Source organism: Gymnoscopelus microlampas (genome assembly GCF_963454915.1).
Source record: "Gymnoscopelus microlampas genome assembly, chromosome: 1".
NCBI lineage: Eukaryota > Metazoa > Chordata > Actinopteri > Myctophiformes > Myctophidae > Gymnoscopelus > Gymnoscopelus microlampas.
In genome coordinates, this window is record NC_139962.1 from 37,421,946 (window position 1) to 37,482,893 (window position 60,948).

General features: G+C 40.4%; 2 protein-coding genes across 2 annotated transcripts; both read right to left on the bottom strand.

Annotated features, from left to right (window-relative positions):
- Window positions 1-34,428: 34,428 nt before the first annotated feature.
- On the bottom strand, window positions 34,429-47,993 carry bbs4 (Bardet-Biedl syndrome 4; the record flags this gene model as incomplete). The annotated part of the gene is made up of 16 exons (XM_084052737.1): window positions 34,429-35,143; window positions 35,293-35,497; window positions 35,658-35,802; window positions 38,101-38,170; window positions 39,014-39,185; window positions 39,781-39,933; window positions 41,482-41,550; window positions 41,745-41,799; window positions 42,318-42,445; window positions 42,540-42,593; window positions 43,984-44,056; window positions 44,360-44,471; window positions 44,678-44,741; window positions 44,881-44,960; window positions 46,989-47,031; window positions 47,967-47,993. The coding sequence occupies 16 exons, from the start codon at window positions 47,991-47,993 to the stop codon at window positions 34,992-34,994; spliced, it is 1,602 nt and encodes a 533-aa protein (XP_083908863.1). The 3' UTR covers window positions 34,429-34,991.
- A 1,223-nt stretch (window positions 47,994-49,216) lies between these two features.
- Window positions 49,217-60,113, bottom strand: LOC311049354 (secretory carrier-associated membrane protein 2-like). The gene is made up of 9 exons (XM_084062907.1): window positions 59,942-60,113; window positions 58,561-58,635; window positions 58,316-58,405; window positions 56,672-56,798; window positions 56,026-56,154; window positions 55,446-55,605; window positions 53,781-53,882; window positions 53,092-53,209; window positions 49,217-51,343 (listed from the first exon to the last, which is right to left on the bottom strand). The coding sequence occupies exons 1-9, from the start codon at window positions 59,996-59,998 to the stop codon at window positions 51,194-51,196; spliced, it is 1,008 nt and encodes a 335-aa protein (XP_083919033.1). The 5' UTR covers window positions 59,999-60,113; the 3' UTR covers window positions 49,217-51,193.
- Between the last annotated feature and the right edge of the window lie 835 nt (window positions 60,114-60,948).

Genomic DNA, 60,948 nt, shown 5'->3' on the forward strand with positions numbered 1-60,948 from the left:
TGTGCCTTAAAAACAATCAAATAAACACTATACTAATAAAACCTATATAAACATACAAAACACAATTAATCTACACAACAACTATAAAATAAATTATAAAGTTGTGCAAATTACGCGGGGCTTAATCACAAGGGTTCCTTAGCATGGGGGGTTTCTGTGCAACAAATACTTTTCAAGTAAAGTGCTGTGCCAATAAAGTGCTTCAAGATACTCAACACGGTTTGTTCAGGGGTAATGCTGCATGTCCATATATGGGGGTAAGATGGGAAAGGGTTTGAGGCCAGTCGTCTTCGTCTTCTCTCTTCTTTCTCTCCGCCTGCAATTATAGAGATCTAGACCAGTTCACGGTGCATTTACACGATACATTTGCGTTGTCTCAGGCAGTGGTTATACAGGGATTCAACGTTGCTTGTTCGAATACTCACTCGCCAGCCAGGTTTTTACACCTGGCGCTGAGTTGGTTGCGTATGCAACGTTATCGCCACTTTCCAGTCTCAGCGCTCCTTATATGGTCTGGTCTCACTCGTCTCTCATATGGTCTGGTCTCACTCGCCTCTTCCTCCCCTTCGGTTCGATCGCTTTCTCCTCTTGGTTTCTCCTTTGAATGTAGGCACACCTCGGCTTCCAAACTCCTAGGTGGCTGGTATGTCTACTTCATCTATGCACTCCTCTACTCCGTGTCTCGGCACAACCTTCCCCTCTGCTGTCCTTCTCCTCACTGACGCCTCTGTCACTTGGGTGCTCTGTTCTCTCTTTCAAACGGTCCCGCCTCCGCTTTTGTACCTGCCAAACCACACCTCCCTCTTCTTTCATTTGTCCGTGGTGACAGTCTGTCTGGGGACATTGGCCATGACCGTGGCCTTGGGCGTGACCGCGTGACTGCCGCTCTGCCACTCAATGTCTCTCAATACATGTGACCAGGGGATCATGGGGAAAACAATTATAAACAATACAGTGCGTAATAATAATTGGTACAAAAATAATAAGATGGTGGGGTTAAATGAGGCAATTATACACATTAAGCACCAATAAAAACAAATTACAAAAGTTTTAAGAACCCCTCATTTCACCCTTGTCACACAGACATCATAAAGGAAATAAATTGGCTTCCTATAATAGCTGATACTGAGCAGTAACTGCTTGGCCCTCCTTTTGGAGAGGCCGGCTATTTGAAAGCCTGTCACAAGTCACAACCAACTTGTGCACATGCCACAGGCCCTAGGCTACCATAGATTTTCTTTTAACACACACACACACACACACACACACACACACACACACACACACACACACACACACACACACACACACACACACACACACACACACACACACACACACACACACACACACACACACACAGGGTGAAAACGTGATCATAAGCTACCGTGCCGATATGCAACCATTTTATGGACTCATGCTGTCTTATAAAGTTGATTTAATTTTTATACAGAATGTGCCTGTTGAAACATTTCCTCTAGATTACAGAATAAGGTCAAACCAAATCTCAGATCTCTCAGAATTATAGAGATATTCACATAGTCAATTAACGGCAACCTTATTTTGCCACGTGCTTTACAGGAAATAGCCTCTAGATTACTAATACAGTAGCCGCTGTATTAGTTAATATATAGTATTGTAGTATTGAACCCTGTTAAAAGCATTGGTCATTCGTAAAATATAGTTAAATTGCATGGATAAATGTGCATTTTCTAAAGGATAGTGTACAGACGGCTGGTGATAAATAGAAGGACTATACAGTAATTTCTTATTTTTTATGCAGCGTATATGAGTTTCATAAAAAGAGCTTCTTAAATGATATGTAGCCTATCTTTGTCATAAGCTGACAGTCCCATTCATATCTGTGATGGATTTATGTAGCTTACAATGGTTGAGGGCTATTACAAGAACAGGGGGCTATTACATATAGCTTTTCAATGCTGGGATATCTCATAAATCTCATAAAACCACATAATGGCTGTTTGTTTTAGTTACTACACAGACAATGACACAAAAAGCTCATCTAATTTTAATATCTTTGATATTTCTCCGCCACAAGACACGGCCTACCTCCGTCAACTGTGTGTGGCATTTGATGACAATGGGCCCGATTTACTAAGCTGTTTACACCCATATTTTGAGTGTAAACATCTTTATGGTCTTAAATGGGGCCGTGGAGCAATGCAATGAATCTTCCATATGAACGCGCCTCTGACCTTTAGGCAAAAATGAGGAACAACTGTGATCCGCACATATCAGGGATTTACACACCCGTTTGTGAATTGCACGTCGGATTTGCATAGAGAAAATACACCCTCCTTTAGACATTTTATTTACACCCATATTTACACTGATATTTACGACCAGCTTAGTGAATCGGAAACCCAATGTTTTGGGGTTGTGGGTGTTTATGAGAACACATAGGGCAATGGGAGAAGGAATATGATGACATAAAGGATGTTAATTATTAAAGCCTCTACATTGCAGTGTATGACATGAGGATATGCAAATTTCCTTTGAGGATTTTATTAAACATAAACCCTACAATATATATTTAGTTGACTGGTGTTCCCCAGGGGTAGCTGGTCCCCTCCCTTTTCCCTCTACAACAAATCTCTTTGCGGAAAATAGTCGAAAAACAAGCGTGTTGAGCTTGTAGATCTCGCCGAATGTTTGTCCCTAGGACACTATGTGGTTTAAGATTTGACAGATTGTAACGAAGATATTCACTGGTAATTCAAGGCATTGACAGTCATTTCAGAATTCATTTCAGTATAATTTCCTATTCTAGGTTGGTTAGTGGATGGCAGATATTTTCGTAAGAATAATTATGATCAACGTCCAGAAATAGTGATGGTGGTTAGGTGGCACATGTGCGCACATATTGCATACTGTGTGTGTGTGTGTGTGTGTGTGTGTGTGTGTGTGTGTGTGTGTGTGTGTGTGTGTGTGTGTGTGTGTGTGTGTGTGTGTGTGTGTGTGTGTGTGTGTGTGTGTGTGTGTGTGTGTGTCAGTTGGCCATGTAGACAGACAGCTGTTATCCACCTGGACAAAACGCCAGGATATAGATGGCAGCTCAACTTCTCACAGAGGGTTCTCACCTGTTATAGAACAGTACATACTTACTTCAGCAGGAACCAGACAGAAGAGAGAGTACCCAGACACCCTACCATTCACATGCTTACATGGGCACATTTTCCTACGCTGGCACACCTTAGTCCACATGTCAGCACTTTGCCTCTTTCTCCTTTTCCTCCTCGCTGCTCTTTTGTTGGTTGCTGGCAATCATTATTGTAATGACTTATTAGTGTGCTGCTGAAGTGAATGGAGCATACAGCTATGGTGTGATTGACTGCAAGACTAACAGAGAGAGGATATGGAGTATACCAAGCGGTCTCTGGATCAGACCTTTTCAACCACTGATATTGAACAAATTACTTCAGATATTGACTTTGACTTTAGTTGATTAATTTGAAATGAGCAATATTGACCACTGTTTTAAGGGTTGCTTTCAAGTTGCATTTGCCTTAAGACAAAGCGAGTTTCAATCGTTATTATCATTGGATGTTTTATCTTTCACACCATTGATGGTGTTACTGAATTAATCAGTGTGGTAAGACTGCTGAGGGGCTAATTTATACTATAAGAATAGAACAAATTAAGTATGAAATATGAATTAGGTTTAAGGAAAGAAGAACAAAGGAGCATGTCATTTGTGGGAGACTTTCCCTTCATTGATAATTTAATGAAATAATCAATTAATAATCAATCCCCGTTTTGGGCATGTCATTATAGGCAAAACATTTCAAAAACATTTCATAAAGGTTACATTTATTTTCAAAATAGCAGACTACAACCTCACAGGGCATCACATTGTGATGCGATGTGAGCTTGTAGATCTGCTATTAGCATGACACTGTTCTGTGATGAAGTATAAAATAGGGCTTACGTGGTTAATCGATTCATTGAAATATAAAAAAATACACGTACAGTATATATTTTTAAAAACGCGCTTCTCGATTATTCGATTAATCGGAAAAGTAATTGATAGAATAATCGTGAGGAAAATAATTGATAGTTGCACCCTATTTTACATCACTCCTCTCGAGGGCAACAGCACACAGGTGTGCTTGAAATGTCAAAGTCAAAGACTTCCAATGTAACAAAGATGAATTCAATTCACCCCATTAAGTCAGTTCTTGGTTCGCCAAACAAGTTCAAGCCACAGAAGTACATTTCTTGGTTCATGAGAAGCCTATTTCACAGGCAGGCAAGAGTGGGTCTATTTAATCTCCAGCTCATTTATTGCAGATGGACACTCCCTACACTCTAAAGCCTGCAGTTACTTTAAAACAAGTCTATAAGGCATTTAAGGAGTTTTAGGAGTGATGAGGATAATGCAGTCTTAGGCATGCTCTTCAGCAGGTTCCCTTTATTTTTCTGTTTGGCTCCATCTTATGAAGGCAGAAGCTTCCATAATCACTTCAGCCCTACGCATTTAACACTTTAGCTATTTGAAAATTCCACAAGCTTAAATTTCAATTTGTTTTTGTAAAACGGTTTGGGACACCATGGTGAAAGTAAACATCTCAGCTCTATTGCTCCTTCACTAGCTCTTGGAGACAAATACATCCATGGTGTAAATGCAGACTTCAAACTTAATACTAACAGTGTGTGGATTTTTTACAATGATGGCCCTTTTTAATTAGTCATTTAAATATGTGTACAGAAGCTAGCTGTATTTAGAAAATAGTTGTGATTTTGTGGTGCGCTGTTGATACCGCTATATCTTATAATACAGAACAGCAATTGTTCCTGCACAGTGCAAAACATGTGTCAAGTTTCAGTAACAACAAAAAAAAGAAAAGAAGATGATTCTTACGTGCGTTTATTTTTCAAGCAATCTCAACAGAAGTCAATCAGTTTCTAAACTCCATGCTGACACTGTTTTATCCTCTCCCCAGATGGGGCTCGTTTGTTTTATGATATTGCACTGAACGGATGGCTTTCTATAGCTCATAATGAGCACCATTGAGATGAGGTGAAGTCACTTAAGGGGCTGTCTGGGCAACACATGCAGCCTTCCCAAGACACATGACCGCAAGCTCCCTTCCTCCTGGCCCACCTCCCACCTCCCCTTCCAACCCCAGCTTTTGTGGTTAAGGGTTTTCTTCCTGCCAGAGGAGGTCGGCTGTTGTTGTTGGAATTGCCACAGCCACTTAAAGGGGCGCTCTCAATCAACTGTGTCTGTATTTCCTTTAAGAAGGACTTAAGGATAGCCGGAAAACAGAAAAAATGGACACCCAATCTCAATGAGTCTAGAAAAACAAGATGACTTTTGACCTGACACACAGGGCACAAGCTTTTTTGAGTGTTTAGTTTCGATAAGCGAGTAGATAATTTCATTAAAATATTTTCACACTAAGCATGTACACTTGACCACATGTTGAGTTGACTTTAATGTATTCTTAGGCTATCCATGATGGATGATCGTCCAGCTCCACAAGAGAGGTGGTCAGTGGACTGGGCCCAATGTAATGAGTCTGAACAACAGCGCTGCCCGGACTGACAATGAAATGGGGGTGCCATATTGCAATAATGGAAGGAGGGAAATGAGGAAGAGAATCAGAGAGGGAGGGAGGAGAAATAGAGAGAGCTCCAACAGGGAAGCAAAATACTGCAATCTGTTCTGGCAGAACAAACTGAAACGATTACAGTGAGGAGAGTAGGCTACCCACCTCCCCACTTCACCTCATCTGTCATGAAATACACAAATGGGCTGACCGTAGTTTAGAGAGCGTTGTGTTGAGAGCTGCATACACGGATCGGCAGTGCGGTGTAGGTCTATAGTATAGGCCTATTATATATATATATATATATATATATATATATATATATATATATATATATATATATATATATATATATATATATATATATATATATATATATATATACATACATATATATATATATATATACATATATACATACATATATATATATATATATATACATATATATATACATATATATATATATATATATATATATATATATATACATATATATATACATATATATATGTATATATATATATATATATAGGTCAAAAGAGTCAATTTAGGGTGTCAAAATGTCAAAAGAGTCAATTTAGGGTGTCCCAGTCGTGGGCTGGGACAGAACACCAACAGAATGGGTTTAGCACGACATGAAAACTGCCCAGCAAATGCAACAGTTGCAGGGCTAACCTAACGCCATGTTGCAGCAACATGTCAGGCAGAAAAATTATACATTAATCCCTCTGTAGTCCATTACAATGAATTACGCTTGCATACCCGTCCTCTCTCCAATGGTTATTTATCCCTGCCCTGTAATTACGCTGGTCTACTCTGCATAAGAAGTCGATTTGTTTACCCCAGTGTTTGTATCTCATTACGACTTGAATACATTTCCCAGAGAATTACTCGGCATGTAGCTTATGGAATGTAGGGGTAGTCAGTGTTGGTTTCTGCTGTGATGGATAGCTCTTCTTCTGTTCTCCTATGGGAGTTATATTTATTTATTTCCACCCTGGCATCAGTCAAGAAAATCCAATGTCATGACTCATGGCCATTCGCTTACTATGTTTGTTTATCAGAAAACATACTGTGGGAGGGTTTACAAGGTAAGCACAATGATGTCAAGGCTTACCTTGACGGTATTGTGTATGTCATTGTCAAAGAAAAGTCAGAATCAAGGACACAGGTTTTCAGTGGAAAACTGTATTATGGCCTGTATTTAGATATGTGTGATACTTGTGGACTGAATAGTTGATTGTATTAGAACAATGTGTCATATGACAAAGGCAACTGTGTACCATGTTTCCTTCAGCATTACATTTGTGGTCAGTGGTTGGAACAGAACAGCTATTCTAACTGGAATGGTTGTGCAGATTATAATATGGTGATGTTATGGAGACGGAGGTCAAAAGCTTGAAACATACATAAGGATAATGGATCCGTCAGTGTGTGTTAGGACTTCTTCCACAACAACCAGCTTGAGATATAGTTCTCTAGTAAAAAATAAAGGATCCCAGTGTTTATCTCAAAGGCTCAATGTTAGGCAGTGCTTTAATTTGGATTTTGACATTATTGAAAGCAACATAGAGTAATACCTAGATTGGAGCTCCTATGAGGCAAGACTTTTCTTTTCTTCCTATGGGGCGATTATGTGCTGCTTCTTTTGTCAGTATCATTTGCAGAGGAAAAAAGAAAGCGATATGCACAAGATCACAGTCTTTGGCACGGACGGGCCTGGCTTCAGATCTCACTTCTCAGAAAGGCGTTGCTCACAGCTTGTACCAGCAGGTTCCTTGTTAACAGGATAGCGCCTCCAAATCTGCTCCCGTAACACCTCCGGTTTGGGTCATTACCACAGAGATCACACCTGACGTCCAATCAGAGCACACCCCAAAGCACTTTCTCAAATTAACCAACGACATTAGTCAGCAACAGGCAAAGCAAGAATAAAATACTATTTCATCTGGGCAGGAGATGATAGGAAGTGGTGGTGTAGTACTAGAGCACGCATCATAATCACTTTTGGATTTTGGTGGGACACTATGAACACGCTAGAATCCATGTGTGATTGAGCAATTACAGTGCATTTACTGTACCAGCTGCTGCATAAATCAAGCTATTTGTGCAGTGTGGTGTGGCAAATGCATCCAGTAGATTGAGGGCCTGCTGGCTTTGAAATAAATGCACAAATGAAGTTGTGTTAAAATAATGATGTTTATATGTTTATTTAAATGGGTAGTCTTATTGAGATTGATATCTCTTTAAAGAGAGACCCATGAACGTGTAAAGCACATACTGTATAAAACACATCTGACAAACAAGTGAATATAAAAACATTAGACCAAACGTCTAATGTTTCAGTCATACTGTATAGGTACGGAGTCGAGCAAACATGCAGATCAAAGGAAACAATTGCAAGCAACATCCAACATATCAGAGATCAAACTAATATTAAAATTGCCTAGAGGAGAGGGTGGGTGGACAGACGGTGGACATCACAAGCATAACACCGGACTTGCGAGGAACACTGTTCAGGGGTCTGCCGTGAGAATAGTCTCACTAGGGGCCACATTGCACAACCCAGCTTACTGCGCCAGGGGTCCCCAGGAGCCACGTTGTACAACCCAGCTTACTGCCGCCAGGGGCCACTGAGGGCCACACATTGTACAACCCAGGTTACTGCTGCCAGGGTTCACGTTGTACAACCGAGCTTACTGTTGCCAGAGGCCCCCGACGTAGATGTGAGGCCCGAACTCTAGAACCTCTAGCATCTTAAAATCCTCCAACAGAATGAACGCAAATATAAGGTCCACTGTAGACCAGACATGTGACCAGGGAACCGGAAAACAATCCCCAAAGAATGCTATTGGTTGGGTAGCTTGTCAATCAGACGCGGGGGCGGGGAATGAATGCTATTGGTTTTGTAGGTTGTCAATCAAATCATCTCGCCCCTCCTGGAGCATAGCCTACTTTATCGTCAATTTTAGAATAAATGGGACCATAATTTAGCAAAACGCATATCATGATGATTGAAAGAAGACTTTAAACTAGCGACTGGAAGCATATAGTATTTATGACCATTTTTATTAAGGTAAGAAAATCTAGTCTAAAGTTCGTCAAAAACCCATCCGCTTACAATGAGAGAATATTTCTTCTGACACCTGCAGGGGTAAAACAGTGCCATACAGGCCATTCATATGAACTGTCTCTCTTCCGTATTGGCCTCATTGTAAATATGTCAGGCTCCCTTGGTTGCAACGACACATAATGATCTTGTTGATTGGCTATTTTTGGCAAAAACATTTGGTGTATGTAGAAAAAGAACGCACCAAGTACAGGGCAAGTCAGTATAGAGGGTTTAAGTGGTTAAACTCAAAATATGTGAAAAATTCAAAATATTATCAAAGTATTCTGCGGCACCCCTGGGCTTGTGTCATGGTAGGCACTTTGAAAAAGCCTGATCTAGGCTACTATATGCCCATATAGAACTGGACATTCGCAATGTGTTGTCAATGCACTAGCCCTGGTAATGACGGGCAGGCTGATAACGCGTTGTTAACTAATAACACCAGCAATATCAACGCCCACAAGAATTTCAATATTGAGGAGCCTCTTACTTCTGCCCATAGGGGGCGCCACAAGCGCAAAATATTGCACCATCTGTCATAAAAACTACATTTTCCACTGCAGCTTCCTCGCGTCCTGAGTCTGACGGCTGCACCCCACAACTGACACATCCCTGGGTAGGCAACCTGGCCTGACAAAAACTTTGCGAGTTTCAGTATTTGGATGCTTAATTTAATTACTATTATTTGTTATGTAAAGCCATGTCACACACACAAGCCATTGCACACTGCAGTCTGGACATGGAGTTGACACAGAGACACATATCTGCCCCCATGTTAATCAGTGATGACTGTAAACTCACTGGACGCAGATACAGACTCACAACAAAAAATGACAAAAAAAACAAACAAAAAGTCTACCGGCCTACTCGGGAACGATACAAGTTGGGATTGGGAATGCATGCCCCATGTTATGCAATACCTGTTGTACCCGTCCCATTGTCAGAGTACCCGTTGCTCCCGTCTGTCTGTTTGTGTCCCTTTTGTACCCATATACGGAGATCTCTGTATCTGTCTGTCCTTGTCCCTTTTATGCCCATATGTGGAGATCCTCTTGATGTTACACACGCGTACACCGAGTCAATTTTGACTCTCGAAATGCGTGAAGGACAGTTACACTCACACCAATCTGGGAACCCATCGCCAAATGAAAAGGAAAAACAGCGCCCTCTGCTGTTTTTTACTATCTCAGTTGGCTCTGGGAGGAAGTCGCACGCGGATGCCACATAGTCGGAGAAAAGGTCTGTCGGATTAACGCATGCCTCCCGACGTAGCACACGTGCGCAAGGAAACCGGGGTTTGGGTCTGCCTTCAGCCTTTCACTTCCGGTGGTGCGACTATGTTTTCATTCCCACTAACAATATTTCTACACGGAACACTAACACCACTTCGCCCAGAGAACATGGATCGTTTTGGTTATAAGCCCACTTGTTTCTATGATGAAAGAGCAAGTTAAGATGTGAATATCTTTCCGTGGTTTTGTCTGCTCCGAGGACGCTATTGTTAAATTAGTCTCGGTTTGTTTCTAGTGGGGAAGGATCGGCGGACACGTAAATCCCGCCCACTACATTTGATTGGGTAAAGCGCGGCCTGCTTCCTGATCTGAAAGCACGCCCACTTGTAGGCCAGTGCGTACGCGATATGACGAACCCCCCCGATGGATTCAAACGCAGAGCAGAATCTGTTCTTGAGAGATTACACTCACACAAATGCACAGTGCACACAGAGATTTCGTGAATTTATAGAAGAATAAGTTAATGGGTCTGTCCACCAACAGTGTAACTCTCTGCGGTCACCGCGCTGCTACCACACTTACCAGTAAGTGCCTGTGCGAAGATAGCAATCTCACTACAAAGAGTTTTGTTTTGTTTTATTAACGAATTAATTTTGAAAATCCCAGCCTTTGTCTGGGATGTTTTGGCTTTGGAGTTAGTTAGCGTCTACACTTCTTGGGAACAGTAGAGGATTTGGAAATAATGATCTGCCAGCATTGATTAAAACCTCAAGCTGAAAGGTCTTCTAAACTCAGAGAGCCTAGACTTGAGTCCTTGTCATTATAATTCCAATCTGTACTTTCCAGGCACAGTCATATACTCAAGTTTGTTACAGTAGCCTTGTTTTTATTGCTGACATTTTGTGTGACACTTTTGTTGTCCCTGTCAATTAAGCCATTCATAAATAAACCCGACATATTGTCCTTGGCCTGGGACTGTACAGAAATCTGAGGGAATAGTTCTGGAGGAGACATTTTCTCTGATGAATTGATGTATTTTAAGGGCATTTATGTTCCCTTTAGCGTGGCACAAGCATAAGATCCCCTTTTACTGCTATAGTACATTGAGCTAAATGAAAGAAAATCATTATCAAATCCATATGCATATTTAAGAACCATTATTGTTAATTCATACCCTGGAAATGTACAATTATGTAAGTCCTGTAGGGTTCCAAACATGACTCACCATGAAAGAGATGAGAGCAATTTAGTTTAGACATTAATGGGATCCATAAAGAGAATATTTCAATATACCAGTCTGATGCTTTACAGTATGGGGAGGGACTATTCCAAAATCAATGATGATGATGAATATATCAATGTTGTTATAGTACTGACAACTACCGCATTGCATCTTCAAGGCTGACCTACTTCATTATACAACTTCCATTATGACAAGAACATTAAAAAGCACTTCAATTGCGTACAGCAAGCATCACACATATTATACATACCGTGGCACTATTTCATAAAAGTCATTCAAAAGAGCAACTGATGTTTTTGCATACATAAAACACAGGTGATCATGTCTTCATTAATATAAGGCATGGTTCCTCATGCCACTGAAGAGATTTACATTTTGGGTCAAAGGTAGTAATAAGTGGATATGGGAGGAAGTTTTTCAGACTTTCAAACTTGTTTTTACAATGAGGGACATTGTCGGAATAGGCCTCAGCTACTGTAAGGTGCTAATGAAGACTTTTAAAGGCTTTTCATATTACATTGGGAGGATGATGTGAATCTGGGTGACATATGGAGGGCGACTGGAAGTCTGCTCCGGGGTCCCATTGAACAGGTGGAAAAGCCAACCACCAAGGGTCCAAGGAGTGTACTACCTCAATAATCGAGGAGCCCCAACTGGCACAATCGGTTCCGCAATCAGTCAGTGTGCCAGAGAGATGCCATGTACCATGCCAGGGCACGGAGCCATGCCGCTGAAAACTATGCCAGGTGGAGGCGTGGGATGGGGGCTGGGCGGAAGCAAGTCCTCTGAGACACAGTGTTGTCTTTTTGTCCTTTCAGAGGACATGATTTTTAAAGAAATGGTCACACATCAAACTCACAGATATTTGGCCTTAACACATACTGTAACCACTGCAATGATTACTTGTCATGTAACATGGGCTTCACAATAAAGGAATTTGCTTCACATGAAGGACACACTTGCCACTCTCTAGGAGCACATCACCACAAAATATATATTAAATATAGATATTCCAGCATATCTATAGCATGGAGTTATCCATATCACTGCAAAATATTTTGTCATGTACGCACTTCAGGAAAACCTGGGTTCTCTTGAAAGGTCTGTGCACAGTCCTCATTAGCATGAAATACATAATTCCACGATGATCATAAGGAAAGTGGAATATTATGTGCTTTGCATCTTCGAGGATTACTCTATTACTGGACCCCAGGAAGACTAGCGGCCACTTTGTGGAAGCTAATGGAGATCGATATAAATACAAATTAATTACTCTATGGGATTAAAATGATAAACAAAAATAGTGGTTGGTCCAAGATTCGTTAATCTCATTATTCACAATGTGCTAGGCTGGCCATCAGCCTGAACATTGTGTGTGTTTCAAGAAGGCAGAAGGTCTATTGCAATTGCTCCTCAAAGCTGGCATCTTCAGATGTCAGTGAAACAGAGAGAGAGAGAGAGGGAGAGGGGGGGAGACAGAGAGAGAGAGAGAGAGAGAGAGAGAGAGAGAGAGAGAGAGAGAGAGAGAGAGAGAGAGGAGTCTTTCTCTCAAAATGTACAGTATGGAAATTCAAAGATGTAATAGTTGTGAGACCATTACTGTGTACCAATGCAGGGGTCACGTCCAAGGCATTTGAAGGCTGATTACGTCACAGTGCCAAGACCTGTCTCATTTTACAAGGCTCTATTCTGGCCTTCGTGCCCTTTATAGGACATGGCGTCTTCAGCCTTGGATGGATGCAGCCATCGAAGGACCTGGCCCCTGAATGGGGACACAGCTAATTTTGTTTCAAATTCAACTCATCACTTTTTTAAGGTCTAATCTTGCTGCCTGGCAATTAACAATTAAGTTATAGATTATAAGTTAAAATGGACTTTAAGCAACCGTTCTTATTTTGATTACCTATTTTTATTTTTACTTTGGATATACAGTATGTAGTCTATGTAAGATTTATACAAATAAACTAAAAACAGTAAAGAACTGGTTGAAGGAAACTAATTATCCTCAAGATATTATATGCTTGATCATGACAGTTTTTAATAATTTCACCACAAGAATAATGTCTACATGAAAGTAGTCTCTGACTGCCTGCACAGTTGTTATGCAACATAAGTTTATTTCCTCATCTAAAGTAAATGTAAATCAAAATTCACAACAAAGTTTTACATTTTACAATTAGCAATTTAGGCATTTAGCAGACACACTTATCCAGAGCGACTTACAATAAGCAAGATAATCACGTATAGAATGCAGAGAAGCTAGGATCCCAGGTTAACCAGGAACATAGCATCAGTCTATCTAAACAATATACAATCGAAGTAACAATCTGTATATTGAAACTATAGCCAGGATACCAGGTAAACAATGAACCTAGCATCTATTTACATAACATGCTAAATTACATTCTTACATTGTGGTCAAATCTAAGTAACAAAAACATGAGAGCCAAGCTGTCCAAGCTATGTCTGCATGATAGCCATATCTTGGTCAATTGCTAGCATCAATCGAGGCAGAAGGTGGCGGGAAAGGGTATAGGGAGAGTGGGCTATGGGATGAGGTGGAGTCTGTAGAGGTGAGTCTTCAGAATATGGCATTTTACAATGGATTTGAACACAGCTCAGCCAATGATACTCAAAGACTGGAACTATTTATTTTATAAAAAGCATTTGACAATGGATGCATAATACCTTTGCTAGCCAGACATTTCATAGCTTGTTATATTATAGTCAATGTCATTATCTATACATAGTGGCAAGAGAGAGCCTCCACACTGTGAACCTCCACTAACTAATTTGTTTTGTTTCTGTACACAGTAAAATTGTTAAAGACCTTACGGGTCCATTTAGTTACATGCACACTGTCTCTCTCAGTTTAAAATGGTGAATTAACACTGAGGATTTTACTGTTTTGCAGTAAACATCTGCCATTGAAGTACATGTTGACTAGGTAGTAAAAGTGTTGTGAGCTTACCATTAACCCCTATCACCCATGCAGTCTGTCCCTGAAATGTTCAGGAAAATCTCCTGCTGCTGCACAAACATTTCACTCTAATGCTTTGAAATGTGTCAATGATCGACTATAAATCTAATCCTAGTTCTCTGAATGGGCAAATAGTACAGCTGGTTGAATTCAACTGTTGGGTTCTGAGAGTCATAAAGGATCGTGAGCATAAACAGAAAGAAGAAAAAAAACAGGATTGTAAACAAAAAGCATATGGGAGCATTCCGTGAATGCTAAACAGTACACCGCAGGAACATCAGCGTGCCAGGTGTTTTTCTACTAGTAGGTTTAGACTCAACGTCCAGTTGCCTGGGAGGCAAAACTACATCTCATCTGGGCCAGGACCATCTGGAGCACGATGCAACACATTTCTGATGAAATAAGCCAGAGCACAGTTCTATGACCTTGTGCACTGAACTCAAACAATGTGCTGCATTTATACGAGTATCAGTGGCAGTGTTGTTTTTTTCTTTTTTCTTTTTTTCTTTCTTTCTTGTTTTAAGGGAAAAGCTTACGGGCTGTCATGTGAAATGACTGGGCATTTCGAAATCAAGCCACAACCGGCCGACCACTCAACCGAGCAAGAGCCCGTCTCTCAACTTCCCATCAACCATCTGGATGTAACTCAAGACAGGGCACCGAGCCAAATTTAAACAATCCCTCCTCTGGGCTGTTGGGGGCTGACTGATGAGGTGCTACCCCGCTCAGCTCTCTGCTTTTTCCTATAACAACATACACTTATAGTGGCACATCCACGCTGCCAAAGAACATTGCCCCTGATGCAACTGTCTCCATTACATATGTCACTGTGTGTGTGTGTGTGTGTGTGTGTGTGTGTGTGTGTGTGTGTGTGTGTGTGTGTGTGTGTGTGTGTGTGTGTGTGTGTGTGTGTGTGTGTGTGTGTGTGTGTGTGTGTGTGTGTGTGTGTGTGTGTGTGTGTGTGTATATGGAGAAGGAGGGGTTATAGTGCATTCCACAGTGTGGCCTGTTGAATAGGGACCATGGGGCCCATAATCAAATGCAGTAGTAGTAAAAAGTGACATTTGACAGTGGTGGGGAAACCTGATAGATTTGACTGCGGATCTTAAGGATGACATAAGTAATGGTTGTGCACTAATGAATACTTATGTTTGCATTAGCTGTTGAAGGTGATAAAATAAGCACTTAATTGCTCTCCCATGTGGTTACTTCATACTTTTCAACTAGCCATGGCAGGCAATTTTTAAAATTATTTTTGTCAGAATGATTACAGCAACAAACATGGGAATGGGGGAGTTATACGGTTAAAGATAGTAATCACAGCATGTATGGTGCATTTGTCAACTGGACTCCTTTTCCCAAGGCTCCTTTGCTAACCAACACTCCTTTGTACACCACTGTTTATTGTGACCTTCACAACAGCCCTCCTCAACCTGGCTAAATTGACCATGTTCTATCTGGAAAAACTGTAAACTGTAAATCCCTTCTTTTTCTTATTCCAAGTCAAGACTAACTTCCTATTATGATGTGAGCAACAAGGGCATGGGATCTTGGATTACTACTTTACCAAAATCTGTAGTTTTCAAACACTGCAGAGCAGCATTTCTACTGGCAGGAATGTTCCCTGTCCTTGCTTCAGTTTGAAGGTTTCCATCCTATACGGATTAACATGGCTATTTTATTAGTGGGCATTGGCCTGGAGCAGGTGCTGCACTGATCCACTAATCTTACCGTCAAATGGATTACCTGGCTCTTAATCAATGATCGGATTGACACCTCTACATTATATAGTTCCCCGTGTGCAGTGCAGCATCTGTTCTAAACTGATAAAAGAGGTTCACAGTGAGATGCATTAAAGTGTCCCTTTTGTTTCTCATATGAAAAAGTCAGGGATAAAGTGGGGATTCTCTCTGCATGTGTGTCGCCTGATGTTGTAATCTAATTCTAGCTATTTCCGTTTGAGAGCACAGAACTTTAACTGGCTCATAAAGGTTGATGATGCACCATAATGTGGTGCACATTATGACCCCATGCATCATTCATATGAGCAGCTTCATATCCCTTAATTTCTGGCAGGTTCCTTTTATAGACTACCTCTCATCTCAGTTTTCTGCCCTCGCAACCTGTGGAGTGGTGCATAGCCGCAGATATACAGTAGCTGTATCGGCTCAATTCCTGGCAATGTGAGAGAATCCTGTATGATAGGCAGAGAATGATTAATGAGGATTCCAAATGCAGCACAGGAGAGCATCCAAAATATCAATTTTCAACTCTCAACATTTTAAAAATGACAGAAGTGAAAAGGTTCAAGAACAGAGCCCTGAGGGACTCCCCCACTGCTGGATCACAACAGTTCACTCTCATGAGCTTGATGGTACACAGGTGGCTGGTTCAAAGAGATGGATGTCTCAGAGAGGGCTGGACTGCTAAACACTAACATAAGATCTCAGAGCACTGACCCATTTTGCACTAATAGCAGTAAATGCAAAGCTTTATCAACTCCCCTCTGTGACTCTATTTTCTCCGTCATCACTCACTAGCTAATTATTTCAGCTATTTGTCTATACTAGTCTTTGTCACACATGTCTTTTTAGATTTTGTCCTCATGCTCGCGAGCTGTGTTCAGCATTGCATTGGAATCTCCTAAGTGAGGAATGTGATGCATGATTGGCGAGATGTTGAATGTATCCATGTCACATCCCAGATGTCGATATGTGCAGGCATTTCTCAAAGCAACTCAACATGTGAAAATCATGTCAATCACACCTTAGCCACATAAGATTATATTCACTTCATGCATGTCTTTTGTAGTCTACTATATATTTATAGTAGAAAACAAAAACAAGCACACTCAGTCTGTATATAATGCAGTTTGCACTTTCTTATATTTATCACACAATATTCCTCTGTAAAAATGTTACGAGTCAAGAATGTCATTTCCAACAAGACTATAACTCTTGATATAATGTAAAATGTGTACCATATAATGTGAAACTGATTTAAATGAACTACTCCCCCCCAAACCCACACACATGCATAGACACACACACACACACACACACACACACACACACACACACACACACACACACACACACACACACACACACACACACACACACACACACACACACACACACACACACTCTCTCTCTCTCTCTCTCTCTCTCTCTCTCTCTCTCTCTCTCTCTCTCTCTCTCTCTCTCTCTCTCTCTCTACATGTCAGCACCATCAACGTACCTGCTGGGCTCAGATTACAAAGGTTGAACCAGGAGAAGAGTAATGCCCCTCAGCTGTATGGCTGCTTTTCCCAAACGTTTCACTCAACTATATGGTTATATGAGCTGCAGCAAAGGGCTGTGGAAATAAACAAGAGGTGAAAGAAGGCAATTTGCATTGTGTTTGCTCAACATTATAGCACTGTGAGGCAGCATGTCACCAGTGCATTACTGTCATCACACAATATTAAAACACATCTGCAGAGTTTTCTAGACGCCAAAAATGTAGGAAAAATGTTGTTTTGGTAAAATACTTGCATTTGGTTTGACATGATTTTAAGCAATGCAGAACACACTCTTTGCAAATCATTGTATTCTACTTTTTTTCCTTTGACCATCTGTCTATTACTCCTCCCATACAATAGTTCAAAGCTTGCTCTCTGTGGCTCCTAGCCAATATGTACCCTAATCATGACTATTTCCCTTCCATAAGGAAAACAAACCTGCATGGAGTTAATCTCATGCCAAATAATTTTAAACTCTCTTTGCTTTAATATTTTAATTCTGTTTTCATTCGAAAAAGGTACTATAGCTAAAATAGATTATCTCGGCGTCGTTAAAATGTACTACTATTAACTGCAGATGTAGCATCTCCCGGATGTGATATGGCATCTTCAACACAACATTGACTCTTGTTTCTCACTTTGAGATTTTCTCAGATGATAGGAAAAATGTGAAATTGCTTTAGGGTTTACCTCAGTTTTGTTTTGCATTATACTGTAGTGTGTGTGTGTGTGTGTGTGTGTGTGTGTGTGTGTGTGTGTGTGTGTGTGTGTGAGTGTGTGCGTGTGCGTGTATGTGTGTGCGTGTATGTGTGTGCGTGTTTGTGCGTGTGCGAGGAAAGGTCATCAGACATAGAATGTGATGTGTGATAGAAACAGCTATAGAGAGCCACAGAAAGGTATAATTTCACCCTTGTAGCACTGCAATCCTTTCATCGTGGTGACCCCACACCATAAGATCTCTATTACCCAGCATCCTTTCTGGATTATAGACATCTAATCCGTGTTTCTGTGTGGATGAAAGCTGAATTGCAGGAAGAGGGGAGGGAAGGGACTGACCCAGAGAAGAGGATGGAGAAATACAGCTGGTCTGTTACATGGACCCTTTTCACAGACAGTGTCATAACAGGGTAAAACACAGCTAATACTATTAATAGTAGGAATTAGATTTTGGTGTATCAGTTAGTAGTATTCACAATACTACTATTGTCAGCGTTCTTTAGCATACCCTTTGGCATACAAAAATCTATTTATTATTTCAATTAGCTGTTTATGAAATGTCTGTGAAAAAGTTCCATTGTGAAATATGCAGTTTGCTTTAATCATGGAATCAGGTTTCACAAGTTTCATTTTTAAGTTATCAAAAATAATGACAGATGTCAAATACACTTTGTTGTGTTACAGTACAATCGATTGTCAAATTGCAAATCTGCCCTGGGCCAAAAGTTTCTTTGTTTAATAAAATAATCAGTCACTGCTTTGTGAATATAAGCTGGCTATAATTTAGCCACCAGAGTAAATCCAGAGATACATTTAAAGATAAACAGGATGAGGGATCACTTTGGACATCTCTGATTGGGCAGGTTGATTACTAAGGTTTGTTTACATGATGTATAGCAGGACATTCACCATGAACTCTGCCAGTGGAGTAACATATTGCTTCATAATAAGAACCATTCTGAATGCAGGATAAACACTATGACATAACATCCTGGCTGATTTAACCCCTTGCTCCCTGTCCTCTTGTTTGATTGTTGGTTTCTCTTTAGCTACCAATTTTTGGTATTTTCTTGTGATTCAAATAATTACAATTGACTTTATCTCAGAAAGATCTATGCCCTTAATTACTTCTTTGTGGGTTATAATCTTATTAACTTTTCTTGTGGGAATCCTCCTTCTGCTTTTCATCCCGGCTCCCTCCTTGTGTCTTCCTTCTGGGTTCCATCCAGGTTCTGCAATTGGGTCCACCTACCTATCATGATCCGGTCCCTAACAGTACATCAAACCAAAATAGCCCTAACATCCTCTGTGAGGACCCCCCCACACCCTCAGGGGAAGGGGCTTGTGAAGTTTGAACAGATAGAAACCACAATAGGTTCTATGCCCAGCAGCCATATTGGAAAGAAATTGGGCCTCTTCCTTACTTCCTTCACAGGTCTTACCATAGGCTCTGTTCCATTCTAGAGTCAGGGTGCTGATATTGTGCATGTTGGCCCACTGGAAACACTCTGCTACACCAGTGGGTCTCAGATTTGGGTCCAGCCCAGGTACCCTCATGGTTCCTTGGCTTGAGAGGGTCTAAAGGTGACTTTTAGTAGGTGCTTCAATTTAAAAAAAAATATATATATTGTTAGTGATGTTCGATATTGTTTTTTGCCAAAATCCGATATTACGATATTGTCCAACTCTTACTTTCCGATTCCGATATCAACCGATACCGAAATATGCAGTACCATATCTTTTCACCAAAAGTCAACTAATTGTCAGGCAACAACATCACATACTGTATGTAATTAAATTAAATAGCTATAATATCAATGTAATATCTAATAAATATCTAATACATATAATATGTATACAGTGATGTTGTTAGGTTTTGAAAGAAGCAAAGAAGCACAGGCTTTTCCTCAGGGAGAAGTAAATGTGTTCAACTCACTCTGTGGGGTTTAATACCCGTTGAGTGAACAGAGATTTAGTGATGTTGAACACCATGGCTTAATGTCACCCAGGTGTGTTTCCACGCAACTTTACCATGATCCACGGAAGCTAGCAGATAGCAACATCAATGGTGTCTGAGACTCCAACCTAGTTTTTGAATGTGGATCATACAAGTAATTATCAATGAGTATGGATGTGTGTTAGACCCCAAGCAAAATGTCCTAGGTTTGATATGCCCTTTTAGTTGTAAAAGCCAAAGCAGGAAATAACTCTCTAAAGAGGGAAAGCTCGTTTTGTACTGATGGTCACTTTAAAGCCTTTGCCGAGACCTAACTGGCTCATTTCCTCTTCCATGTTTCATCAACCTGGCATCAACACTTTAGCACTGTGTGCTTAATGTTTGCTAAATGGATTTAGTCTCTGCCACATGATATCATGACCGCACGTGAACAATTGCCAGTTTGGTGTATTTCCCAGCAATTGAGAATGATGCATAAGCCGTGTTGGTTGGTAGATTACTGACAAAAGGTCTCAATGTGGGTGCGCAACATGCATGTAAATGTTATAGGTATATTTCAGTCCATGAATTTAAATTATTTAAAAAATATTAATAATAAAACAATATATTTGGGGACACTTGGCTGGTAAGGAGGGCAGCACCTTCTTGTTTATCATTCTGATTCATGTTTACACCAGTCTCTTTAATGAAAGGCAGCTTTCAAATACAGTAGCTTCTTTTCCTCCATCAATACAAGGAAAACAGTGTATGCGAATGGGAAATATGACCTCTTGAAGATTTGTCCTGTCAAGAGTTAGAAACACAGTGTGTGAGCAATGAGAATATAGTTTACATGTGCCTACAAATTTGAAAGAGTGTGGTGAGAACAGAATAAAAAATACAACACAAGAATCTGTAGATCACAGTGATCTATTAATCATCAAGATACGCTCTGCATGCATATCAAGGCAAACATATGCTTCCAACGGAATTCTAGAGGCAGAAGTGTCAATTTCTTTCTTTCGTCATCTGTTCGTCACAGTTCATCATAAAACCAAAACGAATATGGGACAATTGTGTAACAAGACCAAAATAGACTAACTATATGTTGATTAAGTTTTTGCTGAAACCAACCTGTTTTAAACATATTAGAAGACATGGCAACTCAAAGGGGGTTTTAGTGGTTGAGTGAAATGGAAGGAAACAATTCTATTCCATAGAACATTACAAAACCCTGAAATGATTCATGATTGACTCCACACACAGTGATTACAGTTTTGTTGTGTGCAGTAATCAGTATAATCAATGATGTTCTCCCCCTCCTTGAAAAGAGAATTCAATTCTCAAGTCGCTTGAATTGGAATACTTTGTAATGCAATGGTAATGTTCTAGTAATCATTATTCATCTTCACTGATAATAAAATAGCACATTATAAATAAAGAAAATGTAATGACTACAAACGGAACCCTTACGGGTGCATTTGTACAGACTGTGTGCACATACGTAGTTGGTGCTTGTGCTCTATGTTCTTTGAATGTCTCTGTTCATAATCTGAGCAAATGTCTATGTGTGTGTGTGTGTGTGTGTGTGTGTGTGTGTGTGTGTGTGTGTGTGTGTGTGTGTGTGTGTGTGTGTGTGTGTGTGTGTGTGTGTGTGTGTGTGTGTGTGTGTGTGTGTGTGTGCTAATACTTAGAGAGTATGGTAGCATGCTGGGGTCCGCCTGAGGCGCTGTGTGTGCTGTAGCGGACATGATGTGTAACAGGTGTGAGGTTATGCGATGGGGGAGATGGCTACATCTGTCCCCTAGATACAGGTCATGTCCTCCCCCATCTGCCTCCCCCCATGTCTCACTAAGACTCTGAACTGTGTGTGTGTGTGTGTGTGTGTGTGTGTGTGTGTGTGTGTGTGTGTGTGTGTGTGTGTGTGTGTGTGTGTGTGTGTGTGTGTGTGTGTGTGTGTGTGTGTGTGTGTACCAGCCGTTGGATTCTCGGTACTGTGGCCAAGAGTCAGCACCTCTCTCTCCAGAATCCCAAAATCCCTCTCCACCTGCCCAGTCCACCAGTAATGTCCCGCGGATACCTGGGGATGCTGGACTCATGCAGTTTTTGCCATGTGTCCACTTGACAATGACTTTTCATGCCTCATAGCTCCTCTTTGGCCAGCAGCAGTAGAAACTACATAATGCTCAATAAATGTGAGTGAGACAAGTCAATATATTACTCTACTACAGTGTATTAATCATGTCCCACCTGAAACGTCAGTACTATAACAGCTTCCAGGTGTAATCTTATGTGGCATGATGAGTTCTCCTCCTCACCAATCTCATTGCATCCTCAGAACTCTATTATATTGTCAAAAAGGTAATAACCAATAATCTAATACTCAGTTGCAATATAAGCCCTCAAAGCTCAATAAACAATGTTATGGTGGTCACGCACATGCACACCCTTTCCCACTGTCTACTATTTAAAAAAAATGTGTTTAAAAGCAGCCATAAAGCAGGCCATTTCGGGAGCTTCGGCTCATTCCAGCTTATTGCAGCAATCCTTCTCAGGTTCTGATAAGATGTTGACTGACAGTGAGGCCAGATAATTATACCTCGTCAATGTGAAGTCCATTAATGCTGGCTGGTGGTCTGGTAAGGGAGGTTACTTGGCAACACAAAGCCCTTCAGGTAATAGCAAAACTAAGAGTGTCAACTGTCTAAAAGGGGAGGGGGGCTGGGAGATAACCTGTCAAACATATCCTTATGCTACAGATAGACGGTGCACTGCCAAATCCTGTGTGTTCATTCAACTGTGTAAAAATTGGCCTGTAAGGGTCCATCGCTTACAGGCCAAAAAAAAACAAAAAGCCCCCCCCCCCCCCGAGGCTTTTTGTGTTATCCTTTTAGCATAGCTTTTAAACTTTTTATTTAATCAATCTTGCTAATAAAGTATTCAATTGATCAATCAATCAAAGTCTGTTTTACACTCTCAGAGTTAAATGGACATCAAGATGTTGCAGTGCAAAAATAAACTTAGACTGGAGCTCCGTAAAGTTAAGAACTCAACAGCAAAAAACATCTGTCAAGAATGCATTCAACTGAGAATACAGTTTTACAGGTTATTTATTTAGGCAGGTTTTTGCTTCCTAGACAGGACAGCACAGAGAGACAGGTCGACCCAAATGTAGAGACTACAGAGGCAGAGGGGTGATCACGCTGGGAGACATCGATTTCCAAACACTGGAAATTTAACGATGCCCTGACAAACACTGAAGGGAAAGAGACATATACTGGAGCCTATATATATACAGTATATTCAGGGAACTAATCACACGACAGGGTACAGCTGGAGTTGGTAGAGACCTGAATTAGTTGGGAAACATGACGATTGGATAACAAGATGATTGGGGGAGGGGCAAACACAAGACAGGTGATAAAGCTACAACCAATGTGAGACAATCCATAAAGGTCCAAATGCCAGGAATTAACAAAACCCCCAAAACAAGGTGTCCAAACAGAACCATGACATATGTGTCACAGGTCTCCACCAAGCACCAAGGTTTCACTGTTCAGATTAAGTAATGAAAATGCTGCAGCCCAGCAGTTGGCGCTAATCCTCCTCCTACAGCTGCAGAAAAACATTAATTCCATCAATGTAAATGGTAAATGGTGCATTTATAGACAAATCCACTGAACGGCATTCATAACTGCGGTGTCAAGGGGCTTCCGCTCTGCACAGCGACACCGCAACTATGGCGGCGCAGTGCCAACGCTCTTAAGGAATCGTCTATACAGCACCTTACAACGATTGTGCATTGCATTCACCAATTCACACACCGATGGCAGAGGAAACCATGCAAGGCACCAACCTGCTCATCAGGGGTAATTAGGGGTCCAGAGTCTTGCTCAAGGACACTTTAAATAGGAACTTGACTCGACTTGGTTGTATTACCTTAGTATACCTTTTCATAAAGACTTGATGTTTTCAATCGCTAGTTTCAAGTCTTCTTTCACACAGCATGATATGTTTTTGCTAATTATTACACCAATAGCACACCGTTTCCGGTTGCAGCCATTTTTCTCTGATCTAGAGGCTTCAGAAAGGGTCTGGTGAATCCAATGGGTGACGTCACGGCCCCATCAAGAGGGAAAATTTAAGCATCAGTCTTCAGTCATATGCTACAACCACAACCCAATGTATTTGCTAAAGCCTATACAGTAAATGTTACAGTATAACAACTAAACTGTGCTTCTTTAACAGTGTGCCACGTAGATCTAAATGGATTCTTGCTATCTACTCTCTAATATACACACTGACCCACCTTAGTTGGCCATGACTAATGCATATGGCTACAGACACTGATGTGATGTGCAATATAAGGAGCGGGGAGGGCCCCAGTTCATTACTGGCCCACCGGGTGTCCTGCATTTTGATGGATTTCCCCAGGACTTTCCACATGGTCTCTACATCACACTGGGTAATTGCTGTTAGTCTAAGTGCACTACCACTAGTCCCCAGACCCCACTCCTTATGGAGATTTGTCCTTCCCTTCCTGTGTATGTGAGTGTGTGTGTGTGTGTGTGTGTGTGTGTGTGTGTGTGTGTGTGTGTGTGTGTGTGTGTGTGTGTGTGTAGGCCTATGTGTGTGTGTGTGTGTGTGTGTGTGTGTGTGTGTTTGTGTGAAAGAGAGACAGAGACAGAGAGAGCGAGAGAGTTGGAGATGACGCCAGAGATAAAGTACGTGCCTGTTCCAGCACGCTTGTGCATTTAAGAGACAGATTGAGAGAGGCTTCATGATAATGATGTATGAAATGTAAACTAGAGGTCATCTGTTCCAATAAAGCATCCAGTCCCTTAGCTTCCTCGCATGGAGGGGGACCAATAAAGGGCTTGCCTTGTTTCACAGGCTGCTCTCTCATTTCACTGCTACATGGGCCAATGAATAGGATGTCTCCCTCACAGTGATGACACAAAGGACACAATGAAAAATAAAAGTGGGGGAAAGTAAAGTGCCAATAAAAATAACAGGGAGAAAAATAGCAAGGTTTAGATGGATATCGCATGAATGAGAGAGACGTTGAGGAAGATAGAGGAGAGAGAGACAGACTCCAGGTTTGAAAGTCTGAAATGAAACAGAACAAGGAATAAATTGGTAGGGAATTCCAGCACTGAGCATTACTGAGAAGTTCTGCTGGATTAGGAGATGAGAGGAGAGTGGCTCTACTGGACTCCCTATTTCATCTTCAGCAGCTGAGCTGCTGTGAGATGGCAGGGAAAGGAGACTCACCAGGAGGTCTGGCACTTTTGATTTGCTGCTGGAAATAATTGACCTTAGTAATGACTTTACCCTCGGCTGTTGGTAGCTTGCACACCAGTGAGGATTGCATGTGTCATTGGTTCTATGTTTAGGGAGAATCATCGGTATATATTGGATATTATTTTGTTATTTGGTTTGTCACGGTGAAGTGAAAAAGAAAAAAAGAAAAGAAAAAACAGTGGTCCATCAGAGTTATTACCAAGACGTTTCTGTTTATTGATGTCTTTGATGGACCCAATGAGACATGGAGCTAAGAGCATAGTTTAAAGAATTGTTGGTTCATTTGAATAAAAATATACTTAACTGGAAACTCTAATTCAGTGAATGAAGAGGTTTTTTTATGGACCTATTTCATTAATAGATTCCTATCTACAATATAAACAGCCCAAAATGCAGTGAATAAACATTAAACCATTTTAGTGCTTAGAAACTGTCTAAAATCAAGATGCCAAATTCAAATAACATCCATTCCAACGGATCGATCCCATAAAGAAACATAATGCTATGCTTGGTCATTCAGCTTGTCTCTAGAAAGCAATTCCACGACCACTAGCAACATTTGTTATTGGGTTGTCTTAAAAACCCTGCCTCAAGAAGTTATTATGTTGCCTTGCCATGGTGGGGAGGCATTTAAAACAATGCAATGACTGCCTGGGGAGCAATTATACCTAGGTCAGGCCTGATTTATGACCCGTTTCAATGACATAACAAACTCACTTGTAGGCACACACTTTCACATTGACATGCACAAGCACACTCTTTCCACATCTGAAAGTACCAGATATGGCTTTTCTTTTCTTGAAGACTAGCTGGCCTCCCACTAGAACTGCACAGCACATATTTTGCACTAGCTGCTTGAGGCATGTCTCCACTGAGGTAGTTGACAGACCTGTCACCCTCTGCACTTCTCAAATAAACTCTTGTGTCACATTACTAACACATGATGCCATCCGTTGATTGATCCGGATAGAGGAAACAGTCTGACTTATAGTCTGTCAGGACTTCTCTGTTATTCAAGGGTCATCGCTCTTGGCCCCAAGGAGTCCAACTGTTTACTCTTACTCTCTGTATCGCATCACTCTCTCCTTGTATGAATAAGTAAAATAAAGAGAAACACTGAGGGGGGAAATATTGACTCACTGAGAAGTTTGCAGGACTCAAGACAAACTAAACTGTAAAGCTTCACCAGCATTTTACATGGAACCACAGAACACAACAGGCGCAAAACAGCTGAGACAAAGACTTTACTACAGTAGATTCATGTTCACAATTATGCTCAAGAGGAGGGTAACAAGGTGAGCCAATGCTAATTACCTAGCTAGAAGATAAATATCAGGCTCTGGTAGTCCTCCCACCCAACCACATTTAATGAAAATAGTTATATTTTAAGTTTATGAGGGGTCAATTTGGCTTGAAAAGGCTATTTATTTAGAACAGGGCAAAGGATTTGAAAATAATCGTTTCATGTATTTTTCTTCTTGCTATATAGGGCAACTTTAATTTCAGTTATATTCTTCTTTCAGCAGTGTGCTTTTCATTTGACTAAAACACCCAATTAGCATGATCATCATGCATTTAATATAGCCTGCTAACAGTTGACAACTGTGCACTCTATGAATCGGACCTACTGTACATGTGACCTGTTCTTCGGATATACCAAGCTATCCAACAGCACACTTCATCTAACTCAAGTTGTCAAATACAATAAAACCTTACTATAAACTGGCTGAAGTATTGAAAGAAGATAAAGTCTACATGTTAGTGGCTAACTAACTGGCTGATATGTATGTTCACACTGACTGTGGCTTGCCTGCCTACTGTGACTGTATTGGAGATGCACACCACAGGACTCAGATAGATCTACAGATTGATACAACCAGCCAAGAATGAAATAAATACTCAATTACACTATTACTGCAGTCACAGCGTTTTGCTTACATGAGTAAAAATTAATCATATGAGTCTGTTGAGAGGGGCAGAGAAACGATAAAAAGAAACTGAGGGTGTGAGCGGTCTCTTGTAATTTATATCAAGTCTCATAAAAATCTTTGGAAGCCCATGTAGAGTGAAGAGGAAAAAAGAGAAGGGAGGGGGGAGCAACTGATGTGTTCTCAACACTATTCTTATGCCAAAGATGGCGATGTCAGTCGGCCCATTGGTATATCCACCACATTAGCACCAGCAACATATACAGTACCTCTAAAAGTACTAGCTGGATTGCCATGGCATTTGCTGTGCAACTCCATTCTCCCTGGAGGATGAACGCGATTTTGGTGACCCCGCGGCCTTTCCTCAAGTCAATGCCACCTGTAGGCCTAAACTTCCACTTGCACATAAGATGCTTCAAATTCTACTGGGTGTATTGCCATGACACTTGCAAAGTGCATTCATGCTCACCAGAACGCAAACCATTTGAGTGACCCCATGACTTATCCTCTAGCATTTTGGTGTTGTAAGGAGCAGCATGACTTAAGGGGTTGCTAGTGGGGCTTTTAATCTACCTGGCGCAAAGCGACGCTGGGTACATCTGCACTTAGATCACCCTTTAGTTAGTCTTAACTCTGGTGCAGTGACAGACATTCCCTTACTACTAGACCATGCTTTATTGGGATTAAGATGCGGCTTGGTGGTTCACAATGCATGGCACGCACTGATTGCAATACAACACGTATTTGTGGTCGCTTGGGCAGCGCAGTGGTAAAAGTGCCTACTCACCACCACGGAGGTTGTGGGTTCGAAACCACCGTGGTGCATCCGGCTTTGTCGAGCGCCTTAATACGAACACAATTGGCCCGTGTTCGGGGGAGGGGAGGTGAGCGGGGAAGGTGGTATTTGTGGACAGGGAGTGTTGGGCGGGAGGAGTAGGACGTAGGCTCTAGCCCGGTGGGGGCTACTCACTGGCAGGTGAGTCAGTAGCATACAACAGCAGTGACAAAACACAAATGTGTGTGGGCCAGACTAAATTGGGTAGAAAGCACAAAAAAAGAAATATGTTCAAATACCTCTAATCATGTAAGAATGTTGTGAATCCATAGTCCCCTGGCATCCTTTATCTGTCTATGTAGCTAAAGTAAGGTCATCATCAATATCCAAATGGCACACGGAGCGCGGCCCCGCTGCATCTCTGTCATGCTTTCATATGTTTGAAAACTGAGAACGAGCATGTGAATATTAAGTTGATATGTCAAGATATCACAGAGGTCTCTAGCACATGAGGAGACATTAGGCTAAAGTGATTCTGATCGCAGTAATTCTGACCGCAGAAGCACGGACAATGCGTTTGGTACACCTCTCCTTTCCACAAGGAGTTTGCATCTCCTCCAACTTGCAAAATCTTCGTTTTAGATTGTGCGCCTAGATCGTCTGAATAGGGCCCTTAGTCTTTTATTTACAGTCATCACTTTGCAAGTGTATCTGTCATCCTCTAGCTAACTATCCACTTTTTTGTCCTCCAAATGTTTTCATACAGCACATTGGAATTGGTAGCCATTGTGTAAAATGCAATACAATTCAAGCAAGCCCTTTACTGTGATTTGGGTAGTTAATGTGTCCAACAAGGACACTCAGATTGGAAGATGATCGTATTATTATCATGGCAAAGAATATTCTACTGGCAACAGTTTATGACACCAGCAACGTCATGCCTAGAGTGCGATTAATACTTTATGAGGGTTCAAATAAAGTGTACTTTTCATTAGGGTTTCCAAAGCATCCACAATTATGGGTCTGATCATGTTCCCTAGACTCGGCAGCCTTTGTGATATCACAGTAATCTTAGCAATGCTAAACTCTAAAAGAGAGGCTTCTATGCTCCCTCTTAAAACTGCCAAAGGGGATAAACTTCGACTCAGAATAGTGGGAGATTCTTTGGATATGTGGGAGATTCTTTGGATATGTTGGAAACAGACATTGCTTTGGATCTTTAAGACTAAGTTGACGTTGAAGACTTAATGGGCTTGTGATTCATTGACTTCGGTTTCATTCTAGGGATTCTTTTATTGCTACTCAATACTGTACATAGCTTTAGGATAAAATGTATGTAACGTCGCTCTTTGTCATGCATGTTCATTATAGCACTGGTCCTCAAAGTGGGGTCCGGAGAACCCCAGGGGTCCTTGAGGGGGTTCCAGTTGGTCTGCAAGATTATTTAATATACAGTAGCATCCAATTCAGTTTAACCACTTTAACCCTATTTTATACCTCTGCTATTTTAGAAAAATCTACACACATTCTGAAAGATTATTTTACGGAGGTCCCTGGCGGTTGGCACAAAATCTTTTCAGATGGGTGTATGTGGCCAAATACATATCAATTTCCGGGGTCCTTGAAAATAGCCACTTCATTATAGTTCCTAAATTACCCCTTAGACCTTAACCTTTAAAGGAATGTTTTTTCTTGGTATTTTGATTCCCATCAGTTTTAATAGCATTGCTACAAAATGCTAACAAGCATTTTTAACAAGCAATGGACATTTCTCAGTAGCCGTAGTCCCTAGTACCAATTTAAAATAAAAGGGCTTTCATCTATTTTACAAGAACCTTGGGATGTGCAATATCAAATAAAAATATAAAAATTGAAACTATTCCTTTAACAACATACAACTCCCTTGTTGAAATTGTTCATTTACTGTACATGCATAAAGAGTTACAGTAAAAACATTTTAAAGAATATTGTACTCACAAATACAACAGTGAGGCATTGTTAGGAGAGCTACTAGTGTGGAAGCTCCAAATGGTCTTTCATCCCGGAGATGAGTCAGTTGTTTGTGGCTGTCATTTGCAGCTTGTGGCTAAAAGGTGATGGATACAAAGCTTTTGGAATGAAAGAAGAGAGAGACGACTGCTCTGCAGAACTGCGAGCAGGGGGTCTTTAAGTCAATTCTGGGACAGGGGCTGTATTTCTGGGAAGCATAAAATAAAATAAATAGTAACTCTCCAAAAAGCAATATCCACTCTCCCTTAATCAAGTGGCTTTATTGAAATGCAAAGCCTCACCCCCTCAGTTCCTCACGAAAAACCTGGAGTGATTAAAAGGAAAATACATTATATGCACCATTACGCTACCTAAATTGCATGTTTAAACACCAACCAGGATTTTACAACATTATATAATTAGGCATTATTGGTGTCATCATGAAATATTGCATGAGGCTACTGAAGCTAGGCAGATTAATTTGTGAAATACAACCTAAGAGACAGGCTGAGGCTTGCCTCTCTCTCAGTATTCCACTCAAGTATCCCAATCCATCGATTGCCTCTGTGAAATCATTTCACTGGTTTGTGTTTGGACTAAACTGTCTGAACTGTGGGAGGAAAATAAGACCATAAATGTGAATTCTAATGATTAGTTTTTTTTTAAGCCCTACCAAGTTCAGGATATTGGGCATTTTCAGATGTTTCCTTATAATATACTATGCAAGTATAATATCCATATTATCTGCCCAAATCAAGTGAGAAGTTGGGGATCAAAGTACAGTAGCTGGTAATTAGTTGGCATGAATCATCCATATCATGACCTTGAGAAACTAGATAATATGACACCAAAGAGGAAAATGTGTCAAATTATTAGAATGTGTCCAAAAATATCATTATGAAAAAAGGCTCTGTTAATTCAGAAAATCTTACTATTGGGCATAAAAGCAAAACTATACATAAAATAACAAGAATGACAAGTCATAATAAAGCCGCATGCGGCAGGCTTTTTTGGCTCCAATCTTGTCAACAACACAACATTACCATTTTGTGTAAACAATTCACAGCAGTGAAATAAGTAGGTCTTTCACTTATGGCTCCAGAAGCATATTTACTGATATCCAGTATTTAGCTTATGTAGATTATCATTCAACTAAAATGTAACACGTTTTTGTCTCACAAGCCAAAGTCCTCTCCTACTGTACATTGTATTACTACTACTCCTTGGAAGTGAAAAACTCAGAATACATAACGCAGTGGTGGAAAGTAACCAAGTACATGTACTTAAGTACTGTACTTAAGTACAATTTTGAGGTATTTGTACTTCACTTGAGTATTTCTAATTTCCAATACTTTAACTCCTACTCCACTACATCTCAGAGGCAAATATTGTACTTTTACTCCACTACAATTATTTGAGAACTTTAGTGACTAGTTACTTTGCAGATATAAATTATAATATTATAAAACCTACATTAACCACTTTAGCCCTATTTTATACATAGGTAATTTGAAAATAGCCGATCTACAAGCTCACAACTCGCCGCGATGCGACGCGTTGTGAGCTTGTAGATCTGCTATTTTCAAACACAAGTACTTTTGGTACTTTACATTTTGATTCCAATACTTTTGTAGGCCTACTTTTATTCAAGTCAATTTTGAATTTGGTATTTTTACTTGTAACAGAGTACTTCTACATTGCAGTATTGATACTTTTATTAAGTACAACATTTGAGTACTTTTTCCACCACTGTACATAAGTGACAAAGATACAGTTCATAGTCGCTTCTTTTGTTTTGGGCTTGTTTTCATAGACAGGGTTGCTTATTTCTCTCACAAAACCTGGCAACACTGACCAGGAAGTCCTGTGCATCGTATTGTTTACATCAGATCACAGCATCCAACAGAAATAGTTTAATAATGATGGGAAAAATATAAGTTACACTTACAGAAACAAACATAGATAGGAGCAACACTACTACTACACTACTTGTGTCGCACCGAAAATAATGTTTTACCGCTACGCGCGACACGGCCGTTCGACAAACTTTAAATACTCGCAGCCGACCGAGGGACCTAACTCTATGAGAGGGACAGAGAGAGAGAGAGAGGGGGGGGCGCGCTGCCCTCTCGCTCCCTGTAGAGAGAGGCAGCCACTCTGGAGAGGAGGAGACAAGTCCCGCGGGTGCTCTGGGATTAATATTAATATTAAAATTATTTATTATGATAAAATTAAAAATTAAAAAATCGTGGCCTTTGCGATTAGCTAATCGCGTGGTTTCAAATCGCGATTTCGGTTTGAAAACGATTAATCGTTCAGCCTTAGCACAACACCAACAAAGATTAGTAGTAGTAGACCTGTATGTATGATGATCAGTTATTATTCCAGACAGTGGTCTATCCAAGACGTTTTAACACGTTTAAGAGCAGGTCTCAACCAGCTCCTCATGCGACTCTCTCTCTCTCTGTGAGTAGCGTAGACTAACAGCGAGGGGCTGTGCTGCTGCTGCTGCTGCTGCCACACAACGCCGTTTAACCGAGTTATACTTCTCCAGTACAACGGTGTCTAACCGAGTTATACTTCTCCACCAACGGTGTCTAACCGAGAGAGTCCATGCAGATCACAGCTGGCTGACAAATATTATATATTATCGGAGCTATTACCTAGTGCGTCCCATGGACGCAACGACGGTGTCATGAATGCGTCCTTTCGCAATATGGTGCGTCAGCGACGCAGGCCTACGAGCATCTCTGAGTGGACATTACCGCGTTTGGCTAAAAACAGTTAGTAACATCATACAAGCATACAAGCTAACTATTAGCCAAATTCGGCTAGCGCTCAGACGAATCCACTGAGAGAGGCGTGTCTAGTCCCATAGCTTGGGAGGACGAGGGCGCCCATTGGCTTAAACGACAGCCAATCACGCAAAAAAAGTGTTGCAAACATGTCGGACATGTGTCGGGTTAGAGTCAGACTGAATATAGAGCCGCTATGCTTTCAGCATGCGGCTAAAAACTAAATGGCTAGGACCCCTAGTAGTTTGACTGTGCCTATTAGAGCCTATAGGCACACTATGAACACTAACTCTACATAGATTGAATGAATGTTACATATTGTTCAAATCTAATGAGGTATATACATTCTGCATTGAAATTTACTTCTATAAACATTTCCTTCTCTGACTATAGTACTAAGATAAGATTGGATCTCCGGGCCCCCTATGCACAATGAAATATAATACCAAAGCAGTATTTCACAGAGATAGAAATATGTAACCACATCTATCATACAAAATGGAGGGCATGACTATAAACGCTATCTTGTTCCTGGGACTCTGTCCTGGGGTTTTATTACATCGGCTTGGATCTCTGTTGTTCTTTATAGCTTGTCAGATAATCATCAGCTCAGTGGAGGTTAAGATGTACTCCACGGGGACATTTCCCTATGCCATTTGTTGTTTCCTAATCAGAGACATATATTTCCATAGGAATGGAAATCGTATATCAATTGGGGCAATACTGCTTTGAGCTTCGAATACTGAAAAGAAAGCACCCAAATGAACAGAAACAGACTGATTAGAAGAGCATATCAAATACACTTGAATTTGAGAATACCCCTAAAATAAAGCAGCTCTCCGAGCTGATAATTACGAATTGCACAATGCGTTTTGTTATTCTACACTTCATGCACAATGCGTTTTGTTATTCAACCTCCTCTTAATGACCTCTTTGAGTGCAATTTAGTTCTCAAATTCAAATTATTTAATTAGGCACTCAAAGGCACTGCAAAATTACATCAATTGCACTTTCCTCAAACTGGAACAAACTTTTTTAATATTAGGCCAGACAAACTAATCAGTTACCGATTTAGTCATATGAATCACTGAAAAGCTGCATTTAACCTAAATGACCATGTTCTTTCTTTCTTGTAAGCTATTTTAGCCTTTGTAGAAAGCAAAGTCATTCATGACAGAAGTCCACTCCATTACCGGAGGTGCGTTCAACAAAACATTTTTGGGGAACCCTTGCTTGTAATATTAAGCCACAGCTAACGACTGCTGTCAATGAGAACAACAAGACTGTCAACTATGAACAAAGCTTTTGACAACTATACTGGTTGTTAGCATCAGTGTCCTTTGTCACATCAACGCATTCAAATATGCCCCTAAAATCTGTCAACAGAACCTATTTGACTAAATATTCTTGATTAATGAATATTTAATCGTAACGACCATAGGTCATTTACATATATAACCTTTTACCATGGTCAAAATGTAATTCTTCAATTCTTGAATACACTTTATTGTAGTAAACATTATAGTTTAAAATAAGTGTGAAGTCTGAAGTGACTGCCTTCCTATACAATGACCCTTTATTTAATCATAATAATTACATACCTCATAACACTTATCTACATATAAGAGCACAAAGTAAGCACCACTATTTACATTCAACAATTCTCAAAAAAGAGTGCTATTATACAAACAAATGTAAGGTTGCCTCTAATGAAACAACTTTAAAAACCATCCCTGTGCTTAGAGGTTATCAGTGATTGTCATATTATCATGGGGGAATGTAATTGAAAAGCAGCAACAACACAGCTTTGGTTCAAAAAGTAATAAACATCTATATTCATATTCTATATGCAGGAGGATCTTTTCAGCTTTTCAAACTGTCCTTGATAATCAATGACACATTCATGAACCCCTGCGCCATTCTGCCTGCCATAAAATCTAGTGTAAGATATTAAACTGCAGTGCAACATCGATCTAAAATGAAAGCCCGCACCTCAAGGCTTCATAATTGAAACTCATAATTCAGTGAGCTAGAAAATCAGAAGAACTGGATTACTTTTCCTTTGCTTCGATGGTGTGAGAGTGATGCATTGGCAAAGCTGTCACATTGATAGGTTTACAACTAATTCACTTCTTCCATCTTAGACTTACTCCTAGAGGCTTTGGGTTTGGGTGTGTCCGACTCCTTAGGTTCAGGTGAGAAGGGGGCCTCACTGGGTGGGCTTGGAGCACCATCTACATCAGGCTCTGGCTCGAGGGGTAAAGATGGGGTTCCTTAAAGACAGAAACATTAGAGTTGGGACATTTTACATGAAATTTCCAGCAACATTCCAGTCTTCGATAGAGAAATGATATTGTGTTGATCAGTTAAACTAGTACTGTGTAGCTAACAGATACAGATGTTATCCTAGAATACCCTGCACCTTTTGGTAACTGGATGTTCTTGTTGTAGCTTGCAGCAGAAGACATGGCCTGGCCCAGGGCCTGATTGGTCCCAAGAGGGGCACCAGGAGTTTTGGTGACAGCTGCTGAATGTGGTTTTGACTTGGAATCCTTGGCTGGTTTATTCCACACCAGACTCTCTGCCACCTGCAGGGCAGCCCCCATCTTCTGAGCCATATCTATCAGCTGTCAGTGAAAAACAGCCGGAGTCAAGATTAAGAACCAACTTCTAAAAGGCTGGATGAAACAATGGACTGTCAACAACAACATTGTACACGCCTCTCATCTGGTGGACACGTGACTTTACATGTGAAGAATCTGACATAAAGGTTTGCATCTACAGTACCTCAGAATCAAACTCCTCATTGCTACTAGAGTCTCTGAGAATGTTGACTTTGCTCTCCATCTCCTGATACTGTTCCAGGGCTCTTTTCTTGTCCCCGTGGTTGTAGAGCAGGATGGCAAAGTTCAGGTTGACCAGTGGATTGGACCTGTAAGACAAAGGCAGCCAGTGCAACGAAGAGAATCAATAATTCATTATAACCTTACACCTGACATTAAATAATACACATGCAGTATCTGGATGGCTTGGTATGATTCATTAAGGATATTCATGCCTTGTGTCAAAATAACACTCCAGTGTCCAAATGGAAATAGAACTTCTCTTTCCTTCACAAGACATAGATTGCCATGCAAATAATTTTGCATACATGCATCAAAAAACATGATGCATGCGTGTGCACATTTGAGTAAACTGTTTTCTTATACCAGGGAAGGAATTATGTGAAAAGTTGTCCCTACATACAGCTTATATACAAACAATGAAACATTTTTGCCAGACCCAGGGGGTCAGCCTACAGGAGGCTTTGTCTGTCGGTCGGTCGGTCTGTCGGTCTGTCCCTCTTTTCCTCCCCAGCCATTCAGGAACGCTTCAGATTTCAACCACCAGGGGCAACAAGGGACAGGTGAATGTAATCAGACTGGAAGGTTTGCTGGTCTAGCTTATACACAAATCTACAACCAAATACCCCTATACATCCCCACCATGCTGTATTCCCATTTAATTCCAACAAAATGTTAATACGGCCTAAAATGATTTATACTTTTAACTTATAAAGTGGTGGCTTTTTTGTAGTTGATTGCATTCAATTCATTTACAATGTATTGCTGTTGTCCGCTGGATTACTTTTAGGCAATTTTGTTGTTCTACATAACTTATTTCAGAGGTTTATTACTACACAATCAGCATAGTAAATTTCCTAAACTTATGAAATGCTGGATTCAAAGCCCTTCTGCCCATATTCTGTGCACTGACTGACAAGGGGCAGGTGAATGTAATCAGACTGGAAGGTTTGCTGGTCTAGCCTATACACAAATCTACAACCAAAATGACCAAATACCCCTATACACAAAATGCTACACACACACAAAATGCCTAAAATGATTTATACTTTTAACTTATAAAGTGGTTTGTACAGTAGGTGTGTTGCCTACTAGGAATTTGTTCGTTCTGGGTCTGGCAGAACCAGGTCTCCTGGTCTTGTTTTCTATTTATTACCACTCTCCTACTGCACTCTCATTTTCATTCATTTTTAATGTCACACATGCGTGTGTAACCTTAAACTTGGCAGTGGTACAACCTGCGGTGTAGCAAACATTTACTTGAATTATCAGTTGAAGGTGACACATTGTCTATTTGTGAGGAAGAGGCCTTCGCAGACCTGACTCTCTTTTTCCTCCCACCTTCTCTCCCTTTCTCTGCCTCTCTCTTTCTTTCTCTCACAAACTGGCTAGGGTAGACAGGCCTTTCAAACATTCAGGAAGATGAAACAGTACTCAAAACTAGAGAAAGTGCTCCTCGGAGCACAGGTCTCCGCCAGGTCAGGTACGTTATTCTGGCCTCCTGGTGGCGCTATAATAGGCCACCTATTGAAAAAGAAAAGGGTGCCACTGCATTCATGATTTGAGGCATTTTGTTCCAAAAATGTGTTTTGGTAAATTAGACCTGCCGGTGGCGCTATAACAGGCCAATGTGAAAAAGGGTGGCATTTCTTCCTTGGCCTAGTGGGAATGTGTTTGTGAAATTTCACGGAAATCGTAAACTGCGTTCATGATTTCAGGCATTTTGTTCAAAACGGACCAATCCCGAAAATTTTGGAAGCAAACCTTAGCCAATGAGGATGGAATATGGGAAATCGGACAGATCCGTGTTGATCACATGACTATAGAGATACTGTGTACCGATTTGCACGACGCTTGGATAAAATCTGTAGGAGTAATGTAAAAAAAATGGGTTTTGCACAAATCGGCCTCCAGGTGGCGCTATAACAGGCCCATGTGAAAATTTTGAGGCAGAGATTCTGAATTGGCATCCAGGGAGTGTGTGTGCACAGTTTCGAGGCGACCGGGCCAACGGTGCCAGAGATTAGCTGGTAACACACGGACAGGACACACGGACAGGACACACGGACACACAAACGGACGAACAGAGGGTATAACATACTCTCTCGCCATGCCTTTCGGCCTGACGGAGACAATGAGTGGCATTAATTGTAATCTGCATTTGGCATGTACTTACTTTCTCAACGTATTAGCAAATACAGACTGTCCTTACTAGCGAAGGTAGTAGCCTAATGTGTCTGGGTCTTCAGTCCATTATATCTAGGTTTAAATGTGGTCAAGTTCTATCCGATTACAATGTGAACCACCAATATGCATGTCAGGTGTGAAAGTGACCCAAGATTAAAGATCTTTAAAAACAAATTCAAGGTCAAATGGAAGAGACTCACTTGTCCAGAGCCACTGCTTGTTCATAGGATCTGGTCGCATTCTCTACATCATCCAGATTGGTCAAGGCAACTGGTGAGAGTGAGTGCAAGACAGGAATTGAAATAAACTTAAACTGAATCATTTCTATCAAAGCCAAAATCAGGTGTGTTTAACATAGCATTTTGTTTGCAGTTGCAGAGTGTACACTGTGAGCACACGGTAAAACAACATGTTAGCTGAGAACATCCATACTGTATATCAGCAAACTGATTTGGGAGGTGGTGCATAGTGGACATGAGGTAGTTTAGACTTTTTTATGCAACTTGCTAGTGGGTGAAGTTGCACCAAAACCCTGGTTAAACTGTGGCTTAATATTATAACATTTGGTTTTGACAAAGGATAAAATAGTACATGGTCATATAATGCATGCTAAAGTGGAAATGTAAATTAAAGACAAAAACGTGTGCCAATCCATTTGTCACGTAACAATAATATGTTAGTCAAATAGGTCATATGGCTTGAGTTTGTTATTGTTGTTGTTTTAACCCATTGAGACCTGAAGCCGATTCTACATGTCTCCTAAATCCCAGCAGTTTTCTGAATAACATATGTTTCTATATCAGTGGTGCTCAAACTTTTTCATGTCAAGGACCCCCAAAATGATATGTATTTGACCACGGACCCCCATCAAAATATTTTGTTCCAGGGACCCCCAGAAGCACAGATTTGAGTTAAAAATGTTCGCTTTAAAAATATATATATTCAGAAGATTTGCACACATTTTCACGATTTTTGAATAGCCCAAAGTGTAAAATAATGCTTTTTAGCTCAAATCAAAAAATGACACAGTTCCAGGTCTTAATTGGTTAAATCCATAATTAATCGGTTCTGATAGTTGTGTTCAATTGGCTCCATGTCTAGATACGTCGGTACCTGCCAGCAACATGTACATCTCTCCCATGCGTGGATTGAGGTTGATGGCTGCACTGAGGAAGTGGAAGGCTGAAGCATATTGTTGCATGGTCAAATGCACCAGACCCAGATTGAACAGAATTTTCCAGTCAAATGGAGATAGGTAGTGAGCCCGCTTCAGGCAGCTGATGGCCTGTGAGGGGAAGGGAGATAAGAGGGACCAGTCTGTCAGAGAGGTCAATAATACATGTTATGGTCCACATCCACTATATAATCAATATCACGATTATTTCAAACTTCTGCCTCGATTATGATTACTGAACGCTTAGTCACTTATAGCAACAAAAAAAAATCTATAGCACACAATGCGTTGGGATGCAACGTGTGAGCTTTTAGATGGGCTATTTTTGTACACCACTATTGTACAATGAAGTATAATACAGGGTTAAGTGGTTAACCAGACTAATTAATTCAGTCGATTATTAAAAATATGTTGATATAAGAAATTAATTATAATTAATTCATTATAATTAAAAAACAAAACAAAAACTTTATTGTTCATTGGTTCTAAATATCGGTTTTGATATATGTTTGGTTAATTTCAGTTCAGGTTCAGCCATACGACAGCCATATGACAAATAATGCTGAAGTTAGGGAAGTGTCTTTGGTGGTGTTTCTCTGGCATACTGCTATGATTGAGGATGGCTGCATTTTCTGCAGCTTTGAATGTTTATCATGGGACCACTTCCATGGGGTCCTAGATGAATGAAGTGAACACTATTACTCACAGCTACGTATTTCTTCTTGCCAAAGAAGCACATTCCAATGTTATTCCAGAGAGGGGGGCTCTCTGGCACAGCGCAGGCTGCCACACGGTACTTGTTCATGGCCACATCAAAGTCTCCATGGGTCTGCATCATACTGCCTGCAGCCAGGATGGCCTAGGAGTAAATATAACATTAGACAGAGACTGGAGCAAGGACGTCACTTTGAAACTTCACAGATCACATCACTGACTGCATTGTCACGGCATGGCTTTGCAGGAGTCTAGCCGTCTATAAGAGGTTCTGTCTTGTCTGTCTGTGTGTGTGTGTTCGGAGCTTATCTCACAAACCACTGGTCAGATCAGCGTCACATTTCTTGTGCACATTGTAATATACTAGAAGTTCGGGCCGCTACGCGGCCCGAACGTCTAGCGTGACGCGTCGTTCACTTTGCAGTGCCACCTTACAGGCACCTCACAGTGTGAGAGAGAGTTTTGTGCTCTCCTAAATCCACGGCAGGCTTTGAAAGTACCCACTTCAGAAAGAGGTGACGTGCATCACCTCTCCAATGACCAAAACCCACTTTGTGATTACTCAGACCTGGTATGGCAGACCTGTGGGGAGTGTGCAGTGGTGTACAATGTGAAAAGATAGTTGAAATCGCAGGAGATGAAGTTAGCAGTTTATTTGTGTAAAGGGTCGTCGGCGTGGGTTGTGTTGAGGATGGAAGCCGTCGAACTGGTGCATCCTACCTATTTATAGGTAGGATGTGATGTCATGCTGTCGTGAGATTACGTCACACTGGCGTGTCTCATCGTGATGTCACGACCGTGATGTCATATGACGTCACACTGGCCACATACAACGTTCGTACATACTGACAACCGACATGGCGCAGGATTCAAATTGTATATATAGATTAAAGTAGGGTAAGTGATATTTTTTGGTTAAAACAAAAAGTATTTTGTTAAAAGATTAAAGCACTATATTCTGATAGTAATCATTGCTGTAGAGCGCTTGTTCAGTAACAGGAGTCTTCCCGTCTCTCCAGCTCTTTAATAAACAGAAAATACATTTTCCGGTAGGTGTCAAAATTTCAGCCAATCAGGAGAAAGTACCCATTTTTAAGCTTCATTTTTATAGTGTTCCAGTTCCAATTTTGCCTGCTCATTTCTTAGTGTCATCACTTCCAATTTCACTTGTTTAATCTATATCCTGATTGAGTTCTCTTTCCTGATTGGATAAAATTGGAAATGAAACTGAAACGAAAATGCATTTTCTGTTTTATAAAGAGCTGGAGAGACAAGGAGACTCCTTTTTCTGAACAAACACTCTATAGCAATGAGTACTATCAGAATATAGAGCTATTTAACGGTTACATGTCGCCTTTCCGACGTTAACGAACCCTATACCTAACCCTAACCCTAACCGCACGCGGAAGCCACTAGTCGGAGTGGTGAGATGTCGGAATGGAAGGCGGTTACCCTATTTAACACTTAATTTAACCAAAGAAAATCACTTACCCTACCTTTAACTTTAATTTTATAATGGAAGACAAAGGCACCCTGATCATACTGAAACCTTGCGCAAAGGCACAAGGCTGGCCCACAAGACTGGCCACATGAAGTCCGAGATCCACATTGGAGCCACACCATTTCCATGTGGATCCCGAGATTCTTTTGATTTACATAAGGAAGCTTATTGGTTGTTCAAGTACCTACTAACCGTGTAGTTGTTTGGATCATAGGTGAGAGCGTTCCCAAGGTGCTCAAAGGCTTTTTGGTATTTCCCAAGCTGAGAGAAACAGAAATAGGAAAGTAAATCATTAATTCCTGTTCAAATGCTTATGTCTACATGACAGCTTCTTTTCAGAAACATCGCCATGACTAAAGTTTGTACAACCCCTACAACTACAACAGTATGTTTCATTCACTCATCCCTTTTCACTACCAATCCAATGTGACAAAAAATAATGATAATTAAAAAACCTGTAAAAACAGCAGACCCAGAGTAGTCAGCACTTCAGTATTTTCTGGGGAGAACCTGAATGGAGCATAAGATAGCACAAGAATTTGACTAACAATGCATGTCATTACACCAAACGCAATTCAGCTGCTGATTATTCAGTTGGGCTTTGATTCAGCATAACTGTGGAGTTTTAATTATGAGTTGTTGGGGAGAAGATATGTCTCAAAGAACAATACTATGGTGAAGACAATTGGATGAAGAGTAAAAGAGGGAGAAATAGACCAGGGTGTAAGACTCTCAGTGGTATGTCTCATTAAAACCAACACCAGGGGTTGGGTACTTGATTAATTCATTTAAACCCAACAGGAGACTGCCATGTGCCATAATGAACCCTGATATAGATAGTAACTGACATTCCTTTATTTACAGCACTGCAGTGGATGACACCAGAATTTCCCCATGAGGATTAATTAAGGTTCTTTCTTACATTATCTTAAGTCAACAGGGGACTATAACTACTGTGAATTGAAATAAAAAATGTTTGTGTAGAAAAAAATAGATTTCTAATCATATCATATTCACGCTCTACTTACTCCACGGCACTCTTATACACTTCAATAGCTTTGTCAGTATTCCCGGCTAACAAGTGGACCTTCCCCAGCATCATAAAGGTCCGGTCATGCTTGTTCGTCTGGAGAGCAATGTTTAGATGCTCTTCAGCCTATAGGAGAGTCAGGAAAGAACTGCAGTCAAACCACTGGGGCATGATGACCTTTAAACAGGGTATATAATGTTGATGAACCCAGCATACTCACATTTTTGAAGTCTTTCAGGAAGGAGTAGCATACACCCAGATTGTGGCTGATCTCCTGTGGTAGGAAAGGGTCAAATCATACCTGAGGCATTGGCTCATTTGGACTGCATATAAAAGGGACTCATGCTGTATAAGACTACAGATTATGGCATTATTGTATTGGCTCTGTTGCCTTTTTCAAAGGGTGCCACTTCTTCATTTATGCATAATCAAGTTTCATTCTTGTTAACAAAACCTGTGGAAAGACACAAGTGCCAACACAAACAACTGCTGTTAGCACAGTCTTATGGAACATGCCACACCAGCTTTTCAATGCCTGTGGTACCTGTATGAGTGAGTGACACTGAATACTTTCTTGAATCTTGAATCAACAATAAAGTAATAGCATACAATGTAATTAACCATTGCATGAGTGATCACAAGTCCTGTCTGACCAGTTCAACACATATAGCTGCCATTCCTGGTTATGCCTGACTGCACACAGAGCCCACAATATTAGGGAGAATAATGTTGCCATTGTCTCGGAGATGATAAAGAGGTTGGCACGCTATGTTAATAAAATCTGTCACGCACTCTGAACTGCAGGCGATATCAGCGACAGAAGAATAGTATGGAGGTAATATCCCCACACTCACCTGTTACTACACAGTAAAATCCTCAGTGTTAATTTATCTTTATCTATTTGTACATAATAATCAAATGGACCCGAAAACATTTGTTAAACTGGAAAATGTACTGTGTAGATTAAGAAACATATGACAGTTATTTCTTTAACATCAGGGCTAGTGCTGCAACAGTTAATCAATTTTATCTATTATAGAAAATATTAGATTTTAATAAAATATTTATTTTAAATGGCAGAAATGGCAGAGACAAGCTCACAACGCAGCACTACGCAATTTTCGCTATTTTTGTGCGACACTGTTGTATACAACAAAGTATAAATAAGGCTTGTTGTGTTTAATCAGCATAATGGATTTAGACACAAAATGTAATGTTTTCTGTTTATTCTACACACTTCACAATTATTCGATTACTCGAAAAAGGTTATCCGTAGAATAATCACTAATAAGATAATCGATAGTTGCAGCCCTAATTAGGGCACAGAGGAGGGATGCACGTGCAACATGCAACACAGGGATGCTGTGATTATGTGACTGACAACAACTGAGCCCCCAGTGTGTCCAGATAAAAAAAACTGTTACGTTTTACAAAGCTATCTGGACTCCGTAAATGTGGCCTTGTTAAAACCTTGACGCTTTTCCTTGTGATAAGCTCTTGTATAAATGGGAAAAAGAAACGTGTGTCTAGGCATTTGTGTTCTATAGGCATCATGTGGAGGTCAATTTCCCTCCCGCATTTAGAATGCACGATGCCAGGAGCCTTGTTGATTTTCTCAGATAAATTGTACACAACCTAATAGAGGATTGATTTCTTTCCCTCACCCAGTCTTTCTCGTTGAGCCTCGCAGCTTCATGATAGACCTCAATTGCCGCCTTGTGCTTTCCCAGCAGAAAACTAGGGAGAAGAAAGTTGGACAATAAGTCAGCTTATTATGCGGCAATCATGAAACAAGCCAAGTCATAGCAAGCTGCATATTTGGCAACTCCACTCATCTTATCCATCAGTGAAAAACACAATCATTGGTGGTGGTGAATGGGGTCATGTTGCAACATTAACTAAACTAAACTGAAAGCTTTCATTGGCGTTCTGTTTTCTTTTCATCATTGTGCTTTTCTTCATGTGTGCCGGGCCTCGTTACAGTAGATGATTAAAGATGGTTTCTGCACCCATGGCTGTGTGGACAGACAGTGCACTCACAGTGATCTTGCCACTTGTTTAAGGTTGTCAGCACTGCTGGGATTGAGGATAGCACAGCTCTGGAACAGCTCCAGGCTCTGTTGGATCTTCCCCTCCAGACGCAAGATTAGCGCTGTGGCAATACAAAGGAGAAAATGAAGGGCTTTTCCTCTGTATGAAGTGGAGTTAAACCAACATATTAAAACTGAGGCACAGCAGGGGTCTGGAGAGCATATTTTGGAGGGGTAATGATGCATTAGCAAGCTTGGATGCTGAAGGCGCGGTTTTGGTGTAAATATAAGAGCTGCAGCCCCAGTTAGAAGAACACAGTTGATGTACCTTGAACATATATGGGATATTCACACATCCCATGGGTCTCCTGCAGTTGTTCTTTGATGATTGCCTGGTTTGACAAAGAATTGCAACATGACTTGACTTCTTATGTGGAAGTGTGATGTCGGTTGCAATAAGAATATAATACAGAAAGAAATGTATGAAGGAAAGGTCATATGAAACGCAGGGACAAACAGGGGATTTCTCACCTTACAGGTCTCATAGTCTTTGCGTATATAGTGCAGGTGGATCAGCCAGTTCCTTCTCTCTAGGATGGGAAGCTCTGGAACTGGGTGAAAGACAGTAGACTTTGAGATTTTGGGAAACATTGCAGTTTAGTCACGTTGTATCTTAGTCATCTTGTATCATCGGAAACAAAACTCTCTCAATTTGGGATTTTAATAGCTGGCTTCTCTGAACCGAAATATAGCATCATGCTCTTAGGGTTACTTTGCCCTTCTAAAGCGGTTTCCTTTCAGTCTATAGGTTTGTGTGCAGGTATTAGCAAGTTATTTTCCTTGTTGCCGAGGCAACCGTGTCTCTAGCAAATCAGGTGCTTCTGACAGAGCAGAGGTCTGTAAGGTATTGAGGTATTGAAAAGTGTCTCAGCAAGGAGCAGAACAAAGAAAGCTTTAGAAGGGCAGAGTAACCCTAAGAATAAGTCTGCTAGCAGGATATTATATTTCACTTCAGAAGTCAGCTTTTATGATCCTAAATTGAGTTATCTTGCACCTACTACCTTTTCTCTGAAGTGACAAAAAATACCTAGAAGATCTATTTGAAATGAAGCAGATTTGAGTCTGCAACCAATATTGCACAAGATTGCTGATTAACTCTTGGCATACATATACAGCGTGATTTACGCTAAAGCTCCTTTCTGTTTTTATCTGCCAGCCCTTAGACCAGGCCTCCACTGTTGCACAGCCAGTACCAGAGCTGGAACCATGTTCCAAACCCCTGACAGAAATCCTCTCCATCGCTGAGTAGAAAGCTGCATGGTTCTCGCAAATATTTGCCGCATCAAGATTCGGAATGGCCCTATTTGAAGTGACTTAATCCGCTTTCCTCCTGCTGAGACAGCAATAATATTCTTGTCTCCGCGTTTCAGCTGTGGCTCTGTGGCACTCCAAAGTCCACATATACAAAGCTAGGCAGATTTGTCGAAAAGTCAGGGATACATGTGTGACATGTATTCTAGCGACAATAAAAGAGGGATAGAAAGCTAGGAAGAAGCACAGCATGGAATCTCACAAATATAGCCCTGTGAAAAATTACATCCCAAACATGGTGGATTTCTTGCATTGTTGTTTATGATCTGGCTAATGCTAAGACAGATTCTCCCCTTTCCTTTCCATACAAACATCTGTAAAAAGAGGAAAAGAGAGGTATGCTTATCAAAAGACATGTGGAGAATATGGTGGGAAAATTAGATTAAAATGAGTTTGCTCAAATGTTTGCGGTAAATCCATAATCCATAATGTAATTGCACGTAGAATTAACTGAACATAATGGCTCTTACTTGTAAACTGTAATACAAATTTAATAAACACTCAAAATGTACTAAAACAGATTTATTTTTCTCACAAAGCAATTAAAGATGGAGGTTAAGTGGGTAAGGGTAAGTGATCTTTAATAGAGGATATGCGCATGCTTAAAGTGAATGGCACATCGAGTGGCAAATCGAGTGGCAAATAAACATGCAAAATTAGTTTAACATTGTTTAATGTTGTTTAATGCAATCAGATATGACTTTTCTGTTTGGATGCATGGGCTGTCAAGGCCAGAAAGTATTTTTTTGACACTCAGTAGGCATTCCTGCATAATTCCGGGTTTGATGATGATGTCAGACGCATATCCTCTATAGATCTTTAAGTGATCGTTAATTTGGTTGTTTATTGAGCTCAGTTTTAAGATAATAAATATACAGTATATATTTATTTACTTTATTATTTAATAGTTTGTTTTAGGATATAAATGACAGACTTCACTCATCACTAAACCTTACAGCTCAATATATGAAGGACTGCAAAGAGACATGCCATATTGTGCACAAATTTACTGATGGAAATGTTCATAACTGTCCATAGGTTAACACGAAGGCTTAGGGTGCCCTCTGCAGGATCAATGAGACAAAACCCATCCCACTGATGTAGTTTACTGGAGATGAAGATCAATATGAGGATTTAGCATATTATTGTCTTTAAGCCCTAATATCTAAGCTTCAGTGTACAGTTCTTGATAAGGTTATAGAAATCCTGACAAAACGAACGGGCTAAATAAGGTAAAGAAAGAAAAAGATCTTGCAGAAGGACAATACCTTTAGGGGCCCGCCGTTTCTTGGGCTCAGTAGCTACTGGAAGCTGAAATAAACACAAATGTAACAATCAACACCTACGTAAAACACACAAGACTTTCCAATTCATACATACATATAAATACACATACATACTATATATATATATATATATATATATATATATATATATATATATATATATATATATATATATATATATACACATACATACATACATACATACATACATACATACATACATACATACATACATACATACATACATACATACATACATACATACATACATACATACATACATATATATATATATATATATATATATATATATATAGGGTGAGACAGCAACAAATTATGTCTTCACCTCATGCTAATGTTCCTCTCTTTTTGTGATTGTATGGTGAGTAAAACTAAACACCAGTCAAACAGCCACTCTGCACATCATGTAAACGGTAAAATCCTGAGTGTGATTTTTTCTCATTTTGCATTCCAATTCCAAGGGTGTACAAAATGTAACGATGTATCCATGGATACCCAGAGATACACTAATGATTTTTACTGTGTATTAGTGCAATCTGGTGCTAGTCAGTAGAAGCATGTTTGAGTGATAGGAGGTAGTTTGTGAATGAGGGACTTCTGAAGGGGTCAATAAAACACTTTTCTTTGCATCATAAGGACTCCGTCTTGTAATTTTGAGACAATGGAGTATTTCTACATTGCAATATTGATACTTTTACTTGAGTAAAAAAATGTGAGTACGTTTTCCACCACTGCTTCTGTAGTGGAAGGAGAGTGAGATTATAAACAGACAGGCTATAATCTACTTAACAACCTTAGCGTTAGCAGCAGCTATGTAGCAAAGTGAGCCTTAAAAACATGAGCACTGCTATAACAAAGCGAACGCACAGAGAAATATCCTCCATCCTCAGACAGTGTAATATTGGTATGTGTGTAATGTCAGATGCATCACACACTCACCGCCGATGCCTTCTCCTCTTCAGCCATCTTGGGACGACAAACAACACCACACGAGGATCTGTTGCCATGGATACGACAGAGGAAGGAGGGGCAAAGCGTGCGTCTCTCCAATAGAAAGTCTGCTTCTGGCCACGTGACATTGTGACCGCAAAATAATAAGTACTTTAGTATTCATCAGTGATGTACTTCTTTTTATACAGTCTATGGCGGTGTACAGTAACCAAGTAGGCCTACATTTACTGGAGTATTTCCAATTTCAGTACTTTTACTTCTACTCCACTACATCTAAGAGGCAAAATATTATACTTTTTACTCAATTGACAATAATTATTATTGCAAATTTCATCCCATACATTTCGGTCATTTGAAAATAGCTGATCTACAAGCTAATGTGTTTGACCATTGTGAGCTTGAAGATCTGCTATTTTCAAATGATTTGTATACATTTTATACATTTGAACACTTGAGAAATGGGACATTTTGCATAATGACTACTTTTACTTTTGGCACTTAAGTATATTTTGATGCCAATACTTTTGTACTGTTACTTCAGTAAATTTTGAATTGCGGACTTTTACTTCTAACAAAGTATTCTACATTACAGTATTGATACTTTTACTTAAGTAAAAAATGTGACTACTTGAATTCTTCCACCACTGGTATTCATTTATTAGTATGATTAGTATCCCTCTGCCAGTGTGTTTACGTGTCCACTCCCAATCATTCAGATGACAATTCGTCATTATTAAAAGGTACAATAACTCAAAACAAACATACAAGCATATTCTTGTCAAAGGGAAGCTCCACAGGACAATAGCAACACAAATGTAGTAAGACAAATGTTCAAAACAAAGATGTGCATAATGTGCTTTTGATTTGTGAGAAGTTGGATCAAGGTTCGTCCAAGTTGCTCGGTCCATGGAGATGTGAAAAGGACATTTATTTTGTGCTGGCTGTTTTCTCAGTTTCATGATACTGTTGAGCCGTGCACCTTGAGACTTGCGTTTAATCTGAATGTTGCAGGCATTTTGCTTTGTAGAACTTGTCTCTCTCTCACACACACACACACACACACAGTGAGATGTCAGCAAATTATATTGATCCAGATTGGTAGATTAGTAAGGAAAATATTTAGTTCAATAGCGTATAGATGACAAAAATATTACGCTACATTTAAAAGCAGCTACTTCGAGTTCCTAGGACAATACATTTGTATCAAAAATATATGAATTAATTGTTCTTTCAGCTCCTTCATTTGCTCACATCACTTTTATTTGTGAATATTTACAATTTCTAACCCCGTCATAACTTAATCCCTCTTTACAAAAGTTAAATCTACAGCAGCATTACGTACATGTACAGTTACCCTATCCTCTATCATAAGAAAGCTCCATATTATAATAATCAAAAACAATACAGTAACGTTACTAGACACATTGCCAAAACGTTTCATTTCAATCAACATTTCTTCATTTTACCATCTTCAGATGGATGTCTTCATCTATTCCAATATAATGATTAAACAGTAAAAAAAAAAAAAAAGTTAAGAAAAACCTTCATCCCTTCACCCTTCATCAATAATCATCTAATCATATACAGTATAATACACTTGGGGCAAAAAGCTTCCATCTGTTGATTTTAGCAGTGAGCAATACATTCAGACATGTAATTCTTCATATCAGTATATCAGTAGTGTAACATCATTTGTAACCGAAGTGTATTGATCTTTGTGATATTCACTTCACTTCCTAACTATTTTCTGTCCACGTGTTCCCATAAAACAGGTTATTGGACCGAGTTCCAAATGACAACAGTGACAAAAAGTGTGCGTGTATGGATGAACAGCTGATAAACCAGAGTGTTACAGTGTAGTGGGTGCCAAAACAGTAACATAAATATTAGTACACGTTATAATAGGGGTTCATTATTTACTGCAGCATATGTAAAAAAAAAAGAGGAAAAAAAAGAATGCAAGTTGAGCACCAAAAGAGAGAATATTGTTTGGAGAAATCTGTCATTATAAATAAAAGACAACTTGCCAAATGGTTAAAATTGATGGTGACAGTAATATAGGTTTAAAGGGTTGACCTCACCACCAAATGTAGCCTGCTATTGCCTTCCAACCATGTGAAAGTAACGACATATAACGAGCAAACCTAAAACTCTATTCTGATTGGGCAGGTTTTCAGACTTCTGTAAGCCTACATATCGTTGCTGTCGGGCAGAAACCTCTTATCTCCATATTTTAACTTTTTTGTTTTTCGTTAATTTAATGCCCTACTTCGTCACACAAAAGTAGCAAAAATAACCGCCGCGATGCGACACATTTTGAGCTTGTAGATCAGCTATTTTCTAATTTGAATCCTGAAAAGTTGCTGTCGGTTTACACCTGACAGCAACGATATCTAATTTGGTGTTCCTCATACATATAAAAGTATATTCAAGTCATACTGAAGTACGCTACTTCCATGTTCACAGCCACCTACTTTACTGGGGTACCAATGCATTGTCGTGTACTGCATTGACAACTTCCTTTTCAGTGTTTGACATGGAGGCAGTGTGTTGCTATCAATTGAAATGTTGCTTCTATACATTTTTCTTATAGTGCTGCCATATACCCCACAACCAGTATGAGCATTGGGTGGATGGGAGGATGTACCTCAGCACACACAGTACACAGTTTGCCTTTCACATAATACCAAAATGTGTCTACAGATTTGTATGCATTCTCTGTCCTTTTATATGTGAGGCCTCAGATTGTTTTGATGATGTACATCGTCTTTACAGAGAGAGTGAGAGCTCACAGTCCTAATACTTTGTATGAGTTTCCTTGCATCAGTAGACAAACAAGAATGACGAAACATGTTGGCGAAACATGCTTTCACCAACACCATTCCTTTTCAGACATGCAGCTTATGGGTAGCCTACTTCTTATTAATTTTAAATTATCTTACAGCATTGGTTCGAGTGGTTTGAGTGGTCAAATGCAAGCATTAAATAGCTTGCCATCTCTATGAACACCCATTTGAATTTAACTATTTTTTTCACTGGGATCTGAAAAGTACAAATCACAGAATTGAGAAGTGGAAATCTTTACTTGATCATAAATGGCTCCTTTTTCTCACCTCAATAAATAAGTAAACTCCAGATCTAAAAGAAAAGCTACTAAAGAGTATTGGAACATGGCAGGAGTGGTATATAAATCTACGACTTTAGACAGCCTAGATTTACGGGTTCCTCTGGAAGGCTCCCTGGGCAGCAGCTGAGACAGCGCTAGTTGCGGCTGACTGAAAGGCTCCGTTCGTTAGGACACCCTCGCTGAACTCTTGCTGGGCTTTGGTGAAGCTGGCTCCAGTCCTCCGGTATTTAGAGTGGACCTGGATTAAAGAGGAATTGGGAGTGTTGACCAAAATTGCCAACGATTCACAGGACAGCCTTTTACGTTTATTGTAAAAGGCAATTTATAATACAATTACACAGAATTCACACCATCAGCTGTATTTCACTGCAGCACTTTGAGAAAGCGGCGAGGTTCAATGCACTGTCAATGGAGATGCAGAGCCAGCAAAAAGCTAATCGTCAAAGTTTAAAAAAACTTTACCCCTGCCGCTGTGTGGTGAGACAGAGCGCCAGCCAAGCTGTTCTCTGAATTGGGCACCGACTAGGCTTATACACTTGATGCCACAGAAACAAACTACTGTATGGAAGTAGCAAATATTCATAATGTTTATTTTAAACTAGCAGTTGTAGGTGTGAAATTAATCAAGAATGAGAAACTACAGGGCTATTTCTTACCTAAAATGTATAAATCGTTTACAAACAAGCAGTGATTGTTTGTACTTCTCCTCCCTGCTTGTGAGCTCTGCAAATAGCTTTGATCCGCTCGAAGCAGTGGAGCTTTCGGAGAAGCACAACTCGCTTAATTATGAGACTGTCAATCATACCTCGGCTCACCCATTTTATTGTATTTTGTAAGATAAAAATGTTGTAAGATAAGATATAAACTAGAGGTTTGCAAGGGAGCCCGAGACTACAAACAGATTAGGGGTTCGGCGTGATTTTCATGCCACTAGTTAGGGCTGGCGCCTTAAACCAAATAGGCCGTCACAGCTAACCCCCACAGTTAGTCATGTGGGAGGGTGTAGACGAGCATGCGTCTCCTCAATTACACATGAAGTCGCCAGCCGCTTCTTTTCACCTAACAGTGAGGAGTTTCACGAACCCCTATTCGCCGCAAACTTTAACAAGAATCGTGTAGGGCTATGGCCTGAGACTAGGGCACAGGCATGATATGGCTCTGCATCATCCTTTCTCATCAGGGTGTTAAATTGGTTAGAATCGTTGTTCCGATAGCAGTATCGGGAAAAGCTGCCGATACTGCCAAAAATGCTGGTATCGGACCGGTAAGCATGGTAGTCTATGCCATTCCGAAACCACGTAATTTATCACTGATGATATTGCATTTACAGTAATATTTTGAATGTTTCAGTTGATGTTGCACGACTATTTTATACTCTTACTGTTTTATTCTATTTACATATTAGTTTACCAACTTGTAGCTGCACAATTATTAATGGAATATTGATTTATTCCTAGATCCGTGGTTCTCAAACTATTTAATTTCAAGGACCACCATAACTCTGAGGGTGTAAAAAATGTTGTACCGATATGGAATCCATTTGTAACGATATGGTCGGTATCGGAAAGGATACATCTCTACCCACCATAAAGATGTGGAGCACTGATTTAGACTGGCCAAAATGTAAAACACTCGACTGCAATGTATACTACTAGAGGTGCGGGTCGCTACGCGACCCTTCTGTCTAGTCGCTGGCGCGAGGCTCTCGTGTAGTAGGCTGTAGACGTTTCGACACTTCGAGACGCAAACCGAAAGCGAAAGCAAACTGTAACATGCAAACGCTGCATTCTCTCTCTCTCTCCTGTCTTTCTTTCTCTCCCTCCCTCTCTCTCTCTCTCCCTCCCGTAGCTCCGCTTAGACAGGCACAGGCGTTGTGTTGAGAGAGAGAGCATGAGGACCCGTATGAACCACACAGACACAGAAACAGCCACGCATGCGCGCCATTCGCAAATGCAATATAGGATGAGAAACTTTATAATTCCTTACCATCTTCAGTAGGATCACACCCAGGACAGCATTGACAGTGAAGAAACCAGCCACTACCAGCATAACTACGGCCACGGCCAGGTTTGTACGGATCATGGAAATGGCTGAAATCCATCCACTGTAAACAACACAGACGTAATCTGAATGACAATGTCACATTTCACCCTTTCCAATGTTCATTTCACATCAACACAGTATTCAACAAGCTTTTCTATGGCACTGAAGAAGCCGACTGGCACAAAGACATTTCAACTTCAATGTGGAGCACACACTCTAGCCAAATAAGCATGAAGTTTGAAAAGTTGAATGAGGGTCTGGAGGATGGAAAAGCCAACTTAATGAAATAGAGATAGAACCCGAAGAGATAGAGATGGAGAGAGAGAGACAAAGGTTCCACACACTTACAAAGTAGCCCCCCAGACAAAAAGCACAGCATCAAACTAGGGCGGTTGGAATCTGTCAAAGAGATGGCAAGAAAAGAGATACAGGACAGGGTGCAGACAGAGACATACAGGTATATGAATAGAGAACCCCACGAAAACCCATGTATACCCACATAAACTCAAAGCAAAATGTCCAACATTTCTTAAATAGCTAGCTACCCACTTTAACTCAGTCACATGCATTAACAAGACATTCAGGCTTTTGGCCCATTTCCGCAAGAGATACGTCTCGGTTGTCTCACTGACCTGTTGCCCCACTTGGGAATCCCCACAGTCTGGATGATGTACACTGCTACTTGGAAGAAAAAAACAAAGAAAAAGAAAAAGAAACTGAAGGAGCTGTCAGACCTGAGGAGGAAAAGAAAACAGAAAGGGATGTCACTTACAGTATGACCATGTTTACAGTGAGAGACCTTAATTCTGTACAGAAAACAAATAAACTGCTGCTAACACGTCCTGTAATCATGAGGTGTAGAACATAATGAAGAGATCTTATAGTGTTGCATTCTAATAATTGTATCATGATTTGCAAAACATATTAACTCTTTGACTGCCAGGGTATTTTCATAAAGTACTCCCCCAGTGCCAGCGATTTTCGTGTTTTTAAAAAAAATATATTTTGTAATTTTTCATTCAAATAAATTGTCTGAGTGCGGTTTAAAAAAAATAGCCAGCTTGATCAGCTCGCTGACTCACTCGCCCCCCCCCACACCCAGTCAAACAGTCAAATACGTCAAACCGGATGTGACGTGTCCTCAGATTCTCCGATCGGCCAAAATTACGATGTGATACACGACGGCGATGACTGATCGTCACCCAGACTATAGATTATAGAATTGGAGCTGTCCGTTCGTTTTTTATACCGTGTGAAAAACCGTGTGTTTCCCTATTCTGGCCGAAAATGACCGGGGAAAAAAAAAGAAAACCGGAAACGGAATCTGCGTCATAAAACCGGATGCAGGTGTGGGTGAAGTAAGTGGAACTCGAAACCCAGAATGAAAAATAAGCAGAATAGCGCGATCAGAGATTAAACAATGAACGCGCGTCCAACGCGTCTAAGGCCAACTAGACAAACTAGCAATTGACGCGTTATCGAGTCAACCGCAGTCAAAGAGTTAAAAAGCAACACTGTAGATTGTTTGTGCTAATCTGAAGAGCTCCCTCTCAAAAAGGTGATGAAAAAAAACTCCACAGCATATGTAAAAAATGACATTTTGATGTAAAACATTTCATAGGGTTGAGCTCAATTCACATGAGAATTGTAATTCTCATCTTCAACAAAAACAAAAAAACTACCTATGATATGTTCTCCATATAATTATTACAAAAAAGGCGAGTGAGGAATGCGTTTAATGTTACACGAATTAAACTGCAAAAAGGTCAGTATAGTGTTTTCCCTATGGAAACTACATCCCCTTAATAAATTATAGTCCCACCAGAACACATATTCACATTCATGAATATTCACACAACAACCTAAAATAGGCTACTTGTCCCCAACCCCCCTGCTGACAATGGTGAAAAGTGAAAGCAAACATAACCCTTCAGGGATAACACTGCTAGTTATCCTTACATTTGACAGTCAAAATATTGCTTAAGTCTATGTTCATGAATCAACCCACAATACATTGTATTTTGGTTTGCTATCTATATTAGGTCCTATATAAAGTATAACCTTCACACATGTAACTGACCAAACCGTGGTTCACTTGGAAGCGGACCGAGTCCTGACTCATTGTTCGGTTGTTTGGTCTGCACCACAGTTCGAATGCATGTTCTCAACTTTTCAAACGAAGCGCACAAATATCGTAAACGCTCCATGGTTCAAAACTGACCAAACAGCGAAAGTGAGAGGCGGCCGTACTCCAGATTTTACTGTGTGCTACACAATGCTAACAAAGTGTGACTGACCTGAAGGCCTTATAGACAGGCCTGTACCAACAGACGAATGACACAGGGGTGAAGAGGATGAACCAGAGGATGGACAGGCCAAAATCAACACCATATTGAGAGTCTGCTGTGAAGTAAGACAGGCAAGCCAAAATGTTCAGGAAGAGGGTGGCGCAGTGGACTGTGGAGACACAGGAAACAAATGGTTATTTGGGATATAGATTGGAAGTGTTTTTGTTTCGTTTTTTTGCAAATTACAACTACATAAGAGTATTTTTAAACTACGAATTATCCATTTGGATAAGATCGGCTCCATCTACAGCTCAAGGGCTAAATTAAAACACACATGGTTGGCAGACAACAGCGGGATCCCATACGACACTAGCTGGCAGTGATCCCCTCAAGTTCCAATTCTCAGACAAAATGCACAAACTGCGTAGACAAGTCTAAAAACACCTAACTTCGAAATCCTAAGGGTTTTCCTGAAAAACTTTACAGAAAATAGAATTGTCTATGTTCACCCCAAAAAATACAAGTTCAGCAGAAAATAATTTGATGGATTGAATTCTTTTTTTTGGTAAATACTATATGAAATACATACACATCCAGAGGTAGTACATTCTCCTGCAGATCTTACGATACTCCTCAGGAATGTCCTCATCGAAGTCCTGATAGAAGCAGGGGTTTACAGGGAAGAACTTTGGTAGTGGCGGCCAGTTGTTTTCTCGGGCTGTAGCAGAAAAGGGTTTCACAAATAAATCAGCAGATTAGTCAGCCAATTCTTGTGGTTTACGAGGCCACAGACTGAATAACATTAAAGTACAGAACATCGATGTGACATAAACATTGAAGACTAGGGCAAGGCAATTAATCGAAAATATATCAAAACCGATATCTAGAACCAATAACAGACTTAATCTTGCTCATGTAGGTTAATCGAATAATCGAGAAGCAGGTATTTCTTTCTTATCAACGAATCAACACGAAAAAAAATCCAGATTCCTGATTAACCACGTAACCCTATATATTGCTTTGCTGTACAATGGTGGTGTACAAAAATAGCGAAAATTGACAATCTACAAGCTCACAACATATCGTATCGAGACTCGTTCATTAATCGTCATTCAAATGTTTGAAATAATCGTGATATTGATTTGAAGTCATATCACCCAGTCCTAATGAAGAATACACGCAATTACGTGGAAGACCTAAGTCAAAAATATAAAAATTGCAGATGGGAATCTCACCACCGGGTTGTCCCGTCCGTGAGGCTACGTTCTTGAGTTCCTGCTCCTTCCTCTCTAGCTCAGCAGCTTTCTTCTCCAGCTCCTCCTGTTGTTTGAGGAGGGTGGCCTGGGCGGCAGCCGCAGTTGCCTGGTGGAGAATGGCAGATAACTGGTCAGAAGAGCAACCTTGAGCCAAGATGGGGATTGCTCTTCCTCAAAACAGTGACACTACAATACCAAGTGGAGCATACTGTACAGTATGTGCACTGTTACACACATCTAGTGCAGCTTTACAGCGGGTGAGGTCTTATCTGGGGGCAGAGAACAAGTGGTGGATCATGTGGGGTCGTGGGGGCAACAGTTCCTGCAGAGAGCTCCAGACTTCCTGTTCCCGGGCAACATTAGCCACTTCATCCTGGGCGATCCCTAGGGCGCTCCAAGGCCAGCATGGAGATATAATCCCCCACATCTAGTCCTTGGCCTGCCCAGGGACCTCCTCCCAGTGAGATCTGCCCAGAAGACCTCCCTATGGAGACGCTCAGGAGGTATCCATAATAGATGCCCGAACCACATACGCTGGCTCCTTTCAAGTGAAGGATAGAAGTGCTCTTGTAATACAGCCAGGGGCATTGGTTCAATGTAATTTTGACTATGTCGGCACATCCTGGTACTCTAGTACCCCCATGATCCTCAGAAATGGCTACAGACCTCAGAAAACAAATTAGTTTGACTGATCCTTAAACTTCATCCTATTATAATAACACATCTTCTCCCTGCCCATTTTAACATTAAAATGTGTATGATTCACAGGATGACAAAAAACATGCAGTAACCACATTCCTATACAATTAGTACTTTTCCAATGTAAGTGATGCACAGTGTCACTCAACCAGAGGAAGTTCCACTGACTTTGTACCTTGCCAATTTAAAAGTTGTAGGGTTCAGAATTCGTTTTTATATACTCAGCAGCATTTACGTGGAATGGGCTAGCATTAAGTCCATTAGCTCAATGGCTTTACGTTCTCACTAAAGAACTGACTAAACAGAAGTTGGATCCGATTATAAATGTACTAAAATGTAATATGCATGCATTAGGTTTGATTATACGGAAAATCGGAAATTATATTCCTTCACTTATGTTACACAGTCACACCCATATATTACCTATGGAGCGGAAAATTAATCAATTAAGGTTTGGGGATATTTCAAGGACCATAATATAGCGTCAATGTTGGCTTAAGAGTAACTGACACTACAGGTTGAGAGGGAGTTGTGGGGCCTTGGCTTATAGAAATAACATTTCAAATAATTTCATGTTCGCTCTCAAAATGCCACTGTCAAACTGTTTATCAAAGCCACATTTATTTGCCACTAGCCACGGTCTAGTGAATCTTTTAATACTTAATACTAAAATAATAAGGAATACTTTTGCTTCATTGTTATTTGTCCATCATTGTCCCACACAATGCTAGCAAATAAAAACATTAATTTAGCCTGAATGACAAAAATATAATGTTTCAATGGTTCATTTTCTACATTAAGTGTTTGACCCACTGCAAAGGTATTGTGAGCGATGTGTTGACCAACAAGTAAAATAAACAAGTTCATGTATAAACTCACACCTCACATTTTCATTATACATATTTGTGTGTGTGTGAGACTCACTTGCACCATGCTAGGCTCCATAGACGCCTGTAATACAGCCGGTTGAGATACGGCAGCAGAGATAGGGATTGTAGTGTCGCTGTGGCGTCCCTGAGGACATATTTCATACAAGTCACATTATAATACAAATATTTGTTATGCAATCAATTGCACATGTATTCTGTGTGAAGAGGTAAGCAATGCTGTATTGCTGTATCAAATCAAATCATCAAAATTGTGAAAAGCGGTAAAGTGTGGCAGCTCACCATTTCACCTGCGGAAAAAGGGTTGAATTCTCCCACGTTTTCAATCCCTTTGGTGGCTTGTGTGACTGAGGCATCCTAAAAATGGAACATAAGCACACTCACTTAATTCAGTATTATTCAGTGTTGAGGTTGGGCGGCCTTTCCCTTCAACCCTTTACTTGGTTAAAGAGCCCAACAAGCAATGTCCATCTGGACATTACGGCATGTTGATTGATGTACTTTATGTTGTAAGACATGAGAACAACAGTACATGGAAGTACACATTCACAATACAAGGTCTACTAAACTGGAAGGCTCATAAAGCACTAAGCTTGTTTAAGATGAGATCCCCATGCACACAAATCATGATGACATGTAAGAGACAGACAGATATACACTACTATACAGAACGTCATACAATCAGCTTACAGGTTACTGGTATGAAAAGTAAAACATATGTACAAAGGAATAACAAAATGAAAAGTTCGGGGAGGGGGTCCTGGGGGTGTGACAGAAGGAGACAAGCTGGAAACAGGTTAGTGTGCCTTTGTTTTAGCACTTTTATGGCTCAGGGCAGGGTGGTTTAATAACTTGTTTTCCAGCAAACAAAGACTACTCTTCCTAAGGCAAAATGTTAAAATAAAGTATGCATTGTGCAGCTGCACCCTTTCTGCCCAACAGCCATTTGTTCAGAAAACACAAAGGCATTATGACCCATCTAGGTCGCAACAGAGCTGTTGGTTACAGTATGGTGTTTTGTTAGATTGTTAGATGTAAATAAACTAAACATGGCTATCATATGTTTGGCCCTTGCTTTTCGTGACTTCGTTGGTCCTGGGAGGGGTGGGTGGGTTTGTTTATTATTTTCTTTTTTGAACCTTTGTGTTGTTTTTAAGTTGTGTATGTATTTGTCTCGTTTTTGTTTCGTTTTTATTCATGATTATGAGTACGGGAATAATTGTATTGCTGATATGATAAATAAAAACAATTGATAACAAAAAAAACATGGCTATCATATCTGCCATTTAGCAACATTATTATAGAGCAAGTCATGTATGAGGTGCATACAAGTTGTTAATTCATTAAACATACAAACAGTAAACATTTGGTGATTATATTATCAACTTCCAGTCCCCAAGGGGACCTGCGCAGGTACGTCTTCCACAAAGTCAACGTGTCATTCTATTGGGTCTAAAAGAAATATAATTGGATGGATATACCTGTCCATCAGTATCACCACAGCGTCGATTACAGGAAATGCTAAGGCCAAACCCAGCAACCAACCTAACAGGTTTTGGTTGCAGAATAGGCTATCTTTTACAGCGTTTTTTTTTTTTTTTTTTTTTTTTTTAACTACATCGAAAATAATGCTTTCAATAGAAGCGTACAACGACGAACTCACCTGAAACGGGTGGACTTCAACAGGATCTACGAAGGGGTTTGCATCATATTCAGACATGTTGCAGATAGTGGGGGTTTAATTGAGATAAAACAAATCCTGAGTCCTGTGTGTTGATCTTGCCTCCCCTCGCGTCGCTGCCTGGCTGCTGATACTGTGGTGCTGTGTGACAACCACCAAGACTGGAATAGCAAGACTGACGAGTCATGAGTAGCTGGAGACCAAGAGGGGAAGATCTGCCGCAGATCTGCCAAGGGAAGATCTTGGGGAGGGAGGAGGGGGCGGGGTTTAGGGAGGAGGGGGCGGGGCTCCGTGACTGTTCACTTTTTTCTTTTCAAAACTTTATTGAACACTGTTACAAATCAATGTTACTTTATGGATAAGTCTTGTTTATTATTTTACAATGAACGTGTTTTTCCAGTGGTAACCTATTTATATCATTGATATATTAAATAAGTTTGAAGAGGCTTAATGGTGATTATTTAGTGAATTATGGACAATTTGTTTGTTTTAACAGAACGTTAATAAAATGTTTTCGCGATAATATATTTGTGTCTCTATAATATTAATATGTGATATAATATATAATAATATATAAAGATGCCTGCCGCCCATGGCTATCCAAAAAATCTTCTAAGTACAAAGCACCACCAGGTCCCTGCGGAGGGGGGTCCCCTCACCCAGCCCCGTATCCAGGATCGGGGTGCCTTGGTCTGGGTAGAGAGGGACCCCCGAAGGGGGTCTCCTGGTTGTTTTTGAAAAATACCAAAAATTATTGAAAGTACAAAGTACCACCAGGTCCCTGCGGAGGGGGGTCTCCTCCACCCAGCCCCGTACCCAGGATCGGAGTGCCGTGGTCTGGGTAGAGAGACCCCCGCGAGGTCCTCTGGTTGTTTTTGAAAAATACCAAAAATATTCAAAGTACAAAGTACCACCAGGTCCCTGCGGAGGGGGGTCTCCTCCACCCAGCCCCGTACCCAGGATCGGAGTGCCTTGGTCTGGGTAGAGAG

What these genes read in the sequence shown, in the direction of transcription:
- LOC311049354 (XM_084062907.1), bottom strand. Translation starts at nt 59,998, where the DNA reads ATGTCTGAATATGATGCAAACCCCTTCGTAGATCCTGTTGAAGTCCAC. An exon ending in AATGTACTACCTCTGGATGT is followed by an intron (nt 55,606 to 56,025) that starts GTATGTATTTCA and finishes GTGTCTCCACAG; the next exon opens with TCCACTGCGCCACCCTCTTC. An exon ending in CCTGTCTATAAGGCCTTCAG is followed by an intron (nt 53,883 to 55,445) that starts GTCAGTCACACT and finishes TTTCCTCCTCAG; the next exon opens with GTCTGACAGCTCCTTCAGTT.